General features: G+C 34.9%; 3 protein-coding genes across 3 annotated transcripts in view; 2 read left to right on the forward strand and 1 right to left on the reverse strand.

Annotated features, from left to right (window-relative positions):
• Positions 1-31,578: 31,578 nt before the first annotated feature.
• Positions 31,579-45,549, reverse strand: LOC149926195 (microtubule-associated protein RP/EB family member 1-like). The gene is made up of 4 exons (XM_090161069.1): positions 45,393-45,549; positions 38,687-38,725; positions 38,430-38,529; positions 31,579-31,910 (listed from the first exon to the last, which is right to left on the reverse strand). The coding sequence occupies exons 1-3, from the start codon at positions 45,523-45,525 to the stop codon at positions 38,471-38,473; spliced, it is 231 nt and encodes a 76-aa protein (XP_090017195.1). The 5' UTR covers positions 45,526-45,549; the 3' UTR covers positions 31,579-31,910; positions 38,430-38,470.
• A 2,740-nt stretch (positions 45,550-48,289) lies between these two features.
• LOC149926196 (zinc finger MYM-type protein 1-like) lies at positions 48,290-51,426 on the forward strand. The gene is made up of 2 exons (XM_090161894.1): positions 48,290-48,371; positions 48,802-51,426. The coding sequence occupies exon 2, from the start codon at positions 48,883-48,885 to the stop codon at positions 51,424-51,426; it is 2,544 nt and encodes an 847-aa protein (XP_090018020.1). The 5' UTR covers positions 48,290-48,371; positions 48,802-48,882.
• Positions 51,427-71,174: 19,748 nt separating this feature from the next.
• The window catches only part of LOC149926197 (uncharacterized), a 4,939-nt gene continuing 4,024 nt past the window's right edge, over positions 71,175-72,089 (forward strand). Inside the window, exons 1-2 of the mRNA XM_090161895.1 lie at positions 71,175-71,601; positions 71,666-72,089. The exon at positions 71,666-72,089 is cut by the window's right edge and continues 203 nt beyond it. Coding sequence (XP_090018021.1) covers positions 71,205-71,601; positions 71,666-72,089 — 821 coding nt within the window. The 5' untranslated portion in view covers positions 71,175-71,204. The remainder of the gene's footprint in view (positions 71,602-71,665) is intronic.

Consider the following 72,089-nt stretch of genomic DNA (forward strand, 5'->3'; position numbering starts at 1 on the left):
ATACCTCAGCCCCGATTAATCGCTTAGCGGTTAGTGGATTAAACTGTTCCATCTATTCTTAAAAATAAAAAAAACTTTCAACAACCTTGCAATATCGCCAGATTTCTGTTTAAAGTGGGTTTTCTTTGGCTTTTATCTCATCAATCAAAAGTATTGTTGAAAAAGCTGTAAGATTTCAGGTTTAAATTTTTCCAGCATCCTGTTCAGCAATTCGCCATTTCAACTTATTTATTTCCCTCATGGCAAGAGTGATGGGAAAGTGTGCTGTATGAAGGTAATTTTATGATTTTAGATTCAGATAAGCTACGGTAAGTTATTGGTCATTAATGGTACTGATAAAAACACCATTGGATTAATGGGTGCCATCCACTTCCATATGGATTATTTTGTCCATACAATTATGTACGCATAAACAAATTACTTTCATCACTTTTACCTTGAGGTACAGTTTTAGTATGACTTTCTTTAAGGCAACCGTAGTTATCCTCTAGCATTTTTATGTAAGTTTTAATTTTGTTCAGCAAGTGTTTAAATTTTTTTAACGTATTTGTTTCGTTCCCTTTTGACTCTTTTAACAATTCTATAAGCACTTCTTTGGAATGGTTTATATACTTTAGGCCTTTGTTTTCATTTTTTCGCGATAAAGACTTTTCTTACCATGTTGGGTTCCGGTGTTTTATTAAAAATAGTTCAGTTGTTAAATGAAAGAAAGAAAGGATATATCTTCTTCGCCATTACTATTACAAACACTTAACACTGAACTGACAACAATGAAATAGCACCGGTTCTTCCCTTGGCGCTCTTTTGGTGTTCGTTTTATTCTTCAAAACATGAATGATATATCCTTCAAAACTAAAAGAAATTCTTCACGGGCAAGCTTTATAAAAACCAGGATTTTTATTAAAAAAAAAGTAAAATAGTGTGAAATTTCTTTGACGATATGAAATCAAAGGTTAATTTTTGCAAAGTGGCTATTTTAGCTGAAAATTTCGGTCGTTTTAGCTGCCACCCAAAACTTGGTTAAAACTACCGGAACAGCTACTCAACTACTTAAGACCTCCGGTGGTGTTGCTGAAATATTGCAGGGCTTGAAATCTGACACATGATCAGGGCGACATTTTAGTTCTTTGAAAATTTCAACACATTGGAGATACTTTCCTATGCTTTATTCCGAAATTGGATTTAAAACTGATTGAAGATTTTAACATTTGTTTCAACTGATGTCGAAGATACAACTTCTGCAATACACCTTTTTGGTTTAAATTACGCGCATGCGCTTACGGCCCAATGTTTCTTAGAAGCAGACGACGCCATCTCTCCGTATGTTAACCATGGATAACGAATGTTTAGTGAAACTTATAATAAAACGTTGAAAGTGTTATAACAAATTTAGGAATTAAATTTAAATGAAAAAAAGTGATTATATTACAGAATTTAAGAAAAAAAGAGCGAACACGAGAAAATATTACATGTAAGTGGTAACAGGTACGGTTTGCCGGACTTAGATCATGATGAAAATCTAGGCCTTGACGAAAACGTGGATGTTGCTCGGCCTTCTATTTCTACAGAAGTTGGAAAGCAGTAGCACATTAAACTATTTAGTATTTTGTTAAAATTTGAGGAAGCTCTACAATTTTTGTGTGGTGAGTTGATAGTGATATCGATTAATTTATTCCTGCTTTAATTCGTGACTAATTTTTCAATCTAAATAAATAAATTAATGGGCAGTTTCTTTACATCAAATCAAGATGTTACCCATCTATGAGATCCGTCAGTTACCTTGTGGTTATGGTACTTGACCCAGAGGCGTACTGTGGGTAAATGGTGACCGGTTCTAGACAAAACAAATTATAATTAGCTTTGATATTCTAAAAATAGGAGTGTTTTTGTCGCACGGTTCAAAATGTACTCCTGAACCCAGGCTGGTACGCCTCGGACTTGACAATTTTTATAGAACTATTTGTGGTGGGGCTTGCGATTTGGTTATTGGGTATAATTGTGTCTTATATTTTCTGTAACTTATTAGCAAGTTCTAAAATTTTTCTAATGGTTTATATATTTTTTGTATATTATAACATCAGAGTCATGCAGGTTCGCTACTCTTTTACATGGAAAGGTACACCGGAGTGGAACAATAACTGATATGGTTTACTCTAACCACTTCCTTAGGATTACTAAGGATTTAAGTTTTAAGAGATTGAAAATTCTACACTCCTGTATCTTTATTTTTATAGGAAATTTAGAAATAATTTCAATGTGGTATAAAATTATACAGCTAACTAAAACAAAGTTCCTTTCTAAGCTCTTTTAGGTTTTTTTATACATTAATATTTGACTCAGATTAGAATTGTGAGATTTCTAACATTGATTTTGTGAAATGGAAATGTAAAATATATTCTATTTTTCTATGGTATATTGCTGACCTGCGTGTGAATATTAAACAACTCCTGTTGTAAGTTAGAAACCAACAAATCTAGAAATTTAAAAAACATTTTTAAAGAAAATTAGTTAATTACTTCGTAATATTTAAAAATGTTTAACTACATTGGTACTAATTTTAAATTTTAATTACTGATTTAATTTTTGGAATGATTCTGACTAATATAAGGCTCAGATTGGGCTCAACTGCAAATTGTAGACTCGGAATAAATTTAAGACTCGAATTGGACTTTCAGTCTCATCATGACAGTGATAAATTGATCCACAATAGAGTAATATCGCTCTGTAGCTTTGGGCTATGGCCGCCATTTTGAGGGCAATTTTTTATCTATGGGAAAAAGCATGGGTGATGTTTCCTCTTTCAGTGCTCTAATGCTCTCGTAAAGTTCGGTTCTCAAATTCAGGTTGAATCATCTGTAGTCTGTCTGGGTTCCTTTATAACAAAACTTTAATCGAAAAGCCTCGGGTAATAGGTTAACTTCCGTAGGCACATTTCCATTCATTTCTGGATAAAATTTTCATGCAAATTATCTATTGGTGATATGGTTGTCTTTTTAATTAATATCTTGTGGTGGTGTACGGTGGGACGAGTTTTCAACTTCTTTAGAATAGTTTTCCATATTATCTTCTATGGTTATATCTCTACAAGTGACATGTAATTATTATGAAAATTTTGTGATATACCAAGTCTTTGCTGCTGAACCAATTCATTCATAAAAACTTTATACTCTTCCTAGAAAGAAGGCATAATCGAATTATCTCTGGAAATTTAAGTTACTAAAAACTTAAAAAGGCTTAAGTTAAGGAACCAATTTCATTTAATATTTCGTAACTATCCAATTTCATATTTATTTATTCTTATCTAGCTGACTTTCTTCCCCACTAATTCACGTTTTGATTGGAGTATTATTATACTAGATGGTAAATTTAGCGTTGGAATCCAGTCCTGGGGCTCCGAAAATGTCTGCTACAAACCCTCAAACTCGGCGTTGGGCTCCAATTTTTTCTGTGTTTTTTTCTTGCCTAAAGGCGAGTTATCTTCTTTGGAAAGCGATTAAATATAATTAATTGAGCTCCATAAATACTTTTACAACCAAAGATACTGCATCAAACCATATTTAATTTAATAACTTGTGTTTCGAAGTTACCCCTGAATTTTTCCCATACAAAATAGCTGGCGCGATTTCAAATATGGCGTCTAAAAGAAACAAGAATATGTTTGGCGCATGCTCACGTCCCTTCCCCTTTTCCGCCCCATTTTCTGGCCAAAAAGGAGTATAGGAACGCGAGAGTCAATGATGACTATCAGGTAGTGTCCATTTTTGAATGGACCGAGATGATCAGCGGCTACGCTTAACCAATGTTTACTAGGAAGTGGGGTCATTCTTAAAGGTTCTTCAATGGTATGACGTGACACGGACAAACACGGTATACAAGATCGCAGGGTTGGCAAGAGCCAGCCAGACTGGATTAAGCCACCCTGGCTTAAGCCGGATTTAACCACCAAATAAAATCCATGGTTAAAACCACTTTTTTTTTATAAAAAAATTGAGAAATTAATTAGAAACATTGACAAAACTTAATCTTCACTTTTTGTCGCGAGTAATGAGAGCTAACATATAAGCATTTAGGGTATCTTAAAATTAATTTTGCGCGTGAAAATACGCTGCCATGTTAGGGTATAAAAGCGGGTAAATAAGTCTGCTATACCTCACAATGTAAAGGTACTGTCACGCGCAAAAACGTAATTTTTAAATCGGGAAATTTGAGCAATGAGGGCTTGATATAAGCAATTTGATCATTTTTTATTAATAGTTTTAACCGGTTTAAACCACCGGTTACAACCGGATTTAACCATACTGGATTTTTCAATTTTTAAAAAAGCCGGTTTTTTGCCAACCCTGCAAGATCGTGATTATCCATCCCAGCAGCTGTTTCGATGACCATCGTGAGTAACTTACGGCTTCCACTCTATTTCGCAACGAATGAGGGACGTGTATTTCATGGTTTTTTAATAAAACTCCGTCTATCATTGAAAGTTCATATTTGATTTTTTGTCATATGGAGCTAGTCGAATGTTCCATCTTTCGATACGGGCTGAGGTATTAGCACGCGGATTTCCGAGAAGAGTAATAAGTAAAAAGTGATCGGTAACGACGATAAACGACGAATCGTACACGCCCTTACCAAAAGATTCCATGGAAATTCTATAGAATTACATTCGGAATAGTTTATATCATTTCTATAGAAATTTGGGTCATTTTTCTATAGAGCTAGAATAATTACTATACTGAAAAAACCGGTGATTTTTATAGAAAGTGAGCGGAAACACGAGTTTTTTTACAGAAAGTACAGGGATGGTTTTATAGAAAACCTAGGATATTTTTAAAGAAAACCTAGGATATCTTTATAGAAAAACTAGAATATTGTTATAGAAAACCTAGGATATTTTTATAGAAAAACTAAATTATTTGTATAGAAAACCTAGGATATTTTTATGGAAAACCTAGGATATTTTTATAGAAAACTTAGGATATTTTTATGGAAAACCTAGGATATTTTTATAGAAAACCTAGGATATTTTATAGAAAACCTAGGATATTTTATAGAAAACCTAGGATATCTTTATAGAAAAACTAGGAAATTTTTAAAGAAAACCTAGGATATTTTTATAGAAAACCTAGGATATTTTTATAAAAAACCTAGGATATTTTTCAAATTGAAATACTGTAGTACATCAAAGTTAGTCACTTAAATTAACCATAAAAATGTTGAGAGTTTTCACTCCCTGGTGCCGATTTATACTTCTAATTGGCAAATCTTAGCCCTTCGGGTGAATTCAAACCCATATTGGGGTGTTTTTCACACTGAAATAACTATAGTACACCAAAGTGAACCACTTTTATCATTCCCCATTTAGAGTTTCCTCTAATTCGTTGAAAGGACATCGCACTTCTTCTATGGGATTTGGCTTTCGACAGATTTTTTTCAAAATGGAACATGTTGCTAAGCTTGATCAAAGGAGCAAAATTGTTTCGTACCATTTTTCCCAGCGCTCAAAAGTGGACAAAACTTAGTATAGTCTATTTGTTAAAAGGAGTCACGGCCCATCGGTTAGCGCTGTACGCTCGCGCGTCGCTAGTCCGGGCTCACTATCAATAGAGCTTTCTTGCCAAGATGTTTACACCTCTACTTCATTATTTCTTTTCTCGCAACTTATTATTCGATGAATTTTCGTACGTGGAATTATTTATTAATCAATATTTTATGAGCAATAATAAAATAAAATAAATACTAAAGAAAACAGAATATATATGAGTAGAGAAGGACTAAAACTTAACGCTTTTTTCCAAGATGGCCACCAAGATGGCCGCCATAACCCCCCCAAGACACCCCCAAAATATTTTCCAAAAACAAAATTTTTGTCCTTGGAAAAAAATCAACATAATATTTTAATTTCAATCTCAAATTTCACCTTGAAGATGATTTTTGACCTCGACGCCTGACACCTGTCCACAACCACTAAGCCTCGGTCTATACCCCCAACAAGTTTGGTCACGATCGGACAAGGTCGGCCCGAGATATCGGCGGTAATATGTAACCCCACCAAATACTTCCACTTATTTACTTTTGGTGTCATTTTTTTAGTTTTTTCGTTTTTTCGTTTTTTCGCCGTTTAAAATGCTAATTAGTTATTTGCGAGATGGGGAAACGTATTCGCGACCTTCGCTTTATACCCTTGGCGGTTTTGGCCCCACCCAAAGTACTTTAAACAGCTAATAAACGAGTCTAAATATAATAACTATTTCTATAAATAATAATTGTTTTTACATTTAAAAGTCAAAGGATATGTGTAAGGGTAAGACGTCTCAAAAATCGAGCTCTTTAAAGGTTAAGAAAATGAAGTTATTTATGGGGAAACCAGAAATTAAATGCAAATCGCCTACCGAGAATCCTTGTTATTATAATGAGACATGTCGCAAACACGCTTTTAATTTCTTTGATAATTTAAACTTTAGTGTTAAATGCTGGATTTGTCAAGAACAATATCTTGACAAGACAATTTTTAAGCAACACTTAATGGATCACTTATCGAGTAGTTATAAAAATCAAATTCGTATTGATGTTTGCGATTGTCTTCATTCAAAGAAACCAGAATATACAACCAAAGAAGAAATATTAGACGATCAAATTATTGATTATTTGAACGAGTTTAACGTAAAACATCAAGAATGGTTAAACGAGTTTGTTAATGGTACTGGAACTCCAAAGAAAATTCATCGTAAAAAAAGACAACTGGTATTAAGTCCGAAGAAACTTTAAATTCAACAATGAAATCAAATGTTGTATTTCCACCGGACTTTGTCATGCCATCTGATGAGCAGATGGAAGCTATTATTTTTTTTCAAGAATATTGTAAAAATAATCAAATTTTAACTCTTAATCAAGTTGAAACACCCATTGAGGTTTTGGAAAATCTTGAACAAACTTGTCAAATAATTGAAAATATGTGAATAAAGCTGATTTTCTAATATATTGTGATTATTTTTCCTACGTAAAATAGATATTTTAACTCTTTTGTGTTAAGGTTTAGCGTGGTAGATCGGTAGCGTTGCAGGATGTTATTCAAACAGTCTCAAGTTCAAATCCCAATCCTTTCGATCTATCACGCCAAATCTTTTATTAGTATAAAACGAGATGTCGCCCAACTGAAACTGTCATTATAAAGATGTCAAGTTTCGTAGTATTTCTACCTTCGAACGCATCACCCGATATTTACCCGGAAAATACGCCTTCTAGCTTTAAAGTTCAATTATCAAAACCATTAAATTTTAACAATGAAAAATGGTCTTGTGCATTAGCAGAAATAATTCTTCCTGAAACTTATTCGAATATAACAAATGAGTATTCGCATTTCCAAGTAGGGCACGTGTCAGATGTTATTTCACCCGAAGAAAATCAATGGGATTATATTAAAATTGAAATTCCACCCAAACGTTACGAGGGTGATCTAGACCGAAATAAGAATAATATTCCAACATCTCTTCAAAATAATATACTCAACGAGTTTGCTAAAACTATTGAGGCCAATCAAACACTTAAAGGAAAAATACAAATAAATACGGTAAAAGTTGATGAAAACGAAGACAGTTCAAAATTAAAAATACAGTTACAAAAAGATGTGCAAATAAGAATACCTCAAGCATCGCCCCTAGCATCTGTTCTGGAATTTCGAGAAAATGATTTTGTCGACAGTGATTATCTTTCTAATTATCCTCTCTCGAATCACGCCAAAACTATTTCTTTAACTTACGCAACAAATTTTATCGAAGTACGAATTAAAAAAGCGTTAGTTGTGAATAAATATCAACAAAAATATTTACCATGACAAATTCCCGTGGAAGAAATACAATCACAACCCAGGAGAAAAAAACAGAAAATTAACAAGAAACCGAAACTAAAACCAGAAGTGAAACAAGAGGAAAAACCAAAACTTGAACCAAAAACAAATTTAGAAGAAAAGCCAAATTTGAAACCAGAAGAAAATCTAAACAACATTTTACCAACAGAACCTTTAATTCCAAATATTAATGAAGACGTCAACCAACCAAAAGTTTTAAATCCTTCCGAAGAAAATAATCTACCAAGTTCTCTCCCAATACCAGTTAATCCACCATCTCAGCCTGTTATTAAACAAATACAATGGAATAATTACGCGATTGTTTTTGAAGCGGACAGATATGAGGGAGAAAGACAATATAATAATGAAATTCAACCGTTCACATTACACTTAATTATACGCGATTTATTAGAACGATGTAAACCAAGACAGTTTGATGGATTAAAAACCGCAATATCTTCCGATGATGAAGATAATTTATATTTTAATTTAGAAATACCGGTAGGGATGGAAATTAAATTTCAAAATCCATTAGCAGATCTTTTTAAAATTCCAACAGACACTTATTTTACGGGTATTCAAAAATTTGGCCCGTTAAATAATTTAAATAATATTACTTTTAATTCGCACAACAATTTTATCGACATACGTATTGAGACTACAAAAATACCGCGATTTGAGCAGGAAGATTGGGCTTTCTATTCCGTATCAATTATCCAGCCTTTTTTATTTGAAGGTCAGAGAGATGATTTTGGAAATATTATCCCATTATCTTTGCATAGACAATTAAAAAACGAGATTCAACAGGCGACTAACTTCCCCCCTTTGAATCGGTACGAAATTAGTTACGCAATAGAAGAAATAAATCGAGGTCATTACTTAAGAATTTCATTTCCTAAAGATCTAGAGATGGCCTTCACGGGGAGATTAGCAAATATTTTTAATATAAACGCGCCAGAATTTCAAAATGGTGTAATTAGCAGTCAAAATCCTTTAAAAGTTTATGAGGAAAAATTTATGTCAGATGAGGAATCTGTTATAGATTTTAGGTACAATAAAATTTTCCAATCGAACACCCTAACTGGGAAAATGACAGTTATACGTTTGAACGAAACTATTACGAGTCTGATAAAGATTTAAGCGGGAATTTTAAACCGTTATCTGTTCATTTCAAAATTTTGAATGAACTTCAAAGATATTTTGATTCACATATCTCACTTAAGGCTGGATTTTTTATTTTCAAAGAAAATGGAAATTATTATTTTCAAATTGAGTTAATGAGTGGGTTGGAAATTAAAATATTCGGTCCTCTAGCAGACCTCTTACAAATTGAGTACAAAGTAGATTATATATCCTCAGTTTATAAAAGCAAAGCATTAGACCCACTTCAAATTAGATTAGAATTAGATAATACGGCTAATTTTATAATTTTTCGAAACGATTTAAACAGAGTTGAGAATAGTCGACGACAAAAACGTGATATTGATTTCCACAATTACGAACATGGTAAAAATAATAAACTAAATATTGTAGACAAATTCCATTGTCGAATTCCAACTGGTGTGTACCACACTATTGATGATATTTTATTAGCAATGAAACAATCATTGCCACATCAGAGTTGGGCTAAATTCGAGTTTAATTTTAATTCAGATTCGACAGTTTCAGTTAAAGGTTTGGGTGGAAACAGTTTTTTAACCTTTCCAATAGATAACCCCAAACTCGGGCGAATGTTAGGTTTTTCAAACAATCAAATTGAAAGACCCCTTTTTAACGAAATAGGTATGTACCCCGCAGATCTCAACCACGGAATATCCGGAATTTATGTCTATACAAATATTATACAACCTATAATAACAGGACACATTAATACCCCCCTGCTGAGAATTATCAAATTAAACGAAAATAAAAATCGAGCACAGGTTGAAAGATTTCATTTTTTAGACTATTTTCCAGTTCTCTACGATCAAATACAGACTATAGAAATTTCTTTAAGGTCGGATTACGGTGAACTCCTACCATATAAAACAGGCAAGACTATTATTAAATTAATATTTAAAAGACTGGATGCTTAGTCTAAAGTACACTTAAAACAAGCTCATCATGGAAAGATACTATCATCATTATGTACAAACAGGACGCGGATATAACATCTTTCGAGGAAGTCAATATCAGACTGGTCGTGGATTTGGGTCAATTTTTAAAAGTTTAGCAAGATTCGTAATACCTCTTTTTCGACCCGTAGCTAAATCACTCGGTATTCAAGGGTTGGTTTTGGGGAAGAGAATTATGGACAATGTTGTTGCAGGTCAAAATTTTAAGGAGTCGTTAAAAAAAAATAGTAAAATTGCTGGAACAAATCTTTTAAATAGTCTCGGTGATACCATATTAAATACACAGAAAGGCTCTGGAGCTCGAAGAGTAAAGAAGCGCAAATCAAAATTACGCAATAAGCAAAGAAAACGCAAGAGAACAAAAACCGATTTTCTTGACTAAAGCATTATGCCTCAATTTGAATCTATGTGTTCAGAGTTAAGGCTTTTTAACGAACCCATGATTAATGGCAATATTGAGGGGAATAAATTTGTACACTATTTCCCTATAGCTCCCTTGTCTAATGCTACACAGATTGATTTTTCTATCCCCGGGGGGGATTATTATATTGACATGTCAAACTTGATGCTTAAAATTCGAATTCGGGTTAAAAAAGAACAAAACGGTGTTTTAATAGATATTCCAGCAGCCGAAAAAAAAGTATCACTATGTAATCTTCCATTGCATTCTATTTTTAGCCAAATAGACGTGTTTATGAATGAGACTTTAGTACAATCTAGCAACAACTGCTACCCATATTTAGCATATTTAGCAACAGTTTTAAATTTTGATAAAGGCGCCAAACTATCTTACAAAAGCGCCGAGGGCTATTACGAAGACGGGTTTTGCGACCCAACGCTAGCGTTTGACGATGTTCATAAAGATATGAAAAACAATGGAATATTAAAAAGAAGTAAAGATATTGCGGGATCGAAACTTTGTGAATATATGGGAAGACTTCATGTAGACTCTTGTAAAATAGACAAATTTCTTTTAAACAAAGTGAATTTAAGAATTCGACTCTTGAAAAATTCCGAGGAATTTATAATTATTTCACAAGAAGATGTTAATATCAAATATAGATTGATTATCGAAGAAGCGGTTCTTACTGCTAAACATATTCTCGTAAATCCAGATCTCCAGCTGGCACATAATGCGATATTACACAAACAGAGGGCTTTGTACGATCTAACACAAACTGTTGTTAAAACTCTAACAATTTCAGCAGGCGCGAGCGATTTCGTGAAGTCAAATATTTTTTTAGGTAAAATTCCAAATCGTGTAATAATCGGAATGGTAAATAATTCAGCTTACAATGGTTCTAGTCGAGAAAATCCCTTTCAATTTAACCATAATAATCTCTCGTTCTTACAACTTTCATTAGACGACCAGAATATACCAGAAACTGCTCTAACTCCAGATTTTAATAAAAACCTTTACACTAGGTCATATTATTCACTATTCTCGGCAATGGATTTAATTGGAAATAACTCTGGTAATTGTATTGATTACGAAAATTATAAAAACGGTAATACATTATTCGCGTTTGATTTAACTTACGATTCCTCGGCAAACTCTAACAATCTCTCAATTCAACGAAATGGTAGTTTACGGATGGTAATGAAGTTTTCTTCCCCCTTAACTAATATTCAAAACATAATTATTATTGGAGAATACGAAAACCGATTTGTCATTAACCAAGAGCGTCAAGTTACGTATATTACGGAATAAAATCAATCAACGAGGGCAAAGATTGGTTAGTTGTTTCGCGAAATCGTAGTGGTAAAGATGTCTCGAACTCACAGTCTCTCACCTAAACAAGAAGTAACGGTGCTAGGTTATGTCAATCCATCCATCAAAATTTACCGAATTTGAACTGAATTTGGAAGCCTGGCAATCTCTATTCACATTCGAAAAGGAAATAACTGATTTTTTTGAAAACCAAGTTGCTAGTTTTCACACCTGGCTGCCTCTTGAAGGTTCAAAGATAAAAATCGACTGTTTCAAGGGACAAAAGGAAAAACTCGTGGATGTACGAGCTTGCGCAAGAGGAAAAAACCATTTGTATCATCTTTTTTATTCAACAAATTATGGTTTTAATCTCAACCAAGCAGGGTGGAAAAGATTAAAACATTGTAAACATACAATTGATCAGGAGATTAATTTAATTTTGTCGGCAAAAAATATTATGCGTGACATCATTGTACATGAGCTCACGGATAAAATGTTTGAAATTACCGAAAATTGTGAGAATCCGCATTGTAAATCTTCGATTGCTCATGATGTCTCTTGTAAACTAGGATTTAGCACAAATTTTGAAGACCGAGTTGAAAATATGATATTAATAGCTATCCCCCAATTAAACTACGATCATATTGTTGTAAGATTCCAAAAGGAATTTGGTCTTGATCCCTTAATAGTAGAAAGTCAATTATATTTTGATATTGTTCAAAATGTGTCAAACTTAAAATGTGATTTAATTTATTAAAATAAAAACTTTTACTATAATCTGTTTTTATTATTTCTATTCACACATTTAAAAATGGTGTTGTCAAAAACAGACAAACAATTAAGTAAAGTTTATTACAATGTTGAAAGCCCATACAGTTATTCTGACAGTGTTACTTTAAGAAAAACATTTCCCAAAATTTCGGAAAAAGAAATTAAAAATTTTCTCAGTAAACAACCAACCTACACACAACACAGAGCTAGGAGGTTAAATTTTAAACGTACCAAATTATATGTAACGACGATTGATGAGACATTTATGGCCGATTTATTAGACCTCCCTATTTTACAAACTTTTAATAAAAATTACCGCTATACGTTATCAGTTCAGGATATATTAAGCAAATTCGTTTTTATTCTGCCAATTAAAAATAAAACCTCGAGCGAGATTGTGAAGGCCTTTAGAGAGATTTTCAAAAAACGGGTACCCCTTAATTTATGTACCGACGCAGGGACAGAATTTCGAAACGCCCCATTTCGCGCTCTCTTAAAGCGTTATAACATCCACCATTACCTCACGTACTCTGAGAAAAAGGCTTCTATGGTTGAGAGATTCGTTCGCACGGTAAAATCTAAAATTTTTAAAATAATTACCAAGACCGGCGATTTACAGTATCTTAATAAACTACCATTAATTGCAAAATCTTATAACGCTCGAAAACATTCAACAACGGGAATCGCCCCTAAAGATGTCAATAAAAACAATGAATCGGCAATTTGGGAAAAAAACTATGGCAATCTTAGTATGATTGGAAAGGCAAGTTTAAAAATTGGGGATAAAGTTCGATTAGCCGTTGCAAAAACAACATTTGATAAAGCATACAGAGGAACGTTTACAGCCGAAATATTTGAAATTCATAGAGTAATTACGAGAGATCCCTGTATGTATATTGTGAAAGATTTGACCGGCAATATAATTAAAGGGGCTTTTTACGCTCAAGAAATAGTTAAAATTCAAGTGTAGAGCGCTAAAGTCTTTATTCAACATTTTGTTATCCATGGGTAGAGTACACATTCTCGCGATTGTAATATTTGGCGTGAGCGCAACAATAGTAACATCCGCGATGAACTTTAAAAAAAGAAGTCCCGAATACAGCTTAGATATTGGAGTTTGCGACAAAGCCTACGATTTAGGAAGAGACACGTACCTTGTAAAATGTAACGAAACTTTCGACGTGCGACATTTTAAAAAAGAAGACGGGAGTTTGAAAACATCTATCAGAGGAATCAACTTAACAAAAGATCAATATGAGAAATTATGCATTTTGACAGTAACGTGAAAGATGAACACTAATCAAATCCAAGCTATACTTAAGTGTGACCCCCGCTCGAGAGATAAATTTATCGGAGTGTTTCCCGCTAATAGATTACCAAAAGTTCCAATTAAAAAAAATCATATTGTTTCGTAATCAACACCGATCCTGATACGCTTCCAGGGTCTCATTGGACGGCTGTTTACAAATCGGGCGACATTCTGGACTTTTTTTGTTCTCTAGGAAGATCACATCGTGACTATGGATTTTTGCTAGAACGATATAGCAAGCGTATTCGACACAATACTCATAAATTTCAATCAAATAAAAGCCAAAACTGCGGACCACATGTAATTTATTTTATAACCTCGAGATGTGTGGGGATTTCTTACAGTAAAATAATTAACGAATTGTATAATTTCGATTTAAAAAGAAATGATAGTTTAGCGTCGTTGAATATATGTATTCATTTGATGAAAGAGTGGAAACGAAATAAATCGATTTGTTTAAAATAAAAAAATGTTTATTTATTTCACACATAATTATTTTTACACATTTTTATTATTCTTGCCAACGAGAAGGAGGGCGGGTCTGTCTTTTAGGCCTTGGCGATTTTTTAGGGGATGGTAATTTTAATTTTTTTTGCGGCGATATTGGAACGCCACCAACAGCACCCTCCTCCAAAGATAGCTCTCGATCCCAATCATCTTCCTTGCTTAATTGACTTCCAATATCGGTATTTTCTAAGTATTCTTCAAATATTTCATTTTCTCGATTTAATCGTTTATGCATTCTATCATCAGTAATTGTCTTTTGTTGCTTAACAATCGGCGTAGATGCTTTCCTCTTCCAAGATTCTACATTTTTTAAGAGACTCGGGAATTTTCTACTCTGCTCGTTTTCTCTCTCGCTGAGATATTCTTTCATTTTGCGTGTCATAGTATTTAAACGCAGCTCTGCAGCGTCGCCAGCGTTAACTCCCTCGGTCGTTTTGAAGGGTGAATAAATTTGCGAGGCGAACGGGGAATTTAATGATCCAACAGGTCCGGGGGCTTGAAAGTTTGTAATTTCAACTTTAGGTACCGGTATCGCTTTTCTCATTTCCCGGGCCTCGCTCAGTATTTTTAGAAATTCTCGTAATTTAGAGCGGCTGTTTAAATTAGAAGTTAATATATTTTGCAACTCATTATCTAACAAGTTATAATATGTTTCCTGGGGAGAAACAAGCTGTTTATTTTCTTGAGATATTTGTCCGACACTCGAAGCTGGAACTAAAATCATTTTTTTCATTTTATCTTTTATTGAATAAATTGGCAATTAAAGGAACAATAGAGCCTAATAATGCCGGTATGAAGAATCCCGTACCTTTCTGAATTATTAGAGCACGCTTCTTTTTTTTGCGAAATTTTCGGACTGGCTAAGAACCGTATTGTTTTTTTATATTTAGATAATTGTTTTTTTTGGCTTTAGATAATATAATTCCACCCCCTTTCAAGTTTTTGCAAACGGTCTGTAAGGCTTTTAATTGCGTTGGAGAACTGTTAGCTAATAAATTTTTACGTATCCCTCCTTTAGATTTATACAATAAATTTAAATATGGATAGTGTGTTTTAAACCTGTCAGAGGGATTTGCAATAGGAGTAGTTTTTTTACGTACTGTCTTTTTTGGTGTCATTTTCTTTAATGAACTTGAAAATAATATAGTAAATTATTTATTATTGGAAAAAACTACCATTTGTGGTCCGATTTGATTAAATGTGTACGATCTTAATCGTAAGATATCTGGAGTAGTGACAGATGTGTCTATAAATAGTGAATTGTAAGGTTCTCTAGTAGCCATATCGTAGGCCATTTTAATTATTTTTGTATTATTTGGAGATATTTGATTGGCCAGATATTGAATTTGACTTAGATCTCGAGGAGATTTAAACAGATTAAGATATGACATATTAAGAGAGATTAAACGAGATTGTTTGCCTCGAGGAAATAGGGTTTGTGAGATTAATACGACTGAAATTTCATAATGATGACTGTCTACGGTAACCAATTTCGCAATTTGATCATTTTTGTAAAGATCTTCTGCTAAGTCGTCAATAATAAGTAAAGAATTTCTATTTGATTCCCAGAACTCGCTGTCCATTGGAGGAAGTCCTTGAATAAACTCTATATCGGTTAAAAACTGAGATAAATCGTGGTAACCTGATTGCCAAACCGAATAACAATAAATAATTTTAATAGGAGGTTTATCAATTAATTCATTCCTCCATCTAGTTAGTGAGTTCGTCCATGCTGACTTGCCCGACATGGTAGGTCCTGACACCATCATTCGAAACGGTGAAAGAAATTTTATATAAGACATTACTGTTTAAACAAAGACAACATACTACGTATTTTGTTAGTAAATTGACTGTTTTATAGAATATATGAAAAAATAAACAAACACATTTTTAAATTTAAAAAATTATTTTATTAAAGATTAATGTTTCTTATCAAAACCATTCCTTCACTAGTTATATAAAGTTTCAAAATAACATACAAAAATAACATTTTTGAATAAAAAATAAATCATAATATCTCCTTCACCAAAAAATAATTAATTCCCGTTTTTTAGTAAAAATTCAATTTTGGAAGTTAAAAGTTTAAATCTTAGGTTATTTAAAAATAAAGTATTTACTCGATTTTCGGAAGATATTTCATTTACGATAACTATGTGGTTAAATGACACCTGTTTTGCAAGTTTTTTTGTTACATGTTTTTTAGATTTATAATTAAAAGACAACTTTATTTTACAATTCGCCATTTTCACATTCTAAATAACCATAGGGGACACTAGAAATATTATCTTGTAGCACACGTTTACAAAAAGTCTTTTTGAAAGTTTTACTTAAGTTGCCAACACGTAAAAGCATTTTGTACTTATCTTTTATTACGTTAAAGGGAATTTTCACCTTAAACTCGGTATTTGGCACAAAAATCATTTGTTTGAAAGCGTCGAAATGTATGATTTCTGAATTTTCCCTGGTAAGAGTTATTCCTTTAAGTTTTATAATTGTCCGATTATTTTCAAGTTTATAGCTGTAGCTTTTTGGTCCAGTTGATACGAATTTTGTGATATATGAATTCGGAGTCTCGCACGTAAGTTCACCTAAATTACCACCAAGGGGGGGTAGCCACTCGTGTGGTTTATGTGTAAATTTTATTCCGTCAGTGTCATAATAAATTACACGCTTTCCCAACCTATTAATTGTCTTATGCAGATGAATACGCCCGTAACTGGTGACAAAAGAAGCCACAATAACATTACCTTTGCGAAATGTTGGGGCTAGCTCACTTTTTTTTATAGCTTACCATGGCAACATCGTTGTTGATTAAAAGAAAGTCTGTTAATTTATTCGATGTGTCTGCTATAATCTCGGTTAATTGGGAGTATCTATGTATAATTTTAGTTGATGATTTGTCCATTCTTAACGCCATTCTGCCATATAACGAATTTTGCGCCAATTTCGCGGAAGTTCTTAAGGATGGGTTATCAACAATTTCCTCAGGCTCTAACCTTACTCCATCAGCTTCGTATATCGCGTCTAAATACTCTTTTTGCTCTTGATATGTTTTAATATTGGGTGGAAATCCTGAATTTTTAACTTTTGCTCTAAAAAAATGTCAATATATGGTTTGAAAAAATTGGTTGTAATACTATAGTGGTATACTTCAAAAATTTCTAACAGTTTGTAGTTACATTCTTTTATTGAGTAGTAGATTTCCACCGAAGGTAAAACTACCGTTATAGCGCGTTCGTCAATACTGTGGGTACATTTGTAATCATTATTTATTACACAACTTCTGCATAAAGGATAATAAAGTTTTTTATTAAATCGGTATGGAAGAACGGGTAAGTAGAGGTCTCTGGGGGGGGGAGGATTCGACAGCTAATTATTCCAAAATACGCGTCCGGTGTATAATCAAAGTTGTGTGTGATAACTTTAACATTTTTACAACCATACTCCATTTTTTGTAAGCAATACGCATATAGACTACGAAAATCAAAATATCGGATTTGTTCTCCAAGTAAGGGTTCAATTTCATGGTACAGCTTAATTGTTTCTACACGCCCTCCAACTAGCGAATCTCTAGGGTTAATTTTAGGAATAATTTTAATTGTATTAAAAAATACTTTCGCCTCGGCATTTTTTCTCAACAAGTCTAATATCTCACATTCAAAAATTTGAATATATGTGTGGTTTGGTAAATTTTGTTCAATAAATTCTTTTCGATCTAATTCTCTTTCTCTAATTTCTTTGAATGTTTTTCCGACAATTGAATTAAAGCTCGAGCCAGAAAAATGTTTTGGACAACCGTGCCAGAAATCACCCATTACATCAATTACTATGGGTGGATTTTCACAGTAGCCATCTACAAAATACGGACCTACAGCCTGTTCCCCAGCCGCGGATCTGACAGTTTGCAAAATTAAATTATTTTCCTTCTCGTACCAAGATAAATATTTTAATGCCATCTCGCTTTGATTCTGTCTACTTGCCAAACCGATAGCAGGTATAGTACATAGTGTATATGGTTCTAAAAACTTGTCGATAAATACATTATTAAGTGCCCCAGAAAGAGAAATACCCCCATAATTACTGATATCAATTTCAATTAGTTCTTTATATAAGATGCGAAATTTCTGCATAGCTAAGCGTAATAAATTACAATCTAAAAGACAATAAGCTCTGGATTCTGATTTAATACAATAGACCGGTTCGAGCTGTTTGTGTGAATACCAATTTTTAAATTCTCGGTATTCAAATTCTTTCATTTTATGGGGTTCAAAGTATTTTTCGTCCGGAATTTTACCTGAATAGTTCAAAGTGTCTTTCGTCCAAAAAATATAGGGAAAATATCCTTTAGATTGAGGCAAAGAAAACATTTTAGGAAAATGTCTAAAAGGAGCACTAACATAGTTCAAAGAATCTACAAAACGAATGTCTACCCCTTTAATATAAATAGTAAGTATCTTGGCTCCATCGTAAATAACCTCGGGAATGACATGATTAATTAATTTAGAAATAATAAACATTCCGTCGAAAGATCTTAGATTATGGGCCATTACGATGAGGTTGGTAAATTTCGGCCTAATTGTTTTTCTCTTCCGTTTCCCATCCGTAAATAAAATAGTTTCATGTTGAAACAAAAAATTGAGGAAGTTATTTACACAATATTGTCCTTCAAAAACCGTGGTTTCCACAGGCTGATTTAAAATTTCACTTTGGGCCACTAGCAGAACGGGTTCATGTATATTATTCTCGATTATAGTTTCAATATCGAAATATACATAGGATCGTGGTTCTTTTTTAAATGTCGACTGTTTAACATAATGTTGGTTTGGAGGATGATCGATTTTACAAAACTCGCAAGCTGTTTCACATTTGTGAGTTTTTGAAGTTTCAAATTGAACATAGCATTTTTCGCATCTGTGGAAAAGCTTGCAAGTTTCATTTTTCAGGTGAAAACTATAACATTCCCCTTGTTTTAAATATCTATTACAAAGTTTACAACGAATTAAAGGAATTTCTAAAATTTCGTGAAATTCTCGACCTAAACACCTTTTACATTTTATATTTGAAGCAGAAAAACAGTGGTGTTTGTTTCTACGAGCTGTAGAATAAAAAAAAATTTCACAGGCTAAGCATGAAGCTACACCGCCCCAAATGGAATGTAGATTTTTAGCTAAATGAACGTGCGTGCCAATTTTTACAAGTATAATTTTATTTTCGGCAGGGGGAAAACCCTTGAAATAAATTTGAAAATTTTCCGTGGCGTTAAATATTATTATCTGATACTTTGGGGCTAAATATGATTGAAATTTGGCTATATCACCAATTTCTACACCTCCTTGAGCAATTCCTACATCATCGTGTAATTTCTTAGCGGCTTCAGTTTGTAATTTACTACGAAAGTATGTTAAGGTTCGATATTCTTTAAGAACACTTGTTAATGGAAGTTTTTTCTTTTTGTACTCGGCAATTTCACAAAGTTTTATTCCGACTATGAGGCCTCTCGCCACGCATAAATTATCGATGTTGTTGATATAGTAAAAATTGGCTTTAGTTTTCAAAAAAGCATCAAGATCGATAATATCTCTATTTTTTAGAGCTAAAAATTTTTTTCCCATTTTCTGTGGGGATTTCAAAAGAATTATACTAAATTTAATTTCTCCATCTAGTAAGAAATCTTTTTTCGATTGAGCAACGCGAGCTATATGGTTAAATATTCGAGAAACAGTTAACTGATCAATTTTAATAAATTTAATGTTAATTGGATGTTCTAAATTTTCCGATTGAATTGCAAATCTGAGGAAATCGAAACCGGGTGCTTGTTGTCTTACGTATTTGATAATTTTGGACAAAATCTTTTCAAATACTGTAAAAAATAAATGTGTGGGGATTTCGTTTAAGTGTATTAGTTCTAGGTCAATATCCAATTGTTTACATTTCCACTTTTTTGAATTTCTAGGGCTTAATTTTTTAATTTTATAAAACTTTTTATAATTAAAACTGTTTAAAGATGAAAAGTCTAATTGAGAGTCCGAATCGTAATCACTGGAGTCATCCATGTTCTAATTTCGTTTCCAGGTCTAAAATGTTATTCTAATTACTATTACGAATAATTAATTAATGAGTTTAACTTGCCTTCGTGGGTGGAACAACAATTTTTCCTTCCGTCTGCTCAATTAATTTTTTCAGCCTGTTTGTTGAGTTTATGATTCGAATAACATCCATGGATAGGGTGTTAGCTAAGAATTTCACCCTTTTATAATCACCCTTCCATATCTCATCTTGGGGAAGATGTTTGATGTTTTTATATGAATATATCTGGATATCTAGATATACCCCCTTGTCGCTCGCTTTTTTTCTCGGAGTTTTAGTTTCGTAAGACACTCCACCTTTCTTGACTTTCACTGATTGTTCGATTCCAACTTCTTCGATGTTTGACATGCGACGAACCTCTTGAATATAGTCCCCATCTGATTCGTCCGTCTCTAATAACATCTCCTCTTCGGGCCTATCAAAAACTGAAACTACCTGACTCGCGGAGATTTGACTATTACTTGTGGAAGCAATTTTAACCTGTTATGATTCAATAGTAAAATTTTGCCCTTTTATACCAAATGTATTTTTCATTAATTTTTTTCAAAATATAAAACCTTGAATATTAAAGTGATTAATACTACAAGGATAGAACCTAGTTATAATTTATCAGTATGTAAACGGTATTTAAAATTGTTTGTGAATAACAATTTAAATATGTAGACATGTATAAAAATATAAAATTATTAATTATTTTTTTTTGAAGGACTTTATATTTAATTTCGTGACAAAAAAGACAACGCCCTAAGAGTTTTAATATTTTTTTGCTTTAAAAATCGATTATAGATGTAAGAATTTTGGTAATTACAGGGTTAGATGTTTTAAAATTCTATGGGAAGAAATATATTTCTGCGAGGTATAAAATTTAAACGAAGGGATAAAATTATATTTCTGCAGGGTGTATTTGATAAAAAATTGTCTTTTGACTTGATTTTAAAACAGGTTAAAATCAGGATGTAAAAATTAAATATTCTGAAATTTTTTCTTATAAAAGCGTGATTTTCAACGTATTCCTTTTATAAACCATGGGCTCTCGCGAAGTTTTGACTGTTTCTGGTAAGATTTCTCATCCTCTCGCTATTAACCCTTTTTCACTAAAATATTTAGCTTTACGTAAAGTTAGGAATTATAACCTTTTTAAAATTAACGATATTTCAATTAGAGTTGAAAATTACTGTATGAGAACTGTCTTTCTTGAGTGTAAAGCATTAATAGAACCCTTTAAAAAAATTGTTTTTGCCTGTCCCTTTATAAAAAATTATTTCAAATTATCGCCAGCTGTTTTCGCTTTGGTTTTTTCTAGAAGAATCAATAACAATTCTTGTCTATTTGACGTTCATTCTGTTAATTTTGTCTGTCCCCACGAGGCTTTTGAGTTTGACGGCTTATTGTTCCACACTCAATCCTCTCTTGAAGGCTGGTTTTCTTACGAAATTTTACGCCTAATTGGAAAACATATGCGCCTATATAAAAATTTAAATAAGATCCCATGGTTCCATCAACACAAAAATCGTAGGAGCCTTCAACGTGACCTTTTGTTACTCTTTCAATTACAACAAGTTTCCTTTTTTCGAAAAAAAACAATTATTAATTACAACTGACTTTCGCCTAACGAGATATACCATCCGTTTGGAATTAGGCATGATCGTTCTATTTTTTATTAATGATTTGGATCGACAAGAAGTTAAAATAGTTACAACTTTAGAGTAAGGAATACTAATTTTAAAAAAATAATTACAATAATTAAAATAAATATTTTTATTTTTAGTTGCAAATTATCTCGACCGAATCAAAATTTAAACGATCGTCGGCAACTTTTCCAACTGCGACTCAAGGTATTTACAATAATTTATTCATTTTTTTAAAAAACTAAAACTATTTATTTTTTGAAATAGGACTCAAACCTTATAAAATTTTAATTTTTTATTTAAAGACTTTTTTGTGTTTTTATTTTTTTAATTTGTTTATTTTGGTGAAAGATTTTAATTTTTAAAATGTTTTATATTTTTTATTTTAAATGTTTTTATTTTAAAAAGTTTAAGTGTTTTTTAAATATGTTTTCCAAATCAACTAGCTTTATTAATTTAATTCAGGCGGTGGAGGTTGTTTTTAATATTTCATAATCTACTTTTTCTTTTTTAACTAGCTTTATTAATTTAATGATGGGATTGGTGTAAAGTTATTTTTTCTCTATATTAAAAATCCTTTGTTTTCATCTTTTTTATCTGGGATACAATCTATCGCCTATATCAAACAAACCATTGATTATTTATTATTCTTATCTTTTTTGTTTTTTCATCTCTTGCGCTATCTTTTTTGTTTTTCATCTCTTGCGCTATATACCCTTGAGCCTAACCGCAATCTTAAAAGTCTACCTGAGATTATTAACATTTCTTTTCTATAGCAAACATTCTTTGTTTTCATCTTTTTTATCCAATAAGTTTTCAAGAAATGATATTCTTATCTTTTTTGATAGGTATCAAATTTTTTGGTTAAATTAATTGTCTGATATAAATATCTTTTTGCTTTTTTATTAATATTAGTTTTTTTATATTTATTATTATTATTATTATTATTATAATGATTATTTAAAACATTTCTTGAAAATTTCTTGTTTAAAACCGATTTCAACAAAGTTCATCTGGTATACAATCTATCGCCTATATCAAACAAACCATTGATTATTTATTATTCTTTCTGATTTTTTTCATGTACTCTATGTACTTTTTTATACTATTATCGGTTAAACTTTAATGTTTTATGTTTTTTTTTGGTAATTGATTAGTATATTAACTGAAAATTGTATAAGTACATTTTGTACTAGGTTGTTTTTTAAAAATTGAATATAATTGTTTTTATTAATTTATAAAAACTTGTTTAAGAAGGATAAGGATAATTAGTTAACCTTAGTTGTATTAAAAATTAATAATTATTCCCAAAGACAATATTTTTAAATTTTAAAAATATATGTCAGGCTTAAACTATAAAATCTCAATGTAAAGGATTTTACCAAAAGAAATCTAGAATCAAGATGTCTGGTGAATTACATCTAAAGCCTGTACTTTCTTTGCCGCGATCTTTAAAATTTTTCTCTTCGAGTAGTAAGAATGTTTATTCTTTGTAATACTCGTCAAATTTCGTGGTGGAATCACAAGAATTTAAAGTCTGAACTTCGTGTGTTAGATCAAATTCAACATGTTGGCACTGTACAACATACCGATCGATCTGTTTTAATTCACACATTCTCGAACTGTATACTTCCGAAGCGATTAAGACCAAAACCAGTGTTTTATTCGTGAGATGGTAGAGCAACAAAAAGAATTCTTGTGGTAAATATTTTTTAGATATATTCATTTTTAATAGATTAATTTATTTATATTTATAAATTCTAGCCCGAATTTCCAACCCGACATCTCGTTTTGTACCGAAGAGGAAAAATACCTTCTACGAATTGATGTAATTATAATTATTTTTTATTATACACTTAAAATATTTTTAACATTGTGTTTTTATATTTTTTAGCCTTCAAATTATTTATATATCCTTCTTTAATTCTTTATTATTTATTAATTTAATTTGTTAGATTTTAGTTTTATTTGTAGTGTTTCATATTTTGTTAAGTGTTTAAAAAAATATATTGAAAATATTAGTTATTAAAAATTATAATAACTAATTGTGTTTTTTGATTACTTAAACTAACATTGTTTTTAAAATAATAAAATATTTGCGAAAAATGAAAAATTCATTTATATTAGTTTAATTATTTAAAATATTTTGGGTGGGGCCAAAACCGCCAAGGGTATAAAGCGAAGGTCGCGAATTCGTTTCCCCATCTCGCAAATAACTAATTAGCATTTTAAATGGTGAAAAAACGAACAAAACGAAAAAACGATATCAAAAGTAAATAAGTGGAAGTATTTGGTGGGGTTACATATTACCGCCGATATCTCGGTTCGACCTTGTCCGATCGTGACCAAACTTGTTGGGAGTATAGACCGAGGCTTAGTGGTTGTGGACAGGTGTCAGGCGTCGAGGTCAAGGATCATCTTCAAGGTGAAATTTGAGATTTAAATTAAAATATTTTGTTGACTTTTTCCAAGGACAAAAATTTTTGTTTTTGAAAATATTTTGGGGGTGGGGGGGTTGTTTTGTCGGCCATCTTGGCGGCCATCTTGGAAAAAAGCGTTCATATTTAGTTACTCTCTACTAACATCATCCCACATGTTGTTATTCTGGTGGTTGAAAGGGGACATCACTGGAAAACGAATATTCAGAGGACTCCCTAGTCTTAGAAAAACCAGGTTTTCTTCACACAAGATGCCCATCCAGTTACAAAAGGCGATACGGAACATCGTTAAGTGCTTGATGAAGAGTAACTCCTAAATGGATTTTCAAGTTTTGGTTTCGCATGGTTGTCCAGACGTAATCCCTTTTGAAACCCAGATCATAACTTGCGCTCCAGATACTGCGTTTAGGACTCGAAGGTAAGCAACGAAGAAACCCCGGACAATGTTTCTTATTTCGATGTTTGGACAACCTACTGCACGGATGCGGGAGTTGGTGGTTGTAATCTCGAACAGCTCCGAGAACGGTGTAACGATTTGGTTTTCTGTTTGGATTGCAAATATCAAATAGCTGACTTACTCTTGTGGCGTTCCAATTTGCTTCGCCTTAAAAACAACGAAACAATAATACACGCTGATCGCGAGAATAAAGAGGCAGCTTAATTAGATTCCAGTAACCAGGGAGAATGATTTTAAAGTTGTCGCTTTAAATACTAAAACTGAACGCCGACCAAAACCGTGCTAGAATATAGTTGGTCTAAAACAAAAATCCATCTGTAATTTGTTGGTGTTCCATAAAAAGATCAATCTTTGATACATTTATGCTTACAATGTTTTCTTTTAGTGACCAAATCGTTATTTTTCTTGACAAATCTGTCTTTTCCAACCAACTTTATTTAGCATGCTTATAACTTTCGCATTGAAAGTTTTTGTCTATCACTTACCGGTCACAACGACATTTTCAAAAAACATAATAAGATTTTTCGAATCTGAAAATTATAAATTAGAATGTTCTCTACGTTATACGTATACCGTGAAAATTTAAAAACTCTACTTAAAGTTTTTGAGCAAATTGCTATTTCAGAGCAAAATCCAGCACCCTGTATAAATTTTCTAACCACATTTTTTACAAAAACGATAATGAAATCCACTTCTAAATATGGTCTACCCAAATAAATTGTGGTCTGCGTAATTAAATTCAAACAATATGCTGGTAGTCAAACATTTTCTCGTGGTTTCATATTTCTTTCTTAAATTATTGTTTGGCCAGAAAAAAATTAAAAAGGATGGGATGTCTTACTTCTTTGCGGAGTTCTTCGATTTGCTTTTTAACTTTAGACGCTTCTCTCGTTGCTGCAGATGAAACAGAGGCAGAATTAAATGAAAGCTTATATTTATCCATTAATAAAGAACATTATTTGAAAGAGAAAACTTGTTATCTTAAAAAAAATTAATAATAATAATAATAATAATAATAATTGGTTTATTGGAAACTAGTGGAGACTACATTGTTATATGGCCAAGTTGTGAGACAACTTTTAGGCCACGCTAAGGCGTTTTTATACAAAGTTACAGCTTTCATACATGGTTTTCACAGAAAAAGGGGGAAAAATAACTATTTACATTCAAAAAAATAAAATAAATCTACAAACTGGACAAATAAGTTCGGACATTTTTTTTAAAGAACGGCAAACCTTGTGATGTGGGTATATTAAGGGTGTTAAATAAAACGGTTGATTTACAGAAGATTGAGTTTTGTTTTAATTTGGTATTGGCAAAGGGAACTTCTAAGATGTAATTATTTCGCGTGAAATATTTCGATAGAGCACTGAATTTAAAAGGGTTATACATGTTTATTACTAGTGATTTATACATAAAAATTAAACAACAGTAATTAAAAATTTGGTATACTGTAAGAAGGTTTAATGATTTGAATAGTGGAGAAGTATGATCGCGGCTATTTTTATTTTCGATAATTCGGATACTCCGCTTTTGAAGCTTAAATAAGTGATTTAGATTCATATCTGATGTGTTTCCCCAAATAAAAAAGCAAAAATAAATATGAGGGTATACAAGACTATAGTACAATTGTAATAGATATTTCTTGGTCAAAATAGCTCGGTTACGATTCATTAGGTATATATTGAAGGAAAGTTTTTTTGCTACGCTATCAGTGTGCGTATTCCATGAGAGTCGGGGGTCGAACCAAAGACCTAAGTATTTATATGAGTTAACTTCTTTTAACAAATTATCTCCTATTTTAATCTCGTATTCGTTATCCCTGTGTTTGTTTTTATTTAAAAATATAATATAGACAGATTTATCTTCGTTTAGTTTTAGGAAATTATTCATTAACCAAGTTTTAATTTTGTCTAGTTGCTGATTTATTTTATAGGCTATTTCGTTGAGATTCGGACCCCCGAGTAATACCAGGGTATCATCCGCGTAAAGCGTAATGGATTTGGATAGATCAGTCGACGTTATATCATTTATATATATATTAAACAGAAGGGGGGATAGAATTGAACCTTGGGGTACGCCTTGTGTAGTTAATTTATTAGAGGAGATCAATCCATTTAATTTTGTTTGACAGGTTCTATTTTTTAAATAAGACTTTAGCCAATCATAGGCTCTACCTCTAATTCCCATTATTGCCAATTTCGCCAGAAGTCGTTGATGGTTCACAAAATCAAAGGCCTTTTTTAAATCAAGGAATACCCCGATCGCGTAATTATGAGTGTCTAGCCAGTTCAGGATATTTTTATATACATTTGAGAGAGCCGAATCAACGCTTGAATTATTTCGAAAACCGAACTGTTTATCCGAAAGAGGATTAAATTTATCAATATATTTTTTGAGCCTTAAGAAAAACAGTTTGTCGAAAATTTTAGCGAATATTGATAGTAAGCATATCGGTCTATAGCTGTTGGGGGAAAGTTTGTCACCCTTCTTAAAAACTGGAATAATAATGCCCTTTTTGAGGGCATCGGGATATACGCCATTTGTGAGAGAAAGATTAACAAGATATAGCAATGGTTTAGTGATTAGGTTCATTGTTTTTTTAATAATTTTGGCAGAAATACCGTCATATCCTGGCGCTGAATTATTTTTTAGTGTTTTTATGACATTAGTTAGATCATTTTCAGTGACGTCAAAGAGTACCATTGAATTTAAAGTTCGTTTGATGTTATCTAGGTTACTGTCTATATTTACTTGGGGCGCAATCGGGGCTGAGTTAAAGAAGTTATTGAATATATCTGGGTTTAAACTAAAATTTAAAGAAGTGTTAGACTTGGTTGGTTTTTTCCCTAGTAGTTTATTGATGATTTTCCACGTGGATCTAGCATTGGATTGAGAACCTAGGAGTTCTCGATAGTATTTGGTTCTAGCATTTTTTATTGCGTTGTTACAGATGTTCCGTTTTTGTTTATAATATTGTTTATTTATATCAGTAGGATATCTAGAGGCTTTAGTTCTAAGTTTATTTTTTTCTTTAATTAAGTCTAAAATTTCCTTTGTGATCCAATTATGAGAATCACTATCGTGGACCTCTATCATAGGAAACGATTTAGTATATAAGTTTATGAAAGTGTCAAAAAAATCATTAAATGCTATGTTTACATTGTTCGATTTATAGATTTTTTGCCAGGAAACTCCAGATAATTGTCTGGTGAATTTTTCAATATTACCCTGTGATAGGTTTCGAATAATGTTTTTTTTTTAGCGGGAGAGTTATTCGTTTCCCATTTGATATAAAGTGGAAAGTGATCAGTTATATCTACGTTATCTAGTACTTGGGCAGATGCATCACAATTTGTGAAACATAAATCAATAGTCGTTGCTGTTTTATCAGTAATCCTAGTGGGAGTCAAAACAGTTTGGAGAAGTCCAAAGCTAGACGTAATATCCAGTAGTTTTTTCCCCGCACTTCCATAGTTTGTGTCACCAACATTGATGTTGAAGTCACCCGTTATTATTTTAGGAGAGGTGGGATGACCCAGTTTTTCAATTAAATTTTCAAATTCTTCTAAAAATCCCGCTATATTATTACCAGTTCTGTAAATCAGACATAGGTACGTATTTTCAATTCGTATTGTGTAGGCTTCATATAGTTCTTTTGTAAAACAAGCTTCATCTATAATGTCAAAATTTATTCCTTTTTTAACATAAAAACCAACCCCTCCACCTCTAGTCGTACGACCCTGGCCAGCAAAAGTATAGTTGGGGTAAAAATCTGAGGTGTTCCCGTAGTACCATGTCTCTACTACTGCAAATATGTCAATGGCACAGCCTGGTATTATATTTTGGCAAGTTGTAAACAAATTAGGAAAGTTTGCATTTGCACTACAGGTATTACATTCAATACCTGTTTATCATTCTTGTTTTGAAAAAAAAAATATCTATATTGTAGACAAACAAAAGAAACGCTTTTCGATATTTAAACACAAAGCGCGAATATTGGAAAATATTAGTTACCGAATATATAAGCATGAAAAATTATGTTACTTAAAGAATAAGAATTTAAAATGAGACTACCAGCTGCTTCGAAACCGTAACAAACTCTTCACTAATAGGGAACAAAATACGTAACATAACCGGTTAAAATGATTATATGGATATAATTACCTATTAGTTTGTAAAACCAAATAAATATGTTCTGTTAAACTTTAAATAAGGCAGGCTATTTGCGTTTAAGTTAAAAAACGTGGTAATTGCGCAATTAAAAATAAAAATAAATAGTATTTTATTAATTAATTTTTAAAAACTTTGTTTTGCGAAATTATTTGGTTTAAACTTATTTTGCCTTTTAATATATGTACCGGTTTTACTTGAAAATTATATATACGACTACTGTAACAATAGAACAGCTTTCACGGTAGATATTTTAAACGGTCGACTAGGGTTTTAAAAGGAACAAATCTGATTACTCATATTTAGATCTGTTTGAGAAGGAGAATAAAATGAAACCTAAATCTTTCGGTCAATGCTTACGCGAAATTATAATGACCACAATCAGAGAAGGCGTTCAATTCCTTTCAATTTCTTAAGTGTATGATTTTCAACTGAGAACAATTTTATTTTATTATTCTTTGTTCTCATATTATGAAAAAGCACTTAAGCAGTAAATACTGTCTTGAACCATTCTTATTTAGTTAACGTTGGTTTCAAAACTTTCGAAATTACCTTATTCACTTTAAGTAGGGTCAATTAAAATTCGGTCGATGACTTGAGCCTAACGTAGTGCCTTGGGTATTAGCCTAGCTGATTATTATTATTATATTATTTTTAAAGTAAACCGATAGGTTTACTGTTTATTCTTACCCTCGACTCATACCTTCTACAAGCCCCCCGTTCTACAACGCAATCTGTTCCGGATCGCTTGGATTTGGTCTATGCTAAAATCAAAGACTATATATACGTTTCGCAACTTTTTCCCGCGCTTCTGCAGTGCTACTAGTGGCGCCTCTAGCGGCTGGTCAAAGGCTTCTCTCGTGTTTCGAAAGTGTTAACAGTTTTTTTGTATGGAGACGCCTGTCTAGTAAGCGCAGCGTATATATATTCTTTGGCTGAAATCGTAAGCCCCGAAATTTCGATTGAGATCGTTTTCTAACACGAATTGCTTGTTATTTTTATATCTCTAAAACTATTTGTCCTAGGCGAAGTCTAAAACCACCACTGGATTCCTGACGTCGGAAACCTATGCCATTAATATGGTTAGATTTAATTGGGGTTTTATTAAGTGCTTAATCATTAGTTTAAAGAAATTCGATTTTTTGACGACGCTCTTAGCAAATTCCCGTTTCGCGGTACCGGCTACTTGGGGAGCGGCAACGGGGTAAAGTGGGGAAACGGAGACGGTCCATTCTCAGAGAAGGGAGAGAGGGAATACGAGACGGGAAAGGCGCCGGGGCACAGCGGAGAGAACAAATACAAAAAAATTACTAAGAATTTTGGAATTGCAGTAACGAGATGGCGTTGGGAGCCCAATAAATTAAAAGGACAAGATAATGAATTCGAGGTATTTAAGTTACGTAAATTATTTGATATAAAAAGCAGAGAAAATGTTCGAACTGAAGGTAAAATTAAAATGACATTTTTTTATAAAAAGACATCTGCGGAACGAGATTCGAACTCACGCCCGTTAGTTTCATATGCGCGTCCTTAACCATTACACTGGCCTCATCGCTGTCATCACTCATCAATAATCAAAAAGTATAGAAAATGATCCAAGTCTTAACGATGAATTGAGAACGAAATTGCCAGAAATAACAAAATAACAATTACATACAGGTCAAATCGCTAATTATTTTATTGCACAAACTCAATTTGCAACTAGATTTTGTATTATTTATGAATCATCTATAAATTTGACTATAAATTAAATAGTTTGTTAACTCTTCGCTGTTCTAAACAGTGTTTTCATATGAAACCAATTTGGTTGGTTTCATCTAAATAAATATTATTTCGTTCCATTTAATCTTTTTTCTCCTTCTGAAAAAGGGACATACATTATACAAAACCAGTATTTTCTGAATTTCTCACAATGTGAGAATGAAAATTGTCACGGAGACTTCGAAAATTATGAAAAATAAAACTTTTCTAGTTTTAGACCATTCTTTTGGTCAACTTCGACTTCGGAGTGACGTAGACAAGAGCGATTTTCAAATCGCACATCATAATTATTTTTCCACTCTTTAATTTTGTATATAATCTCTTAACGTTTATAGAGTTTATTCTGGATAAACTTTGCGTACATTTTTTTGTTATAATGTTTCGTAAAAATATGAATTCCAAATTAATTTTTACGTCCGTCCCTTCTTAGCCGTAACACTTACAAGAATAAACACTGTTTTTTCAGTTCGTAGAACTGGTTTTTGTATAATAATTATTATTACAGTAGCCGCGTCAGGATTTAAGTCTTTGGTTAAAAAATGTATAATGAAAGGGCTCGTTACGCTTATGCCACTTTTGCAGGATGTAGATGACTTTGCGTTGCGCCCTACAGGGGTAACTTAATCTTGATTTGTGGGCACCAATATAAAATGAAAAGCATGCTAAAGCCCGCGTTGGCTACCTCTTGAAACGCCACTGTTACTGTTACTGTTCTTTTCCAAAAAGCATTAAAAGATTGAATATTTGAACGATAAATACCAGTTTTAGAACTGAGGGCTATTCCAATGGGGTTCCTATGGGTTCTTGTCGTCGTGCGTGTGGCTGTGCTTAAGGAGGAGCTAGAACCCACTGAGGAAAACGAGCTATTGCCGGAGTTGTTTAAAGGCGAGGCCTTGCTTATTGTGAGACGGTTAATTCCCGAGCCCAGAGATCAAGCATGCCTGGTTGGTTCCAGCTTATGAATGTTATGCTCCAAGGACACGCTTCTCGCTTCCTCTGATAACACTTTCAGTTGGTCGTCCCCGCCGTTGGCGTCAACAAATTGCTTAAACCACTGAGCAAATTCCCAATTGTCTTGAAAGCGGGCCGGTGCAAGTTTGTCCGAAGGCACTGGCTATAAGAACGTTTTGTAAATGAACTCATACATTATAAAACACGATTACCTAATAAAAATTATTTATAAGGTATATTTAAGCCTAGGCTCAATATAAATAATTTGTTTTCAGCGTTTAACTATATATTATCAGTAGACGAAAAATTAGGAAACTGAAAATTTTATGTAAAATGTCTACCAATTAATATTAGCAGGAGACATGACTAGGAGTTGACAGCGGTTGCCGCGGTGAATGGACCCCGGCGTCGTGAACACAAAAAACCGTTTTTCCCAATAATTCCCGCTTTCTACCCACCCCTCGAATTTTCTCTCTGGCGTTTTCTATACTATACTATCAACATTGTGCCCTATGGAAGAAAAACAAGACGTACGACGGTCAGAATACACACAATCCTCCTAATGTGGTAAGTTTGTTTGAGCTATTCACAGCAACCTGCAGCGCCGTTATCACAACCAAAATATATCCACGGTCACACATATATACAAATTTACAATTATTTGTTACTTCTAGTCATACTTCGAAAGCATCGAAGATACCTTCGATCAGTGTAACTCTTATTTTTTACTTCTGATAACACTTATTTGTTACTACTAGTCAGCCGTTGAGTGTCACACTTATTTCTTCTGGTTATATGACTAAGACTAGTTCGATTAGTTTCATACTTATTTGTTACTTCTTATCACACTTATTTGTTACTTCGGATCACACTTATTTGTTACTTCGGATCACACTTATTTGTTACTTCGGATCACACTTATTTGTTACTTCGGATCACACTTATTTGTTACTTCGGATCACACTTATTTGTTACGTTGAGTGTCACACTTATTATTTCTGGTCATACGCCGAAGACTAGGTAGATCAGTGTCATACTTAATTGTTACTTCTGGTCATACGTTGAAAGCGCGGCCCACTCTGAACGGCCTTGAAAAACCCCAGAGGGAAACGGGCGCGTAGACCTCTATAAACACGCGGATTTACAATGTTGGAAATTGCGGCGGTCCGTATACGCTGCCCAAAAAACCTTACTTCGAATTAAATTTAAGGAACGTTTTTACAATTCTAGGTTATATGTAAACCACAGCTATTCAAAAATATAACTTTCATGAAAATCGGACTTAAATATGTAGATTTTTAGGCGGAAATATAAAACCACGAAAACTGGGGTCCCGTAAATTACCCTGAAAACTATACTTCAATTTAATATTTACTGATATGACCGAAGTTGAAGGTCCGCTGAATCCTAACCTATCCAATAATATTTTTTTTTAACGTTATCGGACTTAATTTTAAACAAAATATCTACCACATAAAGGAAATCTCCGAAAATAGTAAATTGGGCAAATTCCCAACTTCTTGGGCTCCGATTTGAAAACTTTATGAAAGGCTATCAATGGTAATATATGTACTTTTGAACGAGATATCATTGACTCTTCTAGTTATAACCGTTGAAGAGGTATGCGTGACACGGCGCCATCGGCGGCAACGGCTACACTGTACGTGAGACTAATACACACAAGTCCTTAGGATTGTGTGTGAGGTTTAGGGGGGGCATGAAGTATCGGAGCCGTATTAAAGTTTGAACGTGCTTCCGGCTGGTATTTCCGGTATACATAATTTACCAATCCGTAGTGTATTTCTTGGTCTTTGGTTTATTTTGGCGGCAACCTAACCTAAGAAACATTTTCGCATTTTTATTTCGGTCTGTTGTTTACCATATTCATTAAATCTTTTAAAGAAAATGTCAAGAGCGTGTTTTGTGGCGCGTTGTCAACAGAAATCCAGTTTTGATGATAATGGTCAAAAAGTAAGTCTTTTGGTAAAAATAATATAAATTTGCATTATAAAAATTCATATTTTGACTTAACCCTTGGTAATGTTTCAGGTCACGTTTCATAGTTTACCCAGAGAAGAGAACATAAGAGCGAAGTGGCTGATAAATATTCACCGCGATTTGAAATATTGTAAAATAACTAAATCTACAAAAGTTTGTTCGAGGCATTTTAAAACCTCTGATTTTATATCATTAGACAGTGAAAGACCACGTTTGAAACCGAAGGCTATTCCAACAGTTTTTGATTGGGATAGTTCTGTTAGTTTGTCATCTAGTTCAGAGCCTTCTAAATGTGATCAATCCTCAAACCGTAGTTTTCAGCCTCATATATCTAATCTAGGTACCAGTTTTGAATCTTGGGAATCAGATTTCCCCGCAAACATCTCTACTATTCCAGCCACAAATGTTTCCAATGAAACAAGTGACATTATTATTGATAATGAAGATCCACTTGATTTAGGTTTAAATACAACTAGCAACGACAATTTAAATGGTGATAAAAGCTATAAAATAACATCAACACCAATTACAACATTGAAGTTAGTAACTAGGTTTCCTGGGAAAAGACACTTTAATTCCGGTACAGAAACTACAAACTGCTCTAAATGTCAATCTCTCGAAGAGAAATTAGAAACTCTTATAATTAAAAATAATTACCTCGAAGAACAATTAAGATTAAAGCAAGAAGAGATAAGTACCATTCTAGAAACCTTTAAAAAGGAGCAGGCGAGAAACCAACAGCTCTCTGAAGAACTAAATAGTAAAGTTTTAAGCATCAAGTCCATAAAAAATAGTGACCAAGATATTAATTTTTATACCGGTTTGCCAAACTACGGTCGTTTTGAAAGCATGTTTACATTTCTGAATCCTGGTGAAAATGGGGATAACATTACACTATGGTATGCTAAAAAGAGAAACCAACCCACTGATAGTGGTCTCGGGAGACCCCGGAAATTATCCCCTGAAAATCAGTTATTTTTAGTTTTAATGAGACTAAGACTCGGTTTGTTTACCAGAGACCTTTCTCACCGTTTTGGTATTTCTGCCAACACCGTATCAAGGATAACCATAACATGGATAAGTTATGTACCTACAGCTGGGCCAACTAAGTATTTGGCCTACTAAAGAAGTTATTCAGCGCAATATGCCGGAAGATTTTAAAATGTATTATCCAGATACTAGATTGATCCTCGATGCGACGGAAATCAAGTGTGAAACGTCAAAATCTTTGTATTTACAATCAGGGACCTACTCAAACTATATATCTACAACTACTTTCAAAGGATTGATCGGAATAAGTCCAGATGGTTTAGTAACTTTTGTCTCAGCACTATACACTGGTTGTATTTCGGATAGGGAACTTACAGCGAGAAGTGGGCTGCTTAAATTACAATTCGACCCATCAGATGTCATTATGGCAGATAAAGGTATAATAAAATTACAAACGGGGAACGGAACATGTTCCGGCTACCCCTTGTGAAGCTGAGCTTCACTAAATTTTATCCACAGCAAATGAAATATATTGCATAATTATTTTCAGGTTTCACCATACAGGACATGTTAAAAGAAAAAGGCATAAATCTTAATATTCCCGCATTTCTTCGCAATAAAGATCAACTCGATGAAAATGAACTTGAAGAGACGCAAAAAATAGCATCATTAAGGATTCATGTTGAGAGGAGGATAAAAAGAATTAAAGGTTACCATATTTTTGACCGGGCCATACCGCATACATTGTCTCCGGTAATTAATGAAATATGGACTGTATGCGCAATTTTAACCAATTTTCAGGGACCCTTAGTAAAAAGTAATAGCAATAATTGTAGCCATTTGTCGCCTGAAAATGATTTAGAAGAAGTAGTAGCTCCGCTCGAAATATCTGTAAAATATGAAGATTCGTCAGGTTCTTTTGATGAAATTGTATCGGAGGTTGAAAATGACATTAGTTATAGTAGCTTAGAAGAGTGTGATTTCTGATTCAGTGCTGCCAGATGTATAATAATTATTATTGTACCTGAAGTAGTTTAGGACTATTCAATAATTATTTTCCAGTATGAAATATTTTTTTATTAAAAGCTAATTTTTTTTGCGATATAAGGAAGCATTTGTTCAAAATAAAACCTATCTAATTTAAATCTAAATTCATTCCACGCTAATTTGTTAAAACGAATTCTTTCTACTATTAGGCCATTTGGCAGATATACCACAAAATCGCACCACTGCATATTTGCCGCAGCCAACTGTCCGAGCACTTGACTGTAATGCATATGGGTTTTTTTAAGACTTGGTTTTCCATCAATTTCTTCCATGTAAAAATCTTTATCAACAAGAGCTTGCTCTACAGTTCCATCTTTAAAAGAGTATGCACATTTTACTTCTATTATACCCACACTTGGAGTTTCGGAAGGATCGTAAACAATTCTATCTGGCGACGCTCCAAGATGTGGAAAGCTTGGGTTAATAATAAACCCACAAGAGGTCACTTCTACATCATGTCCAATGTTTTTCATACAACTTATATATTTATCCACTGCTATGGGTTCATTAGTCAGTCCATATTTCACACTCGCTATTTTACTTAAGTTCTTACTTTCCACTATATTAGCAACACTTTTCTCCGTCCATGCCTGCACACGCTTATACACTAATCCAAATTTGGACGCGCTTAACCTAGTAAGTCTTTCCTTTTTCCACAAGTGACATGCACTTTGGCTTCTTGTGTCCCTTTCAATGGAGGCAGCCTGAACTCCATTTACTTGATTTATCTAAAATAATAGAAAGTATGTATAACATTTTAACTTTTTCACAAAATTAAAATATTACCTTTAATATTTTGTATTGCTCTTCTGGTAGTGGCAGGTAACAGCTTAACAGATCCCAATCTGAACTATTTGTCCGACTAGGAATGTTAAAATTGACCTTTCTTTCATATAAATTAGGATTAACATCTACTGAGAACTTAAAAGAAAATCCATATTCTACTAATGGAATTTGCAAATTTAGACTGGAAGAGTTAGGAGCTCGACCAAACTGTGTTTTCCCCCATTCTATATTCGTATAATTTTGCTCTAAAATGTCAGCAAACGACCCTTCTCCAGTTGAGCGTAAATCAGCTTGGAGCTTTTTCACAGCTTCATTTAACTCCGACTCGGTGCGTTCTCCATACCTACGAGCTTCGTATAGCCTACTTGTTACATTAGGAGTAGAGCCGTTTTCTTTCGGAGCTCCCCAGTTAATATCATGCAGTTTCAGTGGTTTTACACTTTTCCCTCTCGGGCGGTTTCATTTCTGCGGCAACTCGGTACATGCAAGAGTTGGTGGTGCATAGTTATAGTTGTTTTCTTTTAAAAGACATAAAAGCCTTAACAACGCTATAACATGATTACATGTCCCTTTTTTCCCTGCTTTGCACTCACAGTGTCCATCAGTTATTCTAATTGGCTGCGTTGTTGTAATGGCAACCAAGGGAGTATATGGCTCTAGTGTTTTCCGCTGGCTTCGGAAACACTTTCCTTTGACATATACAACTCTCGTGCCACTTAAAATAATAAAACACCATTAAATTTAAAGACAAACAATAAACTGAGTTCTATAAAAGAAATACACACCTGTTGAATGAGGTTTGGATAGTTCCACTGTTTATGTAGTTTTCTAAAGTGAACTTGTAACTACGTTCAAACTGCCTTTTAGCTTTAGAGTTTTTTTGGTAATATTCTAAAATATTTTCATGGCTAATTTTGGGTATATTTTCTAACGAAATAGGAAAAATTAACCTATTATCTTTAGATGGTGATATTTCATTTAAAACATTTAAGCCTTTGCCATTAGAAATGCAGCTAACGTTCGTGGACCCGTGCGTCGCCATCTTCAATTTGACCGGATGTCAGGTTTGCCAGACAACTTTCTAAAATTGGAAGTCGCTTAAAACTTCAATATGGCGCCCTGTAAATTCCGGCCCCATTCTCTCATTTATGTATACACACAAATCCTTAGGATTGTGTGTAAAAACCTTCTCGCGGGCTCATGCTGAGGCGGCTCTACAACCCAGTCAGAACTGGTTTTTTCTTTAGCAGTAGTTCCCACAATCCTGGCTAGAGAGCGTCACTAAAATATTTCATCTCGGGTCAGTCTCCGAAACTAGAGATACCACGGTCTGGGGGGTAAAAGTTAGAGAAGGGAAAGACACGTTTTGCGTTAACAGCACGCGTTGGGAAAAGCGCCCGGCTGTGAACTTCTAGCGAGGGGCTAACCAAAGACTATGAAAGGTTTCACTGGGCTAACTACTCTTAGAAAGTCTGTACACCGGATTACGCTTAGATTAGCACTGCCAAAGGCGGGGACTTCAGAGATTACGCGAAATCCCATTAGTACAGTCAAAGGTACGGCTCTGTACACCGATTACGCGGTGTGATCAGCCCCTCGACTCCTAGTCATGACTCCTGATATTACATTACGCATATCTTAAACACACACTGAAATAATTTAGAAGCTAATAGGCCGAGATGAAAAAAACGCGTGAATTCTAAATTTAAGAAGTCAAAGTGGGTCGCTCGAGATAATACAATTATTTTATCAAATGAATAAAAAAATTAAGATTTTTCACTAACCAAGTAACGCGACACTTAAAAAAAACCTTCTAATGAGCTCCCTAAACAACAGGGGTTATAGGAAATCTCGTACTTACTTGGTCACATTTTACTCTATTGAAAGCCAGCTGAAGAATTTTCAAATTATGCAGATATTGTTCTTCTCTCTTGGCGTCCAAAACTTCATCGATACGGAACCTGACGTTACACGCGTAATTACTACTTCGTTAATATTCCTTAAAAAATTAAGGTCGTTTGAGAGCAAAAGTACCGTGAATGAATTTAAATGGATATTTCTTTTTAAATGATCTGAAATTAAAATAGAATTTTGTTTCAGTGGGCTTAAAATACCTACCAGGAAAAATCTGATCCATGATTCTGCAATAAGCGATACCTAGCCAATAATAAAAATTTATTAAAAAATAAAAAATTATGTTGTTATAATAATTAAGGGGGGGGGGGTCAGAACAGTTTGTTACGTACGTAAGGGAGGATGGGTGGGCGGTGTCGAGCCAAAAATGGGGTTTTACGCATAACAAGCTCTATGTTTGAGGCAATGAGGCAGAATAAATAGAGATCCAAATCCACCTTCCACGACCTACCGTTTCGCGGGACCATATTTCTTGAGTTGTAGAGTTAGTCCTAGTAAATGAACTTAATCAAACAGTGTTGGCGCCATCTATTGTGTTATTGGAAACCTAATTTTAATATATTTCGAAAAAGTGCCTGCTTATAGAAAAAGGAAGTGGAAACTTAAGCCTAATTCTCCTACTTAAATAAAACGTGTCCCGCGAATCCCAGATTTGTTTGGATGGTAGAATTATAGTATAAGGTATCCGTCGCCATTTTGTTTGTTAATTAATTTTTTTTTAAACAATCAATGGACAATACAATTTTTTTTTACAAATTAACCCCCGCTTTTCGAGAAACATTGAGAATTTCTGGTATATTTTCAAAATCATAAATTACGTTATTCTATCCAATATAGGTAGAATATTAAGAGCCATTTTGGACTTGACGATAGCCGGAGTAATGCACCTCATTTTTATTGGCCGACGAAAAGTTTTAGTTATTAACTGAGTTTCGGACCCCTCGTATACAACAGTGCTTACGCGCCTAGGGCGCGCGTACATCAACCTAACCTAACCTAACCTACGGTGCAATGTTTCTTGAAAAGCGGGGGTTTATTTTAAATAAAATTGGTTTGTCCATTGATTGTTTAAAAACAATTGAATAAAAAAGAAAATGGCGACGGATACCATATACTATAATTGTACCGTTTGAATCTCTATTTGTTCTACCTCATTGGTTTGAGGTAGCTTATTTATAACCGTGATACGAAAGACGAGGAATTTCAGAAAAAGACTACACAATTACACAAACCGGCACTATGGTTTTCTTACTTGACTTTGCGATATTTGAATATAACATAAATAACATGGCAGTCACCACAACCTTTAAAGCTTAAGAAGCCTTAAGTAACAAACAATACCATTAAGCGGTATGAAGCTTTCAAACAGCCCATAAAAGTATTGTGTTTTAGCATGGATGAAGGAATATGACTGGAACACGGGGTACAGTCATAAGGATGAGCATCTCAATAGGAAATTTGGCAGACTAAATTACGCTAGCGCCACCTGCGCGCGGGCGCTTGTACTGCAAAAATAAATTAAATTTATATTTTTATTTCCGGGGGGGAGGACCCGGGAGACAAACTTTCAAAATGGAGGGTGTTAGCAAATCGTCGAAGTGGAATTCACAAAATTGCGCGGCCGAAAGTTGTGTAAATTCGAGAGCTAATAATCCAGATTTATCTTTTTTTCGTTTCCCTAAGAATTCTTTAAGGTAATTACTACTCTTTACGTTGTTAAAACATTTGTTACGCCTATTATCCAACTACTACTTTTTAAGCCTTGTCACGTCACTTTATTATTATTAAGATGTTCCCAATGGATTGAGAATTCAGGGAGGATGGATTTATTTGGACGAGAGGCGGAGTTATTTAAAGCTGGGGTTGTTCTGTGTGCTAATCACTTTGAAGCACACTCTTTTTATGATATCTCCAAGAGGTTAGATATGCAATTATTCTTTAATGTCTTTAAAGAAACAACCTGGGGGTGAACTTTACTACTAAGCTACTCTAAACCATGAAATTTATATCATAATTACAGAAACCCTGGATGTAATTTATCAACTGAGAACCATATAGAAGGAATCCATAGTGGTGATAATACTTGAGTATATGAAAATAAACTATTGAAGGCCAGCTATATAATAGAAACCAAAAATATTCACTAGTGGTACCATTATGTTATATTTTCTAGTAGAATTAACAAGCACATAAACATATTCAATTCATAGGTCAATTCTGAAATTCAGTGAATGAAAATTCCAGTCCCCTTATAAAGTGAACAGTCACTTCCCCTACATTATACTGTTGTCTTAATCATAGGAAAGTCTAAGGGAAATTGCCTTTGCGGTTTTAAGACATAAGTGAATTCCCTTCTCCTGAATTTTGGAATTGACCTATAAGTCGCAAGAAGACTTGTCTCTTGTACCCCCATGGTTCTAATATCATAGGTAAATAAAAAAAAATTGAATTTGAATTTAACTAAAGAGCTAAAATATTTTTTAATAGGAAAACTGAAGTTTTAAAATAAAGAATCATGAATGGATGATAGATTCACGCTCAAACCAAATCTTCCACCTCCAAAGCTATTTTGATAAGCTAGTACAGATTACAATATTATTGATATACATGTATTAAGAAAAAATATTAAACTTATTATTTACTATGGTATAATTGTAATGATTAAAAAATATTTAGTACTACCAAATTATTGGGACCAAATACCAAATCAAATAATCGGTTTGCCAAATCAAATAGTGCTTAAAACGATTTGTCAAATATTTGATTTGAAAATAGCTATAAAAATATTTGATAATATCAAATAATTTGGTATTTGGTCAAATAGTTCCAAATCAAATAAAACTTTACTAGTGTTTTCCTTAATTTTAACAATTCATTAATTTGCAAACCAAATATCCATATTATTTAACACTATTTGAGAACCAAATTGTCAAATTATTAGGCATTATTTGAAAACCAAATTTATTGATATTTGATCTAGTATAAGACATTAAATACTATATGGTATTTGATCAAATATTTTTAACCAAATACTATTTGACCAAATTATTTGACTTTTCAAATATTTGATCTGGTAGAGATGCTTAATTAGTGGTTAATTGTTATGCGTTCTCAAAACATTAAATGTGAAACCAATTTCATATAAACCAAAAATACCATTAGGCTGATTCACTATTAAAGTTTTCTAAGCGTGGTTAACGGTAGTTTGCACTAGGAAATTTATATAGGTAGGCTACAAATTGTGGTTCACAGTATTTCAAATTTTTCATTGATTCTCCATTTCTATTAAATCTGTGGTCCCTAGCGCTAATAGATATAGAAATTGAAAACAATAACTCCAACAACATCTTAAGAGATGAGATAAATCCAAGTAAAATAGTGACTTTTATTATTAGGGTTCTTGAAAAATAGTGACTTTCATTATTAGGGTCCTTGAAAAATAGTGACTTTTATTTTTAGTACTGCTGTAAGATGGATTAGTTAATCCACAATTGAACAAAACCTATTTAAAATCATAAGACTGTTTTAGTAAGTGTGACATTTCCTATTTGCGTCATACCATAAGTAATATTAAAACAATTAATATGACAATTTGCACAACTTATTATGAAACTGATTGAGTTATTGTGCAATCAAGGTTTGGTTCAGCACAAAGTCCCCTAGTGTCTAAAATAGGGCGAAGCTGAAATATAATACTACCAAGTGGAAATAATTAACTACTCAGTTAGATTGCAAATCCCTGTCGGAGCTGGATGAAAGGGTCAGGGTCAAGGAAAGGTTTCCTCCAAAAATTAGCATTAACACAAAGTGTCATACTTAAAGTTATTATGTTACTTATGGTAATACTTTTATTATTTAACTTACAGTTATAGGTGTAGAACTTTAGCCAGTTTTCTATTCTTCCTTTCATTGTTGTCACTTTTAGTGTCTTTTTTTCTCATAGCAGCTTTCATTTCCGCATTTTCTTCATTATAAACAACAAGTGTACGATGGATCTTAAACTTAATAAATAACTGACGGACTTTGGTTTTGATGTCTTCACACATTATATTTGGCAGTTGAATTTCTTTCATTTTATAATCCAGTTTGGCCATCACATTAGTTTTGTGCATGGTGTGACAAAACAGTTGATCAAAATATCTGTCAAATTTCATAATAGCATCGGCAAATTGCGTAGTTGGCATTTTCAGATTTCCACACTCTTTCTCTGTATCATTGACATATGACCTTAAAATAATTAATATCTCATTGTCACTTTCAATTTTAGTGGTTTCTTTTAACATGGCTTTTTTACAGTCTTCACAATCTGGATGAATCTGAATAATTTTTTTGCCTATGTACCCAGCCAAATTAGTCAACACATTTTTGTGACACAGTGGAAGGTATTCAACTGAGTTAGGTAGATCAAGTCCACTTAGCTCATCACAAAAATGGGTTTCCTGATCTTCTACCAAAGTGGTTTTAGCACAAGTACCCATGAGTTCCGTTAACTTGAATATATATTCTTCATCTACATCTTGGCAGTTGGACGTGTCAGATTTACAAAATAGTGACGAACACATAAGCTTACGGAAAGTAAACCGGAATTGCTGACATGTTGGGTTTTCATTACTGCCAGTCAAAGACCTTGCTTTGGAGAAAAAAATTTCAAGAACATCTTGGTTAAGATTTGATGTCATAATGTATTTTAGTTTGTGAGTTTCAAGAAGATCTGTGCTTAGCTCCAACAAACATGATATTGCTATTTTCCAACCCTTTATACATGGTGGTTGTCTTTTGCAATCCAAAACTTTGATCTTATCGAACCATTCTTGTTTCTCATTCAAAAAAGCGAAGTTTGGAGAGTCTTTAACTAGTGGTTTCCTCGAAGGTTTATCTGCTTTCAAATTGCTGGAGTTGAATAAATCAAAAAGTCTGTCAATTTCTTTCACAAAATTGGCTGTAGCCAAGCACTCTGGTTTCATCTTCTTTGTCAATGTGTACATATAAATACCCATCCCAACGGAATGGCTAAATGCGTGACAAACTCGTTTAACAGACATTTTCTGGAAATTGTTCGGATTAAGATCTTTTTCCGTTAATTTGGGAGCCATACGAAACGTTTCAGCAGAATCAAGTCCATGAAAAAGTTCTATTTCCCCATTTACTTCAAAATCATATTTTAAAAGCATGTTACGTAGTGATTTAAGAAGATGTGGAGGATCTGGCATAAAGAATATCTTAAGTGTTTTTATTATGGCATAAGGGGTTTTTTCATTGATGTTCAATCTTCTAAATACTGCTTGGTTGTTTGACCCCTGATCAGATATTACCACTTTTACTGTTAATCCAATGTCAATTAAAGTTTCGACTGTTTCGATCAAAATATCATGAAGCATATTTTGTTTCATTGAGTTTTTAACAAAGTAATATGATAAAGGTTGTTTCCAGTAATGAGTAAGCCCTGATATCATAAATACTACAGCATGGTTCGCATACTCTGAAGTTCTTGATTTATCATAGTCCTCAAAGCCATCAACAGTATCAGTTTTCCTATCGTATTGAAGACCATCTTTTAATGACATTTCATCCACAGTAACTACTGTCAGTTTCTCTTCTTCAGACATAGTTTGGGCTCTTAACTTCAATAATTCAATTATTTCTATTTGAAACCCAGTATGGCAAGGCACATTTTCAAGCCAAGAGTTGAGTGTTCGTGGCGCGGGTAAATGGAACATTTTTCTTAACTGCCTGTAAACCTTTGGTCCCTGGAAATGTAAGGCTAGGCACATTTGTTTTTCGTCATTTGTAAATCTTCTCCCTTTAGCAGCCTTATTATTTAGTCTTAATTGCATATTCAGAAACAGTTTGCCCCTTTCAGGTAAATTTGAAAAATGGGTCTCAATTGGATTACACTCGGTAAGTGCTCTTTCAAGTTTGTTCACTTTCTTGGTTAGTTTTTGGTTCCTGTTATATTGCGTTTTAAGTAAAAGTTTAGCCTTACATAGTTTTCTTTCGTAAACTTGAGTATTATCACCGCTAATACTAGGGATATCCTCTATATTACTGTCACATGTTAAATTTTGGCTGGTGTCCATTACTACATTTAAGTTTTCTACATCTTTGATACTTAGATTTGATGGTTCTAATTCACTTTGTGGTACTTCTTCAAACAGTACAATTTCAGGTTGTTTTAGAAATATTGTTGGAAATGCATTTTTTACCAGGTGGTTTCTTTAAAGACATTAAATTCAGTAAAAGAGAGATTATAAAGAATAATTGCATATCTAACCTCTTGGAGATATCATAAAAAGAGTGTGCTTCAAAGTGATTAGCACACAGAACAACCCCAGCTTTAAATAACTCCGCCTCTCGTCCAAATAAATCCATCCTCCCTGAATTCTCAATCCATTGGGAACATCTTAATAATAATAAAGTGACGTGACAAGGCTTAAAAAGTAGTAGTTGGATAATAGGCGTAACAAATGTTTTAACAACGTAAAGAGTAGTAATTACCTTAAAGAATTCTTAGGGAAACGAAAAAAAGATAAATCTGGATTATTAGCTCTCGAATTTACACAACTTTCGGCCGCGCAATTTTGTGAATTCCACTTCGACGATTTGCTAACACCCTCCATTTTGAAAGTTTGTCTACCGGGGTCCCCCCCCCCCCCCCGGAAATAAAAATATAAATTTAATTTATTTTTGCAGTACGAGCGCCCGCAGATGGCGCTAGCGTAATTTAGTCTGCCAAATTTCCTATTGAGATGCTCATCCTTATGACTGTACCCGTGTGTTCCAGTCATATTCCTTCATCCATGGTTTTAGTATTAAAGGGTATGCTAAACCGTTGGTAGGGTCTGGAATGGTAATTTGAGTTCCCACCAGTCAATGAATACATATTAGTTTTGCTAAATCATGAACCACTTACCGTCGCAAAGTTGTTCAATTTTCCGGTATTTTGCATTCAAAGTAGAATTAACAAAATCGAGAACGATGTGTCGACTAAATGCTGCTGGCGTTCCCAAGACATTTTTGCAAGAAGATATACCCGTAGAAGCCATTACAACCCAAGATTTAACGGAGAGCGGATTTATTTTTTTTTATTATTGAGATACACACACATCGGTGTCGACCCGAGGCCTTAGACACCAGCACACACACAATAACTGATTAATCAGGGTGCGATATGTGTAACGGCCACGCCAACGGGGGGATACGTGGGGACATGGGTGGGGACACCCGTGGCGGAAGTATCCCGACCACCCGTTGGGGATTGGTAGTCGTCCTCACAGGGCCTTCCACAAACTCTGCCTCCCGGACGCCTGGGATTACAGGAGTGAGCCACTACTCCCGGCACGGAGAGCGGATTCGAAGCAACCCAAAGCATACAAAGTGTGTGAATAAAAAATACTCATAAGAAGGTATCAAGAGTGCAGACGATAAAACAATTAGCAGAGTATATCAAAACCGAAGAGAGGGTATTGATAGAAAACATAAAAGAACCGAGGGCGATAACAGAGATCCTACACGAAAAGAGACGCGAAAGCCCGCTTTTTCTCGATTAAACCAATTTTTTGAAGCCACCAACCAACCAATACAACGAAATGTTAAGTTAAAAGGAACCACCTATGGACTGCATTGTAAAGGATTATATAATAAGCGAATAAGTAGATTAGTCAATTATGAAAAGGGATAATAAAGCTAAACCCTAAACAAAATGAAGAAATTTAAAAACTTACTAAAAGCTCGTACCGATAGGTCTTCGAGCGAACAAAAAGACGCGAAACTCGGACCAAATAGATCTTCGAGTAAAAAACTAATTAAGTTAAATTAAATAGCCAGAAATTCCAACGGTAGACCACTTTCGTCCTATTTGGGTCTCGTCAGTACCGTGCGGGGAAAAAAAAATTATACAAAAACCAGTTCTACGAGTGGAAAAATAATGATGAAGAGCGACTCGAATCGCACGTCATAATTATATTTCCACTCTTTAATTTTGTATATAATCTCTTAACGTTTATAGAGTTTATTCTGGATAAACTTTTCGGACATTTTTTTTGTTATGATGTTTCGTAAAAACATTAAGTCTAAATTTATTTTAATGTCTGTCCCTTCTTAGCCGTAACACTTACAAGAATAAACACTGTTTTTTCAGTTCGTAGAACTTGTTTTTGTATAATGTATGTCCCTTTTTCAGAAGGAGAAAATGATTATATGGAACGAAATAATATTTATTTAGGTGAAACCAAATTGGTTTCATATGGAATTAGAACAGCGAAGACTTAACGAAGTATTTTAGTTTGGAATTTGAAGCGTATTTAGTATTTTTACTAGGCTTAAATTTTATTACCTTGTTTAGTTGAACTGGGGTATCCTTTTAATGAAGTAAAACGAAAGTTAAGCGAATTACCGAATTTAAAACTAATTATTTCATTAAAATGGAGCGAGAGCTAAGCGTATATGCAAGGACGGACAAAACTGAAACTAAAAAAACGACGTTACTAGATTTTTATGAATCGTGCACTTTAGTGTCGTCCATGTGTGTGGGTGGGTATGTGTGTGATCGGGTATGTTAAGTTAGAAGAAACCACCTATGGACTGTGAGAAGGATGATAAATTACGCGAAAAAGTAGATAAGTCCATAATTAAAAGGGATAATATAGCTATATAGGATTTAGCTATATTATCCCTTTTAATTATGGACTTCTCTACTTTTTCGCGTATTTTGTGATCGGGTATGATTGGGAACGCGAAAAAACCGAGGGGTAAGACACTTAGAATTTTTGTGTACACCGGGAGTTCGAACTCTACAGAGTTCTCGAGAGTTCACGAGAGTTCGTGAGAGTTCTTGAGAGTTCTTGAGAGTTCAAGGTTGAGTTCTAGAGAGTTCAAGGGTGAGTTCCAGAGAGTTCATTGGTGAGTTCGGGAGAGTTCTTGAGAGTTCGCGGGAGTTCATAAGAATTCCAATAGCAAATGTACACCTGTAGCCAAGCGGGGGAAATTCCTCTTAGTTTGCGTTGTGTAGATCATCAAGAGTGCTATACAACGGCCAATTGACGTGGCAACAGGTTGAAGTATATTCGTTTCACCAGTGCGCGCATGCGTTTTTCGCCTTCCCGGCTAGAAATGAAATATAAAAAATATGGCCGAACGACGTCGAGAAAATACGAGCATTCAGGCAAAACGGGTTTAATTTCTAGTCAAATTTAAAGATAATTCATAAATAATACAAAATCTGGTTGCAAATTGAGTTTTTGCAATACAATAACTATCGATTTGACCTGTATGTAATTGTAATTTTGTTATTTCTGGCTATTTCGTTCTCAATTAATCATTAAGTCTGGGACGCTTTTGTAAATATACGCATTTTGCTTTTTGAACTATTCTCACAGCGAAGAAGTCGGTAAATGGTTAAGGACGCACGCTTAAAGCTAACAGGCGTGAGTTCGAATCTCGCTTCCATATACATCTCTTATTAATTTTTTTCATTTTAATTTTACTTTCAGTTTGAACATTTTCTCTGCTTTTTATATCAAATAATTTATATTTCTTAAATTCCACGAATAATATTCAGTGGCGGCGCTAGGGGGTAGGCCAGGTAGGCCACTGCCTACCTTAAAATTTTGAGGGGGCCCCAAAATCACCCTATAAGGGGCCCCAAAATCATCCTATAAGGGGCCCAAATTGATCTATAAACGGCATCAAAATTCTCGCAAGAGAAATTTTTGCAGTTCTGTTTTATTGTTGTTTATCCTTTTTTTGTTCGACATGCACCCCTTTACACTTAAAACATTGATCAATTTTATAATAACCGCTGCATGCTTCTTCTCAGGCACGTGGCTCAGGCAAGCAGACACGCACATTAGTAACGGTACACTTTCCACACACTCGTCAGTCGCTAACGTTGGTAAGAGTTACAAATATTTTTTAAGTTATTTAATATCATAGCATGTTATGATTTGGTATCTATTAATAAAGAAGTAAAATAATTTTAAGCTTTTTGCTTGAATTATTAATAATAAGCTCGAGAAGCGAAGGCTTCCGATTATTATACGCAATATTTTGAGATAAATTGAAACAATGGGGTAAAATGGGTATGTGACGATTAAAATAAACGCGGTAAACAAAACTAAAGCCGAATACTTGTGTGTTGCCTTAATATAATTATTTTATAAGTTTCGTCAATAATGTATTTATTTATACTCAGGGTATAAATAAATACATTCTTGGTTTCGTATAGAAAAAATATTAATTTTTTTGGCATTTATATTAGTTAAAAAAGTCTAAGTTTAGAAATAAGAATTGGAGTTTATTCTGAACTTTTTTTATATTTTAAGTACAGATTTAGACTAAATGTCAGTTTGAAACTGAAAAATTATCAAAAATTAAATACGAGAGCAAACTATCAAAAATTAAATATGAGTGCAAACTGTGGAAAACATTTATCAGGGGCCCTGAAACGACGAAAGAGAAAAATTCAGCAAAATTTTGAAGATAGCCAAAGGGAACAATTTAGGAAATATTTCCAGTCATCGACAATTCAGGCAGAGGTTTTTGATGTAGATCAGCAGTCGGAAAGTTATATGGAAGACGGAAAATCAATACACATCGAGGCGGATCTTACAAAGACTTTAAAACCAGATAGTGATTTAAATGATTCAAATGACTTCGAAAATAGTCTTCAAACCAAAATTGTTCCTATAACCTCTAAGTCTACTAATGAAAATACAGAGAATACGTCGCAATTGAGAAATGCTACCTTGCCGAAGTCAACGATAGTATCAGATATTAGCTTGGACAAAGATAGTGTTCCTGCGCAACCGAAATTAGACTCATTCCCAAAATCAAAGATTGGTGGGCGTAATCGAAGTTTTAGCGTTTGTTGGTACCAAAAATATCAAATGATTGAGTATTCAGTATTAAGTGACAAAGTATTCTGTTTCTGTTACCGGCATTTTTCGGGATCAAAAGCGGGTGTGTATACACGTGGTTATTCGGATTGGAAAAATGCGGGCACAAATTTCGCCAAGCATTTTGATTCGGAAACATCTAGTCACCAAATAGCTTTTGGAAAGTACCTTACTTATCTTCAATCTAAAACGCATGGGTCAATCGCAACATTGGTTAACGAAACCCAACGAAACAATATCGTTCGAAACAGAGACGTGTTAGCAGCACATGTTGAAGTTGTGCTAGTTTGTGCTCAGCAAGACATTGCGTTAAGGGGTCATAGGGAAACCGACGATTCAAATGATTCGACTAATAGAGGAAACTTTCTAGAAATTTTAGATTTGGTGAAAAAATTCAGTCCAGATTTAAAAAAGAAAATGGACAGCATGCCGAATAATGCTAAATATATTCATAAGAGCGTACAAAATGAACTTATTGAAATAAGTGGCAATATGGTTCAAAGGATGATAGTTGACGAGATAAATAGCTCAGGGGGGTATTATTCCGTGATAGCGGACGAATCCAGAGATAAAGGAGGTATAGAACAATTAAGTGTGTGCTTAAGGTACACTTTTAAAAGCTTAGTTAAGGAAACGTTTTTAGGATTTATAGATCTTCATAAGTTTAATGCCGAATCAATTACAACAGCCATCGTTAAGATGTTAACAAACAGTGGACTAACATTAAGAAAATGCGTTGGTCAAAGCTATGATGGTGCAAGTGTTATGTCTGAGGACATAGGGGGAGTACGAGCACGCCTTGAAGACGATGTTGGTGGACCATGTCCATACGTACATTGTTATGCTCATAGGCTTAATTTGGTATTAATGGATTGTTGTTCGGGTATTTCTAAAGTTAGGGAGTTACTTGGATTACTGCAAGCGATTTACAACTTCCAGTGTAACTCCACACTTAGAAGTGAATATTTTATAAATTCTCAGATAGAACTTGGATTTAAAGTAATTTTGAAAATTCCACAGAGCTGCCACACCAGGTGGTCAAGTAAAAAAAAGGGAATTAGTTATTTTAGGAGTAGATTAGATTCCGTTATATTAGCCCTTGAAAATATCGTCGAGAATGGTAAACCAGAAGAGACCGCGGAATGCAAGGGTTATATAACTCAGTTAACTGATTTTAACAATTTGGTTATGCTAGTTATTTCAGATGAATTACTTGCAAAAACCAATAGCTTATCAGAATATTTGCAGAATTCAAAATTAGGGTACTCAAGAGCAGTAGATTTATGCGAAGCCTCTATTTCGGAACTAAACAATATGAGAAATCAGAACATCTTTGATAAAATTTGGAACGATTCGGCTAAATTAAGCGAAAACTTATCTATAACAATACCAGATTATAACAGGCACATTGAAATAAAAAAACGTAAAAGGTTAGCTAACAGAAAACACAATGATTCTGTAATATATAGTACTACTGGTGATCGAAGCAGTGACGATTTAACTATTGGTCAGTGTTTAAAAAGGTGTTTTTTTGAAATAATAGATAAATTCGTTTGTGAAATGAGCAAAAGGCTAACTAGTAATAAGTCTTTGTATAATTCACTAAAAGCCTCAGACCCTCAAAACAGCGATCATTTTCTAAATGAGGAAGAAGTAATTTCCATTTGTGATTCATATTCTCGATTTCAGTTTAATATTCAAGCATTAAAATGCCAAATTCCGGTAGCCAAAAATATTATAAAATCTAAGAATATAAATTCATTGGAAGATGGTCTTAATCTTCTTTTAGAAATGCAGGATGGATTTCCTGATTTAATTAAATTTTTCACTGTAATATCGTGTATACCAGTTTCGAGTGCAACTTGTGAACGCACTTTTAGCGCATTAAATAGAATAAAATGCTTCACCCGTACAACTATGGCAGAAAATCGATTATCTAATCTCAGTATACTCTCAATAAATCGGGACTATTGCAAAATACTCAGAGAAAACCCTATGCTGGTAGTAGACGAATTTGCAAAAAGGGGCAATAGGCGAATCTCATTAATATAATTTATTATATTAGATAAAATGTAAAAGTGATATTTGTTCCAGACACCAAGTACAATAAAAGTTTTTAATCGTAATTTTGTTATTGATGCATTTCGTTGAAAAAAATTGGTTGGGGGGGAGTCCCGGGTCGGGGGCCCATTTATTTGCTTTGCCTACCCTCGCGAAAATTCCTAGCGCCGCCACTGATAATATTACTTAAATTCCTCGAATTCATTGTCATTTTAATTCATTTTGGGCTCCCAATGCCATCTCGTTACAATAAAATTAGCAAGAATTTTGGAATTGCTGTATTTTTCACATATAATTATTTATAATAGTATTTAATTTCGGTAGTATTTCCAAAACTATTGTTAAAAATTTGAAATTCCACTCTTTTTATTTTTGTTTCCTTGTTCTCTCCTATGCCCCGACGCCTTTCCCGTCTCGTATTCTCTCTCTCCCTTCTCTGAGAATCGACCGCCCCGTTGTCACTCCCCAAGTAGCCGGTACCGCGAAACGGGAATTTGTCAAGAGCGTCGCCGAAAAAATCGAATTTCTTTAAGCTAATGATTAAGCACTTTAAAAAAAACCATTAAATCGAAACATGTAAAAGGCACATGTTTCCGACGTCAGAAATCCAGTGGTGGTTTTAGATTTCGCCTATGACCAATAGTTTTCGAGATATAAAAATAACAATAAATGCATGTTAAACAAGTCGGCCCAGGCCGTAATATTAGTTCCACACCCTTAGTAGACACAGGTAGGCAAACTAATACAAAAGCTAATGAGGCTACGTGATTTATTATCGTTTGATAAATAAATTGCCACCCTAAGTTAAAGAGTGGATGCCGCCCACCATCAGCTGACCCGGGTGGGCAAACTAATAAAAAATCTGTTGGGCCCATGTGATTTCCTATTGTTTGATATAAAATTCACCATCCTATGTTAAAGAGTGGCCACCGCCCACCCTCATGAAATCAACTTTTTTTTTCCGGTAACTCTCCTTTTAAGGGGGTTGGTCGGAGGGGGCGGAAATTAACGGCACTGCGTGCGCGTTAAAGAGTTCTATCGAATGAGACCAACTGTTTTTTTTCGGTCACTCTCCCTTTAATAAGAAAGTGCCACACTTATTTATTACTTCTGACCATACACGGTTTCGATAAGAAAGTGCCACACTTATTTATTACTTCTGACCATACACGGTTTCGATAAGAAAGTGCCACACTTATTTATTACTTCTGACCATACACGGTTTCGATAAGAAAGTGCCACACTTATTTATTACTTCTGACCATACACGGTTTCCATAAGAAAGTGCCACACTTATTTATTACTTCTGACCATACACGGTTTCGATAAGAAAGTGACACACTTATTTATTACTTCTGACCATACACGGTTTCGATATGAAAGTGCCACATTTATTACTTCTGACCAAACACTGTTTCGATAAGAAAGTGCCACACTTATTACTTCTGACCAAACACGGTTTCGATACGAAAGTGCCACACTTATTACTTTTGACCAAACACGGTTTCGATAAGAAAGTGCCACACTTAAGCCGCGTTCACACTAGACACTTAAGAAACGTTTTAAAACGGGTTCGAAAGATCAAATTAAACATTTTCGGTGTCAACTGTATTAATAGGCATACTATAAATACATTCGACACCAAAATTTACAATTCCATCTCTCGAAACCGTTTTAAAACGTTTCCAAAGTGTCTAGTGTGAACGCGGCTTTATTATCCCCAGTCCGACCCGCAGACCGCACCGTCAGCGGGGCCTCGCGATTCAGGGGCGAGGGAGAAAATTGTCGGGCGAAAAAGCCTATGTGATACGAAAAGAGAACGGAATATGGTTGTCCGCAAATCCCCAGTCCGACCCGCAGACCGCACCGTCAACGGGGCCTCGCGATTCAGGGGCGAGGGAGAAAATTGACGGGCGAAAAAGCCTATGTGATACGAAAAGAGAACGGAATTGTCCGCAAATCCCCAGTCCGCACCGTCAGCGGGGCCTCGCGATTCAGGGGCGAGGGAGAAAATTGACGGGCGAAAAAGCCTATGTGATACGAAAAGAGAACGGGGGGGGGGGCTTGTAGAAGGCAGGAGTCGAGGGTAAGAATAAACAGTAAACCTATCGGTTTACTTTAATACTTTTATTGACATTTTCTTTTAAACAATAAATTAACAAAGAAAACAAATTCTATAGGTAGGATTTTTTTTTCTACTTACATAAATCAGGATTTGGACAATGCTTAATGGGAGACATTGGGGACTACGAATTACTTCAAATTTAATTATTTAGGGGCTACTTGTAGAGAAAGAGATAATATAAATTTAAATTAAGAATCTAATTTTAATGGGGATAAGGGAGAAAATCTGTTTAAACGTCTAGTTTAAAACGTTTGAATTATTGGGAGTGATGGGGAGAGTATACCTTCTAGGTATGGAATCTAGAAGTTTATGAGCTCTATTTCTAGGGGTAATTGAAAATTAAAAATTTTAATTTCGAGAGAGAAAAGAAAGGGTCAGGGGGGGGACCTTTGTAACAGAATGTTAAGGGGACAAGGGGTGAGACTCAATGGCGGCCGATTAGCGGGAGGATTATTTATTTCGCTTGGTGGGTGATCCAAATAAGTATAGGAGGGAAAATAGTAAAATTTCAACGTTACGATAGATGAACCAAAATCAGGGATGGAAGTCTTCTTTCTGGGGATATTCTTTCTTGATGTCTCGCAGATCTGGGTGTTTGTAGATGACGCGGACCTTGACGACGCGTGGATTGAAAAATTTGTCCTTCGGGGATTATGATTGCCCTAAAATTGTTTCTACGAACGTTGAAAAGTCTCTATTTGGGAAGTTGTTGGGCTTGAAACGATATTTGTGCTAAATTTGCATCTTTTAGGGGATTTATTTGGGTATGTCGGCCTCTTTTATTTTCACTTGGGGCTATAGCGGAACAACTGGGGAAACTCTTCTGTCATAGCAAAACTAGTCTGGTCTCATGGTTCTTTGACATGACCGGCGGACTCTCCTTTCTCTTGGGGTGCTCTCTGGTTTTGTTGTTTTCCAGCTTGGGGAGGGTGGAAAATGCGGGGTGCCGGAAAATATGCTTGGGTGTGCTAATTTATTTGGGTTGTGGTTTCGAATGACGTAGAATGACTTCCACGACTTCGATTCGTCCGGGCTGTTGCTATTCCCTTTAAAATAACATCGATGCTTCATTAAGCTTGTTTCTGTCCCTTCTTTCTCTGACAAGTGGAGATTTTCCAGGTTCTTGAATGACATGTTGGATGCTACCGATGAAGTATAGTTAATAATAATAATATTTATTTTATTTTTAAAGTTGTCTCAGTACATAAGTTATGGTATGGCCAAGTCGAAAAGCGACATTTAGGCCTTCAGAAAAAATCGTACAATATATATGACATTAATATAAATTTAAATAAACAAACAACAAAAACAGAAAAACAATAAAATAATTCAACAATCCTAAATTAACAAAATCAATAAGATTAAGTTACATTACTACATTTGCTTAGTAGATATTTACGGGCCAGAGCTTTAAAGCTACTTAAGCTGCTATTGGCCGGAGGATTAAAAGCATTAAAAAGGTTTACCGATCTATAGAAAATAGAATTAAGCTTAAGAGAAGGACGTGCAAAACCAGGATCTACAATTTTTACTTGTCGTGTATTATACATATTTCGATCGTTAAGCTTGAAGGGATTAAATAATTTAGATTTCAGAGCTTTATAAATTAACACCAAACCAAAGAAGTCCTAAATTTCGAAGATGGTTAAAAGATCCAGAGATTTGAAAATATGGTCAGTATGAGCCAGAAACGGCTTGCAATCTATTATTCTGACGGCTCGTTTTTGGAGCAGGTAGAGGCGGATTAAGTTTATTTGAGACTTATTCCTCCAAATTGAGATACAGAACGTTAAATGCGGGTATATAAGGGCGTAGTATAATTGTAGACGAATTTTATTTTTAAAGATATTTCTGTTTTGATTCAGAATATAGATACCGTAAGCTACTTTTTTTGCTACCCCGTCCGTGTGTTTCTTAAAGCTTAGGTGAGGGTCATACCACACCCCTAAGTATTTATATTGATTAACTTCGTTTAGAAGAACGTCACCCATTTTAATTTGCGCATGACATATGCGCGATTTATTAATGTTAGAAAATACCATAAAAACCGTTTTATCTTTATTTGGGAGCAAGAAATTGTTTTTAGCCAGGTATCTAATTTATTTAGGGTGTGGTTTGTTGCAATTATCAGCTGCGTAAGGTCAGGGCCACCTTTGACACATATCGTGTCATCCGCATACAGGGTTAATAAATCATTTTCGTCAGACATAATAAGGTCATTAGCAGGGGGTTGCTGGGGCTCTTTTGGTTTGGTTGGGGTTCGTGGTGCAATCGACCTTCGACTTGTTTTGATAGACTTTGCTGGTGCCAAGGAGAGGAGAAGGAGGAAGGTGTGAAACGAGTAACAATGTGAAAGGATTTTAACGAAGCCAAGGCTAGCGAATTGGTTTTAAAGGGATTCTAACTTAATGATTTAATTTCATGTCAAAGGGAGTAATATTTTCTTATATAGTGAGTTGCAGGCTAAGAAAGACAAAATATATAGTACAATCGGCGCAAGGATGCCTCAGATCGTTTCCGGTCATTCCACCGCGCGAAATTTGAATTTGGCCATTTTACGGTCAAATTCGAATTTTGCTCTTTTTGTCGTCTTTTAGCGCCATCTAGAGACCGAAATTGGAATCTTTATTTTTTAATTTCATAATTGTGGGGGCGAGCAAATTTACAAGATAAGGCATTCCTATCATTCTTAAATATAAAATAGTATGTATAATTATTTATTTTTGTAAATTTATTTCTACGTCTTACCAGTTAAATCGGCAGTTTCTTTTAAAATAGTTACCACGCTTTCTTAGGGGTAACATTGTCTTAAGACGTTTAAAATTATATTTTTCTCTTTACTTGTTAACAATAAACCTTTATCATGCTTTTTATAGTACCCTATTTAAAATATTTGGAGCTTCAATTATCGAACCTTCTTTAGCTGCATTCAGTAATTAAACTCATGACAACATGAAATTAAAAAATAGATTCCAATTTCGGTTCCTAGATGGCGCGAAAAAACGATGAAACTCACGAAATTTGAAATTTACTGTAAAGTGGTCAAATTTAAATTACGCGCGGTCGACTGGCCGGAAATGGTCTGAGGTATCCTTGCGCCGACTGTACTATATATTTTGTCTTTCTTAGCCTGCAACTCACTATAGCTTAGGAGAAGGGTTTTCTGGATATACCAAACACTGAGGGTCTATGGATTACCTAGGGGTTTTTTCTCTCTCTCTTCTATATCGATATGCATTTAATTATTTAAATGATAGGTTATTTATTGCCGTATCAAAATACACTCTCTTGGAACAGAGCGGCTCCGTAGTGGAGCTCAGCAAGAACAAAAATTACACAAATAAGCGTAAACAAAGCAAAAACTAAAATTAAACAGTAAAAGTAAAATGGGGTTAAAGGTAATATCACAGTAATATCAAGAGTACAATTGTTAAAATAGTTAATATTCCCGGTACATAGGAACTGCATAATAATATTGTGAATTAAAATTTAGTATTCTTTTGACGCTCCCACTTAAGCTTTTGCCATTTAACTAAAATATCTGAAACTACGTCACAGTCCCACGGTTGCTCCGATAGGCCCAAAACCTCAACTAAAGGGTCATTGTTGTGATGGGCACGCCAATTAATGATATCTTTTGAGACACGTTCCTATTTAGATTATGGGTCACGTGTAGCTATGGTGTAAATTCTAAGGGTTTATGTGTAATAATAGGAAATAGTGTCATCATTAAATTGTATTATATAAATATAAAAACTCAGATTAAGGTTAAGCGGTGAATAGGTTTATTTGTTAGATTAGTAGGATTAAAAATTAATAATTAACATGTGGCATATTTCCAAGACAAAACAATATTAGATAATAAATCATAATTGATATACATATTGAAATTGGGTACCTATGTGCGCAAGGTGAAATCGTAAAACTGGCTGGTCATACCCCAAATGAAAACGTTCGACTTACAGTTATTTATTTTGCGCGTGCTAGCTGATGAAAAAGATGAATGATGTCACTCTTGGATGGAATGTCAATTAATGAGTCAATTAGTGCTTGGTTTTAAAAGCATAACGAGGCGCGAGTTCAACTAGTTTTCCGCGGTCGCGCATCTTCTATCTTCCAGTCAACTATTCAGGCAGAAAGAATCGGGAGACCATCGCTCGTTGTGGGCACAGAGAGAACTCCTCTTTTTTCCTCCAAAATCCAATGTGTCCTCTTTTCGTTCTCGAGTTGTTACATTGCGAAACCTCTTGGGGGAAACCCCAGTTGAATTTGACCCTTATTGGTCAGCAACTGTTTCTTCGCGTTGTGAAACTATCCTTTCATTGTATCCATGCACTTTACCACCGCACTCATCGCGAGGGGGGTAAAATAACCAGCCAGAGAGTATTTCCCAGCCAGAATTTTATTTTAAGATTCCAGGAAAAAGTACGGTACCAAAAGATAATAGAACTGGTAAGTAGGTACCAAAACTGTTACACTTTGTCCAAGTCAGTGAAAGGGCAGTCAAAAAGAATGTGTTACCATATTTTTATCGATATCTGCAGTGTTTCCACTTAGCGGCGAAAAGGGGCGTTTTCGGCGAAAACTGTCTTGGTGAGCACCGTGAGCACCAGAAATTTTAAAACCGCCGAAAAGGCGAATACCATTGAAAACGGCGAAATTTGCGGCGTAAATATTTTCAGTCAGAAAAACTAAAAAATCATCGTCTCTGTAGTCCCCCTACTGCGCCCCCAATGGCAACCTATTCCATTTTTTGGCAGAGATAAACTTTATCTAAAATGTTTTTTTAATTTAAAAAACAAATAGTTACCTTTTGTCAAAAATAAATGTAGACCCCCAGACCCCCAGACCCCCAGACCCCCAGACCCCCAGACCCCCAGACCCCCAGACCCCCAGACCCCCAGACCCCCAGACCCACAGACCCACAGACCCACAGACCCACAGACCCACAGACACGGTGGTTGTATAACCCCTCCTAGGGGACTTTTGTAACGGAACGGGGTCGGAGCAAATTTCCGAAAAATGGTTGTAACGGAACGGGATCGGAGCAAATTTCCTAGGTGGGCCTAGGCGGAAATACGGCCCTGGTAATTAGACTCGAGTATTAAGTGCCATAAGTCCTAGAATGGTTTAAATAACATTTACACGTTAGATGAAGTTTTTGAAAGAATTGGCATAAATGTTATTTACTTAGAATTGAAGTTACAGTTGCAATTTTCTGTTTAATTTAAAACATTACAAAAATTGTTCAAAATGGCCACCTCCAGCTCTCATACTGGTACGAGCTCAATGTACAAACGATACTTGAATTATTTCAAAGATTCCAACTGTGTAGCGGATAGTTTCATAGTAATCAATTATGAGCTGTCGCAGGTCGTCAACGTCCCGAACTTCTTTCTCGTAAAGTAAATCTTTAAAATAACCCCAAAGGAAAAAGTCAAATAAGTTTAAGCCGGGAGATCGTGCTGGCCACAGAACTGGTCCACCATGAAAAGTCAAGTCAAGATGAGCACATATGTCACCGCTTAAATGAGGTGGAGCTCCATCCTGCAGAAACCACATGCGCCTTCTCGTTTCTAACGGCGAGTCTTCAAGTAGCTCGGGTAAATTATCTTGCGTAAATTGTAAGTATGCCTAACCATTTAACCCAGGTGGAAGGAAAAAAGTACTAGCTAAATGGTCACCGACCATACCACACCAAACATTTAGGCTAAACTGCCCTTGAGGAGGTCTAAAACAAGTCCCGGGGGCTTACCTTGACTCCACTGTGCAAATTGAGTATTCCAGCGTGGCGAAAATTGGGTTCATTGGCTATTAACAGAATATTCAAGAACTGATGGTTACGACCTTCTTTGTCAACAAACGTGATTTACACCCAACTCGCAGGGTACTTATTCCAGGATCATTTCGGCAATGGTAAGAGCCTTATGTAATTTTTGTTTAAATCAACTTTGGTCAAGTAATTTACCTAAGTAAAGGTCAGACAAATCATATCGAATAACATGATTTAATTAATACTAAAGTTGAATCAAATTTGTGTAAGGTCTTTTGGTACATTTGAATTGGTTCGTGTTCTCTCAAGCGTCTGTCAACAGTGGCAAATATGCGTCGATCTGGTAAGGATCTTTGATGGAACTGTACTCGGTACAACCTTTGGGCTTTTTCAATATTTCCCAGATCCTGCCCGTACTTAAGGTGCATGTCCGCCTACTCGTAATTAGTAAAATGCACCATACTTATCTTAAATTTTATAAATTTTGATCTTAAATAATGAGTTGTCGATACAGCGCTGTATTTTGTTCTTTAAAAAGCGCCGTACTTTTAATATTAAAGAACAAAGTCTAAAGGACTTTTAAAAAAGTCAAATAACAAATTTAAAATTTAACCACTGATCTAATGCGTTCAGAGGAGATAAAGTTAAATACCGCCGCGCCTACACAAGTAGTGTTGTTAGGTCTCATTAAGGATAGCTTAGGCAAAAACGTTCGGTGTGGTATTGTTAGTGTTTTTTTTCTAAATAGTCAGGCGTTAATACGCAAATTAATCTGCATTAGTACCATTCCTTGGCTTCAACAGTTTCCTTAACACTAGTATTTCGCTCCTGTGCGCTTTCCAAAATAAGAAGCACAGTCTCAGCATCCGTCGGCGTAAATACTTTGAATCGGCATTCACCTCGCTCAAGTTGCTTATTTACACAATTTCTAACCATGTTTAACAGTGTCGATTCAACTCTTCTTTGAAATAATGGAACTTGGCATTAATAAAATCATTGTAGAATTGCGCACACTTCTGCTAGTTCAATAATTAACCTGGGGCATTTGCTATTGGATTTATCACTTCACCGTTAAACAACAAATGATTAATAAAGGGAAACAATTGGGTTCAAGACAGAAAATCGAACTTCACATTATTAGCTATTTCGTTGGTTTGGGGCCCTGTTTTTGCGGGCCTAAAACTCCGACATTTTTGACTCATTAGGGCTCAAAAAATACAAATTGACGAATTCTGAAAAGTTATAAATTATTTCCTTACTAAAAAGAAATAGTGAATAGGCGTCTCAACTGGTATTTTTAAGTTGTGGTTCTCGTAATTTGCCAAATCTTCCAACGAGTCGTAGTACTTCAAAGTGACGGGTAAGGTGATCACTGACAACAGCGTTGTTGAGAAAAATGATGTCAAACATAAAAGTGATAGAATCCACAGTGCCCAATATATTTTCTCAATTGGGTTTTTCACATTCAAACTTATTCCTGAAAAGAAAATACAAAGTTTCAAGGAACATAACTAAAACAGTGTTTTTAAATTGGTCGATTCAAGAGACTCATTTATCAAACTTCAATGCAGATCGCACTGAAATTTTGATAATTAGATCAAATGCATCGAACTGTTAAAGTAGTTCAAGTGAAATCGTTCATACCTTGCATAAGAAGAAGCCCAAGTAAGTCGATGAAGTTGTTTAAATAGGTGTTTTCACTTTTACTTGAATGTGAAAGTTTCTTTATTCTTAGAATAAGTGAAATTAGAGCCAGGAAAAACAAAATGCAGCACCAGATCTACAACAACAATAACATAAGAATATCAGTAAAATTGCCAATAATTACCAAAAGTGGTTCAATGGAAGCAAATTTGAAATAATAGCAGAGCTGCGAGAACTAGGGAAACAGGCGGAATGATTTTTCTTTGCCACACGACGGAACACCTTGTACCATTTATAAACGTGCGAGCTCTAACTAAATAGCATCATTCTGTAAATCTTTAGCATTAGAAAGTAGATAATCTGGCACACTTTGGGAAATTATGTCCACAATACCTATAGTAATGTGGTCTTAATAAACACTTTAAACAGTATAAAATGTTTTTATAAATACATTTTTGAAAATAAGTGGAGCTGCTCAAAAAATTAAGATTAATCAAAAATATAAAATTTTCAAAAAAAAAAAGGAAAATCGCAGGGATACCAGAACTATAGAAAAACCTCAGATTCTTTCACTTTTACTTTAATGTGAAAGTTTCTTTATTGTTAGTATAAGGGAAATTAGAGCCAGGAAAAACCGAATGGAGCACCGGGTCTACAATAAAAATGCCATAAGAATATGAGCAAAAGTGGTATAATTACCAAGAGTGTGACAATGGAAGCATTTTTGTAATGATGGTACTCGCATACTAAAAGTTGCGAGGGGAAAAAAGAGTGCTACATGTGGGAGGTAATAAAGTTTAAGAGTAGAAATAGTGTCACCTGGTGAGAGCTGCTAAAACCAAAACAAAAACACTGCTGGGCTACCAAACTGATTGTTTTTCTTTGCCACTCGACGGAACCGTTATCGCCAATTACCTTCGTTTTAAATCTAAACACGAAAGAGCAAACCAGAAAGTGGGTGCTTCTTTCTTTAGTTCGCAGTTAGCTGAACAAAGGGTTCCATTTCATCAAGACACCGTGGGGTTTAATCACGTGAAGAAAGAGCCTTCTTCAACGCATTGTTTTTAGTCTTACACGAGCCGTATAGGCTCTTAGTAAGACTCCTGGTCTCGCTCCGTTGTGCGGCGTCCGCCGCCGCCGCCGCCGTAGGCATGCCACGGCACGGTAGAGAGAAAGAGAGGACACGGGAATCGTCACTACGTCTAGACTGGCGCTGGCGTAGAGCTGTACCGCGAAATGGCTGGGGAGAGGACGCGGGAATCTTCACTACGTCTATACAGTAAGCTCGTGTAAGACTATTATTTGGGTCACGTGACCCACTTGTTAAATACTCAGGGAGGGAGTTCCGGTCACGTCATAATTTTTAGTAAATCTAAGGTTTCTTTCACTGCTGCAATGCAGTTGGTATATTTTTTTACGTTTCAATATATTTAGAATAATTATAACTAATTAAAAACATTTTAAGGCAACGCGAAGGTCATTAAATTTCCCATCAGACTGAAATTACCTTATAAGGAACCACTGTCATTAATTATGCATTATTCCCTTCAAATGCATAATTTATACTTTAACTGTAATAAGGTGAATTTAATCAAAACGCAGCTAGTTTTAACGCGAGGTTTACAAAGCACCATCCGAAATTATCTAGACCGAGTCGTTCGTGATTTTCACGATACCGAAACCTTCGATCCGGGGTTCCGTGGACAAAAAAATCATAACATAGACATGAAATAGAATGTCCTCGCTTATTTTGTTAACAGCCTCGATCAAGCGTAAGAACAGCAAGCCACGACCTAGGTCTGTCTGTGGGCTTTATCTGGGGAGTCCCAAGCCGCTATAACTTTCCTCCATACCGTGCGACAATACATCAAGCACTTCAGGATGGTGATATGAAAGCTGCAACTGAGTCGCAAACGTTTTCATTCCCGAAGGGGAAAACTCCATTCCCATCCAGATCTTCGCCTTGAATCCATTCCCATTCCATTTAACGATGTTGCAAATTTGATATTTTTAGATAAAATACTATATAATATAATAATATATTACATTATATAACGTTGCCCAGATAAAACGAAGACGTCTTTATGATTTTACATCCAAAAAAGCACTGCCTTTATTTCCACAAGGTATAAACGGCTCGCGTACATTTCCACGCGTTAAGCTTGGTTTCCACCAGCGCGCCTCAAAAAGCGACACTCAGCTTTGAAATGTTCTTACGCGCCACAAAAAATTTACATTGTGACGCGCTCTTACGCGCGTTGGTGGAAACCAAGCTTTAAGCTTGTTTTCCACTAGCGCACGTCATAATGTTATTTTCTTTACGCGAGTAAAAAAGTTTGAACGTTACAAAGCTGAGAAACGCGTCGTTGCGCGCGTCAGTGGAAAACAAGCTCTACCCAACCGTTCTCGGAATTCTCCAAAACCACATGCAGTGGGCCAAAACCATTTCTCGCCTGGAGGGGAGAAAGGGTTGGTCATTGTCCATCTCTGACCATATATACATGAAAGGAGGTGACAATAAAGGGCGTCGTTACAATTACATTGCACTGCATTACATTACATTGTAAAACATTACATTGTATTGCATTGCATTATATAAATAGGCCTGTTCGAGGAAATTGAGACCCCATGTATTTCACAAGGTAGCTTTATTTTTATTTTATGTTTGGAAAATTCGTGAAATTTGCTTAAGGGTTATGGTGCTATTTATATCATGGCGTTAACGGTGCATTATATATCTTCGTTTCTTGGGTTAAAGTTGCTAACATGCGCTCTAAAATTCAATATTTTGACATACCTCTTCATCGAACAAAAACACCAGGTCGAAGACGTGGGCGTGTTTTTTGATTGGCTTTCCGGAGAATAGCTTCAGTTCAGTCCTCAGGACGACGGACGTGAAATCGACATACGCAGAAGCGTCGGATCGGAATTCATCATTAATTAGCGAAATGTCACATTCCTGCGTATGATATTTTTTAATTTCCCAAAGCAAGATATTTCCCATAGATGTATCTCAATTTTAGCACAAGTTTTTTTTTAAAGTGGGTGTGACATTTTGCTACAAAATATAATTTTTAGTTAAATGACAATTTGTGTCTAATGAAAATATTTCGTTTTGTAAAGATTAATATGAATTAAGGTATTCCATTCGTTTTTCAGAAGAAAAAGATAGTTACAATTCAATTGTTACTAAATTCATTTGAAGACTTAAACTTACGTTTCTGACAAGGTAGCCGACGAGCCCAGTTGAATTACTTGCACTATATATTCTGCCGAAATCGATATACCCAGGAGTTTGTTTTATGTCCCCTGATTTGAATCTGCCATTTGGAAAGAAGAACAACGCAATTTCATATATATATTGTTTCTAACCCATCTCGTTGTATCTTTTCTGATATAAGCAAGTTAGTTATCACTTGAAATTAAGGTTTACTCAAAATAATTGACATTTATCTGTCAATAAAAAATGAGCTTAACTATAAGCAGCCATAGTTCACAATTTTCGTTGGTCGAAGACAAAGTAACATTTCAAGCAAAAGATAGACGATATGCCCTTAGTACTTTTTTAGTAACTTAATTACACTTCACATAACCTTTCTTTTAACCAGCCTTAACTAAATACGCCTTCACCAAATTAACCTAAACGCAGCTAAAAAACTAGGCCTAGCAAACGATTCTATAATGTAATAGAATTGAAATAGAGAAGCATTATTTTGTTTAAAAATCTTTTCATTTTATCGTGAAAACGCGCCCAATGAGAAAGAGTCTTACACCAACTTTGCTTTAGATGGCGCTACACAACATTAGGTGTCTTCATGTTTTATTACGTAATAATATTAATAACAATCACATTAGTAAGGTATTCACTGAAAGGTAGTGTCGTGATTAAGGGCCTCCCACTTTTCACGGGGACCTTTTATTACATTATCTTTTGGGGACCCTTATTCTTCCGGGCACGGGTCTTATTTATTCCAATACGGAAATAAAACACAAACCTGATATTTAGTTTATCCAAAATAGATGAATAAAAACTTTCTAAAATTCCTTCCATTTTTAACCTTTTGGTCACTTCGTCCTCATTTGGAGCTGTCCAAAATGGAATCTGAGAAACCGAGAATAAACGCTGTAATACGAAGTCCGCTCAATAACATTCTCTATAATTATGCAAAGAACGACTAAACAAAGAAACGGGAGTGGTTTACAGCTACGATTTTAGCTCGGTCAGATAAAAATTTAACCCAAAATTAAAATTTGTCTTTAAATGTTTCTTAAAATTAGTTTTAACCTTATCGAAAGTCTCAGTTGAATGCTCAGGAAAAGATAGGTTAAAGGTAAGTGGCAACAACTGATTCTTCACTTCAACACTTTTTCGGGAAAACAGTTGTCCAAGAAGTGACTCACCCCCTTCGTTTAGGAGAGACTTATACTTCCCTGTAATTTAAACGTGTAATTTAGAACCGATAAGATCACAAACGCTTAAAGACCACATTTAGTATTTGTGCTTGAAATAGGCGGACACCTTTTTTATAATGAGACAAGGTAAGCTAGAAACGTGTCAATTGTGATCCTAAACTTGTGTTTCCGCGCGTACCACTAGATATTTTTCGTAACCAGCTAAGATCACAAACACGAGTTCCTCGATTTCCACCGCACTTTTAGAACATCTACATATGTTATCAAAGTGGATAATGAGTAGGTAATTTAAATATAAGGTAATTAATTACCTACTATAGATCGGCTAACTTACAGCGCGTTGGTGCTAACTTGCATTGAGTCTCTTGCAAGGAGTCGTTCGACATGTTAATGTTTAGGGGCTTATGCGACTTTGCAATAAATGATCCTACGTTTTTTATGAACTAATACAAAACATTTATTTACACATTTACTAATGACATTTTACTTCGGAGCAGAACTCCTTACTCTCTTGGTCCATCCCCCGGACTCCTCTCCTAAACTCTGCCCTCTGACCCTAATTGAAACCGCGGTTTCGGCGTCAACCTGTCTCGCAACAGGGGGACCGAAACGGAAAATAAGGGGAGAACGGTTTCCTTTTCTGAAAAACCCCAAAAACCAAAGTATAAATATAAAAGAAGCCTTTAACAGCTATCGAAACCGTACTCGACCCTTACACTCCACTCCACTTAAGGTCTATTCACACGAGCCAACTTTTTGATCCAACTAGATGAGTCAACTTTGAGTTGAGTAAACTAGTTGGTTCGTGTGAATAAAAGTTCGATGAGTTGATCCACCAAAAAAGTACGCGAGAAAAAAATGGATCACTGATCCATTTTTGCTGACTCAGCATTTTGATTTGAAAAGTTGGCTCGTGTGAAAAGGTCTTAAAGCGAATTATGAAAATTAATACACTTTAAAACACAAAAACGAACTAAAATTAATAAACAGTAATTAAAAACAAATGACGAAGTTAAAAAATAATCCAATACCACAAATTAATTACATTGACAAATTAGAAATTTAATATTACAAAAAAATTAGTTAAAACAAAATTGATCTGTTAATAAAAATATATAAGGTATTTCAATTTATTAGAAAAAAAATTAAAATCTTTTTTTTTTAAATCGAAAATTTAGCCAAAGAGTACACAATATCAAACCAAGAATGTATTTATTTATACTCAGGGAGAATGAATATGTCGAGACTATCGACGGACACGTTGAGGCCCTAACCCCGTCACGCTAGGGGGGGAGGAAAAAATGAGGGGGTCTTATTTTTTGCGTCCTCGCAGCAGCGTTAATCGCGTCGAAAAACGTAATTTTTAAGAACCAATGAGATTGCAGTATTGTTTGATTTTATTAAAGCCGAGGAGCATACCGGGGGTCCCAACGGGTGGAATTGGAGAAACACTAAAAATAATCTCGACATATTCATTCTCCCTGACTATAAATAAATACATTCTTGATCAAACATACTATTTCAGTTTCTGGCTTTATACATAGTTTGCACCGAAGGGAGGGGCCTATGGTCTCCAAGGAAACTGGGAGGGCGATCAAAAATTCAAACCATTTCGCGCGTAGCTACTAAATAGATAGCCATTTTGTTGGTAATCTCGTCAAAACGTATTAGATTTATGCTTTAAAATTTTAAATGGGCCCTAAACAAAGCCAGATAAGATTCTATGGCCGGGTTATTTAAATAAAATATCAAATTACGACAGAAATATCTACGAAAAGAAGTTAACAAAGCTTATCAAAGTTAGGCCTTTGCGGTCATCCTTTTTACAATTACCTTCGCTATCGAATAAAATAAACAATTTTCGCTCTACCTTGGTAATTGAACTACTCGAACAATTTTTAACCAGGCAGATAACCATTTTTAATCTTAATCATTTGAAAATAATTAAAATCCGCAAACAGGCGATTGAAACTGTTAACCCTCCCGTTTTACTAAGAAATCTACACCAGCAAAATGGCGGCATAGAACCGTTCATTCTTGCTCAAATTAAATATTTATTCTTGGTTCTTATATCTATACTTGGAACTGCGTCATTGATGACGTAGGGATGCAAACTATGTATAGACTCCCATTTTAACAATGTTATGAGGCCCTAAATTCTCTATCAAGTGTTTCTAAAATATATACCAGATCAGACTTTCTTTATAAAATTCGGAAAGGACCTTTAAATCTATCGGCTAATTTAGCTGAATAACGGTAAATTTTTTAAGATTGAAGATGCGCTTTTAGCAAGAATAAATCTTCAACTTTCAAGCTGGCCTCGCGGCGATTCTTCTCGTCATCTACTTTATGTTTGTCGAGAGCGATAGCACGGCCGGTTTCACGCGAGTTTTAGTTCCGGAAACTCGATCCTTAAGAGTATCAACATAATGAGGAGATCTTATTCTTGATTGGTTTGGTTAAAATTATTTTAAAGTACCCCGTTTAATGGTAATTTCATCTAACGCGCAGTAAAGTTAAAATGAGGAGTAAGCCCGGTTGTTTTCTGCGGTGCCCAGTAGCGGCGCTAAGGGTGGGCTGAGGTGGGCTTTAGCCCCCTGCATTTCTGAGAGGGGCCACATTTTTATTAAAAGGGCCATATATTTATAATTAAGAGGCCAGAGATAAGTGAGTCTGTATACCGATAAGGGGCACCTGCGGGCGGGGGAAACGGGCCCCTATAGGGGCCCCCCTTTTGCGGCAATATTCGGCGGGGTCAAAAGGTTAGCTGATTTACGAGGTCAATAGGTTATCTGCCCCTATGGACACGATGCAAACAGCCGTTAAATAAGGGTGAAACGGGCCCCTATAGGGGCCCCCTTTTGCGGCAATATTCGGCGGGGTCAAAAGGTTAGCTGATTTACGAGGTCAATAGGTTATCTGCCCCTATGGACACGATGCAAACAGCCGTTAAATAGGTGTGAAACGGACCCCCTATAGGGGCCCCATTTTGCGTACATTTTCGGCGGGGTCAAAAGGTTAGGTCAATAGGTTAGATGATTTACGATAGGTTATCTGCCCCTATTCCGCAGGTGGTGTGGACTGACACGATGTTATGCAAACAGCCGGCCAGTCATAGTTAATAGCTGGAGGCACCCCATTTTAGGTCAAAAGGTTAGCTGATTTACGATGTTAGGTCAATAGGTTATCTGCCCCTATGGACACGATGCAAACAGCCGTTAAATAGGTGTGAAACGGACCCCCTATAGGGGCCCCATTTTGCGTACATTTTCGGCAGGTCAATAGGTTAGGTCAATAGGTTAGATGATTTACGATAGGTTATCTGCCCCTATTCCGCAGGTGGTGTGGACTGACACGATGTTATGCAAACAGCCGGCCAGTCATAGTTAATAGCTGGAGGCACCCCATTTTAGGTCAAAAGGTTAGCTGATTTACGATGTTATAACCCATAAAACCCAGGTGCTAACCCATTTTAGGTCAATAGGTTATCTATGGCGGTGAAACGATGTTATGCAAACAGCCTACCCGTCATAGTGAATGTCGAGTTGGGTGGTTTTCGCCGACAAACACTTTCGGCCCCCTAAGGGTAGCGTAAAATAGCGGGCGGTCATCGGTAAAAGTGTTTTGGAAAAAAAGAGCAGAGTGTATACAAATTATAAGGTTTTATTTATACATTCAAAGTTACAGTACATTAAGCGGATGAAAACGTTTAAAGATAAAACAATTTATTTTTAATATATTTATGGTTGGTAGATACCATATTAAACAAATTGTAAAAGTTAAATACACAAAACATATTTTGGTTGGCCACTGTTTCTTTAAAATCGTCAATAATTTTAAATGCTGTTACGTAATTGGACGCGTAGCGGACAACGGTATCATACCTTTCATGTTCATCCGATAGAAATAAATTGTTGGGTGCACATGGTTCTTTATACAATATTTCGTAAATTTTACGATAATTATCGGTTATAACGTAACCCATTAATTCAAAGAGTTTTTGGTTCACTTTAAGGAGTTGAATGTGCGAATTAATGAAATATTTGAGTCGGTCCAATTCTCGAGTTTCCGGCGCTTTGATTACGACCGACGCTTCGGATATCGTACTTTGCAAGGTTAATTCTTTTTGGTCAGACATGGCGGCGGTCACTAGCGCATCAGATAGCGGGAACGGTGATCGAAAGGGCAACCGTTGGGGATCATTTATTTGTTCCCAGTGGCCGTATAAATCATCCCAGGCGCGCGAAGACATTTCAAAGACCTGGTGTGTGATTTTATTGCATAGAGCTACAGATATATCGAGCTCAGACGTAAAACCCGTAGTAACGAAAAGCTCGGATGAAAGTGAATACCGAGGGTTAACTTTCCGCTGAGTCGGATCAAATTTAGACATTTTAGTGGGCCCAGGAACGTTATCTACACAGCTTCGTTTAGACATGATGCTCGAGAAACGGTTTGTAGTGTACTGCCGATGGATGACGGGGATGAATCCCTTATATAGCGATAATAATTTGATGACGTAATCAGGATGATGTAATGGGTTGACTCAATGACTCACGCGATTAGTCAAATTTTGCGGTGTTATGTGTATAGCGACGCCCATATTGGTAAACCAAAGAGATAGAAATTCCACAAGTCCCATTAAAAGTAAAATCAACGCGATTAGTAATGCGTTTTTAGGATTGTTCGCGATAAGCCGACTAACGGGAGAGGCGGGGATAGAACCTTCCATACCGGAAGTTATCGTTAAACTAAATTTACCAATAAACCAAAAAACGGATTTAAACTTTATATATTTTATAAAAACGCAAATGACATACAAAGTATTAAAATAAACAAATAACTAAAATAAACAAATGACTAAAATATACAAAAAGAAATATTGACAAATAACTAATATATAGAAAGGAATTATTTACAAATGAAAAATACAAACGAGAAATGAAAAAAATATATACAATAATTAAGAGGATCTATTCCACATAGTTTATGGGGCTACATAAAATTCTACGCGCAACAACATTCATTTATAACCATTTTTCAACAAAACGTTTGTCCCCAAAAAATATCTAACACTTTGAAACGTCTTTTTTAAAAAGTTTTTGAGTATATAACCATGACCATCCTTCTACGCTTAAAAACAGCTGTGAAAACAATCGCTTTTTATAAACATTTCGGTGCACACTATTTTAACAATACCCGATTTGACGCGTCATGTTAAATTCAGGAGTCGCGCGTGGGTCTTAATTTGCATCGTAAAAAAGGTTAGGGTTGACACAAAAAAAGAGCCCCTAAACAATTTTCCCTTCAAAGAAAAAGACCGTAGGGGCCTACATTGTTCAATTAAGACTCGAGCGGCGTGGCCCCCAAAGGATTCCACCCTAAGGGTTTGGTGTCTAATAAAACAGCGGCTCGTAAAAAAAATTGGGCCCGCTCGGAGAACAAGAAGGGCACCGTCAAAAAGTTTTTTTCGTATATTCATCCAGCTTTGTCAAAATAGTCAAAAGAGTTTTCTGCGGCTCTTTTGAAAAACAACATGTGTCAGCGATAAAAGGATGAACCGCCACCAAATTTATGGGGCTATCATTAAAGTAGTCATTGATCCATCCTTAAATTTAATAGGCTTAAAAAACATTGGGGTCCATCTTTTAGAAAACAATCGAGTTTTATATAATAGAGTTTCGACTTAACGACGTGATATTATTTTTATACAGCCTCAAAAGATACGTATAAATAGAGCCCTATCGGCCAAAGAAACTTCACTAATCAGCGGAATTCTCAAGTTGGAAGTCGTTTTCTTATCGCCTAGAAAAAATGGATAGCGAAAGCTTATGTTGGTTTCTAGACGATTTGGAGGTAAATAGACCCTGGTCCGTACCGCAACTACTGCAATTTTATTACGGAATATGTTTATTTTTAAATTTAGAGCCGGGGTTTGCACCAAATAAGTTACCCGCAATCTTTAGCCGTCTGAGTTTTAAATTAATTTTGACGGTTATTGAAATTTTTGAAACTGTTCAAGCTATCCCCCACGTTCCAGAAGCGTGCCAAACGGTAGCCGAACTCCGATTATTTAATCAAGCATTACCGCCTCGGTTAGGCGAAATTATTGAAGCGAGATATAATAAGCGGGAAAAAGAATTACTCGAACTCGAGTGGGATGCTATGTTGGGTGCCGAATATGACGAACCTGTGTTGGACTACCTGAAGAGTAAGTTTTTTTTCTCGTACCGAAAAATATCTAAGAAATTAAAATATATATTTATTTTTTATAGACGCCCCTGAAATTGTCACGGTCGATGATGCTGAACCGCGTGAATCCGCCGAAATGGTGGACGACTATTTCAACGACCTACTTAACCAAAGCGGTTACGGGGAGGCGGAGGGAGATTTCCCAATTGTGGGGTATATTGAATTTGAGGACCCGAATTGCGTAATTTTGGGTCAGAATGAAAAACAGTTCCCGAACTTCAATATGACGGGAATTGAATTGGAAGCTGAAATATCTAATAATATAGCGGAAGGGCTTGCCAGGGTCACTGAACGGGTATTACGCGATGTAAACCCCGCTGACATGGTACAACTAGTAATCCGTAGTTCGGCGCTGGGTGCGGCGCATCCCGATATAACCATTTCATTTAGGAGACGTGACCAAATTGATATCGAGGCCCTTCTCGACGAGGTATCCGAATCTATATA

Source organism: Leiobunum rupestre, chromosome 10, assembly GCF_980474605.1.
Source record: "Leiobunum rupestre chromosome 10, qqLeiRupe1.1.hap1, whole genome shotgun sequence".
In the NCBI taxonomy this organism is placed as follows: Eukaryota; Metazoa; Arthropoda; class Arachnida; order Opiliones; family Sclerosomatidae; genus Leiobunum; species Leiobunum rupestre.

Coding starts and splice junctions, on each gene's coding strand:
- LOC149926195 (XM_090161069.1), bottom strand. CDS start 45,525: ATGGCTTCTACGGGTATATCTTCTTGCAAAAATGTCTTGGGAACGCCA. Junction 38,726..45,392: donor AATTGAACAACTTTGCGACG/GTAAGTGGTTCA, acceptor ATTATTGGCTAG/GTATCGCTTATTGCAGAATC. Junction 38,530..38,686: donor CATGGATCAGATTTTTCCTG/GTAGGTATTTTA, acceptor GTGTAACGTCAG/GTTCCGTATCGATGAAGTTT.
- LOC149926196 (XM_090161894.1), top strand. CDS start 48,883: ATGAGTGCAAACTGTGGAAAACATTTATCAGGGGCCCTGAAACGACGA.